This window comes from Lacerta agilis, chromosome 4, assembly GCF_009819535.1.
Source record: "Lacerta agilis isolate rLacAgi1 chromosome 4, rLacAgi1.pri, whole genome shotgun sequence".
Classification (NCBI taxonomy): domain Eukaryota; kingdom Metazoa; phylum Chordata; class Lepidosauria; order Squamata; family Lacertidae; genus Lacerta; species Lacerta agilis.
In genome coordinates, this window is record NC_046315.1 from 10,457,938 (window position 1) to 10,530,026 (window position 72,089).

The window sequence follows — 72,089 nt, forward strand, 5'->3', positions numbered from 1 at the left end:
CACTAGTAGGATTGGAATAAACCTTTGACATAGTTCAATAGATGAAGTGGTAAAAACTGCGCGATGAGAATGGACTAGAAAACCTGCTGATGAGAGGGAGGGGAGTCGTAGCTCGGCAGAGCATTGATTTGTGTAATTTGTGTGTAGATGTTAAATTGGCTATAATTTGATATATTTGAAAATAAAAATAAATTATTATTATTATTTTTTAAAAGATAGATAAATGGAGCTTCCATGAACAGCCCCTCTGAATGCTGGGGCTTTCATGCTCTGCTTGCAGACTTTCTCAAGACAACTGGCTGCAAATTGCCGAAGGCTGGCTTGACCCTTAGCCTATTCCAGCAGGAGCCTTTGCACATTCTTGTGACTGGGTTCAACGTGCGTCACCTCTGCCATGTTGGCCTTCAGAGAAGCCAGGCCTAATGAGCTACTCCAGAGCATCAGGGTATTTAATTGCAACTTAAGCCTTGTGTTATAAAGAAGAAGAAGAAGAAATAGATCCAGGATAACCTGCTTGCAGGTATTCTGGGTGTTGTGTATAATGACACCGTCTTTGGGTGTTTTGTTGTTATCCTTGATCATTTGTCATGAAGCACACCCAGATGCCAGCAGAAGATATGTGAATGGATGGAGCTGTTAACAAGTGAAAGCACACCTCTAGGACGAGTGAAGTCGGTTACAATAACCAGACCGCCAGGGGAGGAAAAGTGTTGCCTCGGATTACCTAATTGGGGGGTTCAAGGTGTAGGAGTTGATTACCTTCCCAGACTGAATGGGGAAGGCAAAGAGAGGGAGTCAGGGACCAGGAGGTTACGAAAGAGGCAGGGTGTCAATTAGGTCCCCAAAAGACAGAGGGAAATAGTTTCCCAGGGAAATAAAGGAAGAGGAAAATCCCACGGCAAAAAGACCATATAATGTAACCTCAAGGCAGGCAGGAAATGTCTGGAGACAAATAAATTACAAGTTTAAAAAACGGGCTTTTCTGGGGAAGCTGCAAAGCTTCCAAGAGGAATTCTCCCCCGAAATATAGCTGCTTGGCTGAGAACAGTAGATTTTTTGCTGGGATCGCCAGATTTTCGGTGGCTCCCTTCGCCGCACTAGCAAGTCCTCGCTTTGGCTACAGCCCCTTTGTTGTGTGTGAATTGCTCAGTGTCACAGAACACCATGTGTTTTGCAGTCTTACGATAGCTGTTAGCTTCTGCATGTCGCACAGCATCATGGGCTTTGAAGTCTTGAGACTGTGTAAATAATGGTTATTGTGCACGATGCTATTGGGAATGCAGAGCGTTTTCTGGATGCACTCGCAGTGAATTTCACAAAGGGAATGCAAATTTTCTGTTTGGCCTCCCCATATATCAAACAAAATTCTGTTCGAGTGGGATTATTATTTGACTCGACTCCATGCTAGTCTCCTTCTTGTTATTTGGGGAATGGAGAGCGGAGGCTATTTTTTACATTTCTACCCTAGTTTCTTTGTCTTCACAATTTTCAGCCTCACAGCAACTTTGTGTATTGATTAGCCCAATAAATCAACCCGTTGCTCTCCATCTATTATGGACTACAACTCCCAACAGCCTCACACTCAATGGGGATTTGAGTACAGCTTGTTGAGACCCAAACTCGGCACTCATGGTGCAATGTCACAGTGCCCCCTCATATGTCCGTGATCAAAGGTGAGTCTGAATTTGGGTTTAATCCAGCAGGCTATTTTCTGTGTCCCACTGGTTCTGAAGCAACATTATCAGTCCAGTAAAGGCCATTTTCACTTGCCCTCTATTGATCTCATTTCTTTTTGCAGGTGAAGTTGAGAAGTTCCTTCAGGGAGCAAAGTGGTTTGAACTTCCTCGTCAAACGTGTTCAGTGAACATAATCAAGAAGACAAATGTTTTCTTCTTAATTGGACGGTATGGATTCTCCCCACCACCCCCGAGTCCTTATCACTGTTACTGGAAAGCGCCATGAGTAGATTTTCCAGAATGGTGCTATAAAAAATAAGATGATTGATTAATTCATACACCTAGAGGTAGGAACATCTTCCAGGAATGTTTAGAGGAAATGTACGCATTCTACAAATAGACACAGTTTACTATATGCATATTAAGCTTTTCTGGGATGTGAAGATTTCCGTTCTCCCTGTTTCAGCTTTGGCGGAATGGCTGGCATTTATTTTATTTTAATTCTCCTTTTTTATTCCCCCTTTTCAGTATGCAAGGATCCCTCAAAGCAACAATCAACGATCATAAAATGCAGAGGAAATTCATAAAAACATTCCAAAGAAATTAAAACACATTAACCATACTTAGCATTTCTGAGTGTTCTTCCCATACATTATCTCTCAGTGCAACATTGAAACGGCCCTGAATGGTGGGCCAATATTATCATCTTCATCTTGCAGAAGGAAGGCTGAAGCAGAGAGAATGGACTTTTGTCTAATGCAGGGATGTCCCAAGCATTTAAGGCAGGGCTTGGAGGCCAAATGTGCCCTCTCCATGGAGAGACATGCAGAATAGGGAGAGATTTTTCTAGGCTTGCAATGCTGTTTAATAGATGGAGTATTTGTAGTTCCCTTGCTGGCTTTTGCAGGTGAGTCAGAAGAAGAATACGCGGAAGAAGAAAGTGATTTAGCAAAGAATCAGAGTCCCAACTGCCATTTCCAGTTTACTGTGCTGCAGTGAAGATAACTGATAGCCCATTTACTCAATCTATGGCCATCACTAACTTTACTAATTTAAATGGGTCTACTCTAAGTTAGGGGATGCAGGTGGCGCTGTGGGTTAAACCACAGAGCCTAGGGCTTGCTGATCAGAAGGTCGGCAGTTCGAATCCCCGCGACGGGGTGAGCTCCCGTTGCTCGGTCCCAGCTCCTGCCAACCTAGCAGTTCGAAAGCACATCAAAGTGCAAGTAGATAAATAGGTAAACGGGAAGGTAAACGGTGTTTCCGTGCGCTGCTCTGGTTCACCAGAAGCGGCATAGTCATGCTGGCCACATGACCCGGAAGCTGTACGCCAGCTCCCTCGGCCATTAACGCGAGATGAGCGCCGCAACCCCAGAGTCGGACACGACTGGACTTAATGGTCAGGGGTCCCTTTACCTTTACCTTACTCTAAGTTAAAGTCGAGTGCAATCCATGCTGGGGATAATTCAGATGGAAATTCCCCAGGTGTAAAAAAAAAGAAGTCTATTTATGTATGTCGCTACTGCAGCCCGTGTTTCGTTAGCCCCCAAATGGAAAATGAGCGAGGTCCCAACCAAAGAAGAATGGCAACTTAAAGTGATGGAATATGCGCAGTTTGCAGATCTAATGTATAGAATAAGAGAACAAGAAGAACATTTGTTTAAAGAAGATTGGAAAATGTTTACTGAATATATTGGGGGGGAATTGTGTACACTTGAAAACGTTGGCAACGTGAAGATAAATTCAACAGTGTAAATAAGTTTCGATGGAAGTAATAATGGAATACTAAATGGCTTAGTTTATATAAAATATATAGGGATTTATGCTATATATTTTAAAAAATTTATGTATGGATGTTTTATGATGGCCTATATTTGTAATGCCTAATAAAGGTTTGGCAAAGTAAGTAAGCAATCCTATATATTTCTTGTCCTCTTTTTTTCTGGGGTCCACCCTCACTAGTCTAAGAAAGAGTCAGCCTCATACAATGCACAATAACCCATTTATCCCTAGGTTTCCCCATACGTTAATTGTGATAGGACACATGAGAGTTGGAGCAGGTCCCTTTGGAGGCAATCAGGACCCCGTTTAGATCTCCAGGTTAAAATGAAAATAATTATTTGCCATGAAGGGCAATACACCCCTCCCCCCCCCCTTGGAGCTTTAAGAGCAAGTCCCCCAAATCAGTTCCTCTTATGTTCATTAAATCCAGGCCCCGGAGCAATCTCGATTGACATACTAAAAATGTGCTTTCTCTCAACACACTGAAATTGTCCCATGTGATGTTTATTGATAAAGGGGAATAAGTGCAACAGCTAACATTTCTGTTTGGGTTTCATGGTTAGTTAGCGACATGATGGACGTGCTCATAATATACACCGCCACCTTTAAAAAAATAAAAAAAGCCCATGCAATCAATCTTGCGCGTGGTGTAACATTTCATTTCCAATCTTGATCAACGGGGTTGTTTGCCTTTTGCATATTGCTTGGGTTTCATTCTCGGCTGCTCTGCAGATTGATGGGTGGGGGGGGGGGCAAAGAAAAGGGAGGCGAGGGGATTGCAAAGCCAGAGGGGCTGTGACTCGGTGGGCAGAGCATCTGCATTGCATGCAGAATGTGGCAAGTTCAGTGCTTGGCATTTCCAGACAGGGCTGGGAATTACTCCCGCCTGGAACTCCGGAGAGCTGCTGCCCGTCAATGCAGACAATATTGAAACAGATAGACCATTGGTCTGGCTCTGTATATAGCGGCTTCCTATGTTCCTGTGTTGCCTGCTTGGACTGTGTTCCAAGCTGTGTTCAGATTAGGGCGGGGGACTGACCTGACTCAGTATAAGGCTGGATTGCTCAGTTGGTTAGAGCATGATCCTGATAATGCCAAAGTTGCAGGTTCGATCCCCGTACGGGGCAGCTGTGCATTCCTCCATTGCAGGGGGTTGGATGAGATGATCCTCAAGGTCCCTTCCAACTCTACAATTCTATGATTCTAAGGCAGCTTCACTTTCTCCTACAATGGACCCCCAAAAAGGACTCTCTGAACTGATCATAGTGAAATATAATCCTGAGAGATCTGCATTGGCTCCCAGTATGTTTCCAAGCACAATTCAAGGTGTTCGTGCTGACCCTGAAAGCCCTAAATATACCTCGGCCCAGTATACCTGAAGGAGCATCTCCACCCCCATCGTACAGCCTGGACACTGAGGTCCAGCTCCGAGGGCCTCCTGCGAGAAGGTAGGTTGCAGGGAACCAGGCAGAGGGCCTTCTCGGTAATGGCACCTGTCCTGTAGAACCCCCTCCTATTAGATGTCAAGGAAATAAGCAACTATCCTACTTTTAAAAGACACCTGAAGGCAGCCCTGTTTAGGGAAATTTTTAATGTTTAATGCTATATTGTGTTTTTAATATTCAATTGGGAGCCACCCAGTGGGGAAACTCAGCCAGATCGGGGTATATATTTATTATTATTATTATTATTATTATTATTATTATTATTATTAACGTCCTCCTTCTGGGATTCCTGTTGGGGACTTAACTCAAAACTAAGCTTATACAACCTTATCTGTTTTAAAATTACTTCTCTATATTTCTCTCTCTCTCTCTCTCTCTCTCTCTCTCTCTCTCTCTCTCTTTCTTCTCTCTTTCTGCTCATGGCAATCAAGACACTGCTTCAAAGCGTAAAGAAACCCAGGAATCAAAGAGCTGAATTGCAGATGACCTTTGAAGAGACAGGCAAGCATTACCGCAGAAGGAGCTGTATTTATGGGCAGCATCAAAACCAATGTCTCCCTTTAATGGCAGGCATCACCTTCTCGTGTCACTTTGCAGTGACATGGAGAAACAAATAAGCCTTGAAAAGGCTGATATTCTATCAGGTGGTAATAGCCTTAGCACCCGCCCATCTAAAGCATCAGACTCAGTGCCTGCCCCCACCGCTCTTGAAGATGCTTCTTATCAGTCCTCCTGGCTTCTGTCATTCCTTTCCCAGGAGGGAGATATCAGGAGCTGCCTTGTGCCAAATCAGACTTGTATAAGCTAAACAAGCTATAGCTTAGGGCCCCACTCTCTTGGGGCCCCCCCAAAAAAAAGTTTAACGGGAAAAAATCTGGATGTACATTTCCAAAATAGAAGATGAATAAAATAAAATAAAATAAAATAAAATAAAACCTACATACAGCAACAGTGTTTTGTGTTGTGTAGGCTCCTATGATGTAAATAATGGCCCCTGCCTGCTAGCCTGCTCCCTAAAATATCACTGGTTCGCTCCTTTCTATATATAGGGTGTCTACATTCTGCATGGACTGGTTGCATGGCAGCATGTGCAAATGGCTTGAGATACCTATTAGGTCCATAAATTACCATATAGCATATGGTTTTTCAACACAAAAAACAGGGACAATTTGTTGTTGGCAAAGGACAGCTGTACATACAAAGGGCCACATTACCGTCAGTAGCTCAGGGCCTCATCAAACTTAAATCCGGCCCTGACCCTTGTCCATCTGGTTCAGGATTGCTTAAACTGACTGGCAGGGGCTCTCCAGGGTTTACAGGCTGGGACTGAACGTGGGACCTTCTACATGCAAGGGTGATGGTCTTCCATTGAGCTAGAGCCCTTCCTTCATACAGAGGAAGATGCTTTCTACTGAGTAAAACCATTCTTCCATCTGTTCAGAACTTTCTGTACCAGCAGTAGGCAATGCGCTGTCCTCGGGGTATTTTGTACCACAACTCATTTCTGATCATTGGGCTAGGACTGATGAGAGTTGTAGTCTATAACGTCTGGAAGTCACCATGTTGGCTGCCCTTGCTCTGCACTGTCTGGCCGTGGCTCTGCAGGGGACACTCCCAGTCCTACCCAGAGATGCTGGGGATTGAACCTGGCATCTTCTGCATCCAAAGCAGGTGCTTCTCTACTGAGCCACCCTAGAAAAAGCAAGTTCCTCTAATTGTAATGGGGCTGAGTGCTACTGCAACTTAAAAAGTATATTGTGTTCTGGTACGTAGGCTGAGACCCTCCCTGCCCTCAGACTGTCTTGCCAGAGTAGTGCATGCGCCGGTTATCTCCTGCTTGGACTACTGCAATGCGCTCTGTGTGGGGCTACCTTAGAAGGTGACCCGGAAACTACAACTAATCCAGAATGCAGCAGCTAGACTGGTGACTGGGAGCGGCCACCAAGCCATATAACACCGGTCTTGAAAGACCTGCATTTGGCTCCCAGTACGTTTCTGAGCAAAATTCCAAGTGTTTGGTGCTGACCTTGAAAGCCTAAATGGCCTCGGTCCAGTATACCTGAAGGAGTGTCTCTACCACATCGTTCTGCCCCGGACACTGAGGTCCAATGCCGAGGGCCTTCTGATGGTTCCCTCGCCTGCGAGAAGCCAAGTTACAGGGAACCAGGCAGGGGCCTTCTCGGTAGTGGCGCCCGCCCTGTGGAACACCTCCTACCAGATGCCAAAGAGAAAAACAACTAGCAGACTTTTAGAAGACATCTGAAGGCAGCCCTGTTTAGGGAAGCTTTTAATGTTTAATAGACTATTGTATTTTAATATTTTGTTGGAAGCTGCCCAGAGTGGCTGGGGAAACCCAACCAGATGGACGAGGTAATAATAATAATAATAATAATAATAATAATAATAATTAATAGTAATGACCAGTGCTTTCTCCCCCCCCCCCAGCCAGAGTGTGCCAGAGCACATCTTCAGCAGATCTTCAGTGGACAGGAAGTTCTCAGGCTGATCTTCCTGCCTCAACTCAAAAAGTTGTAGAGCAGAGAAGCATGGCAGCAGAGAAAGGCTCTGTGTGCCATTTTGAGCAAGTGCCAGAACGTTTAAGTGTTTTTAAAGCTTTTATTCCTTTCTGCCTTAACTGTTGGGTACTTGTGAGAGAGGCAAAGGGAGTTTCCTGGGAGTACAGCTTCTCTGGAGCCTAACTCAGTCCAGAGAAGTCGGGAACGGCGCAACTGAGCTCCGTGGCCTCAGCAGGCTCCCACCTCCCAGCCGATTCCTGTAGCAGCGCAGCAGCAGAAAGGGCTCTCTCGTGCCCTTCTGGAGGAAATTGACTCTCTTGGAGGAATGGAGTGGAAATATTCCTTTCCTTGAGGAAACTGAAGTGACACCACACTTCTCCCATGGGAGCATTTGTGAGGGGTGTTATTTCGAGGAGGGAAGGATGTGGTCAGGGCACACTTTACATAACTTGTCCCACTCCCTTAAAACTGGCATGCCATCCAAGATGGCAGACCAGAAGTGGCCTCTTGCCCTTCTTCCTACTTCAGAGGTGGAACGGCATATTGGATGTAATAAGAAGAGGGAAGAGGGAATCATTTCTTTGTGTAGCGTTCTGTTATTTTAGTAGGTAGGAACAGGAGGGGGTAAAGACTTTTCTGCCTCCTAGGAAAGTTTTCTTCTTTTTTTTAATGGTATAGTTAGAACTTTGAAGGGCAGTAAGAGGACAGCAGCTATGAATGAGGTCAAGAAGACAAGCATCTGTGGCTTATCATTAATAATGAGAATGAGGCCACGGAAGGTCATGGACCTCAACTGCATTGTAAGTGTAATGGGACTTCTCAACCACTTCCCCCAATCTTCCACATTCAGCAGTTCTGACAGTGATTTGGATGTGTGGCCATTAGTGAAGAATGGTGTCTTCTTCTTGAAATATGCCTTTGTCATGGAGGAGGAAAGCAACGGGGAATAATTGTGGCAAAGGGCAGAGTATATAATAGAACTATCCATTCTTTGGGTTCAGGGCGTTTCAGGGCAGAGGGATGTCAGCTATCAGGGTAGCGATACAGCTGAGGTGGTCAAATGGCTTTTGGCTATCCTCGCATGCTGACCATTCTGGAGACGCTAATAGATGGATCACTCGACATGTCCATTGCTAGGAATCACAAGTGGGGAGAGGTCCTGCGGCACTCAGGTCATGCTTGTGGGCTTCTGGTTTACCACTGTGAGGACAGGATGCTGGACAATAGGGGTGCTTGCTCGATCCAGCAGTGCTCTTCAGACATTTGGATGAAATTGTGACATAAAGACAAAGGAATGTGCTATGCTGGAAGATTCAGGACAGATGAAAGAAACCAGTTCTTCACACAGTGCATAGTCAAACCATGAAACTCACACATAGCAGGCTGTGATGGCTGATGACTTGGAAACCAAGCCTTATGAGGAGCGGTTGAAGGAGCTGGGTATGTTGAGTCTGGAAAAGAGGAGACTGAGAAGGGATAAGATAGCCATCTATACCTGAAGGAGCATCTCCACCCCCATTGTTCAGCCCAGACACTGAGGTCCATCTCTGAGGGCCTTCTTGGGTTCCCTCACAGTGAGAAGTGAGGTTACAGGGAACCAGGAAGAAGGCCTTCTCGGTAGTGGCACCCTCCCTGAGGAATGCCCTCCCTTCAGATGTCAAGGAGATAAAGAAATACATAAATTTTAGAAGACATCTGAAGGCAGCTTTTGTGTCAGGAAGTTTTTAATGTTTGATATTTTACTGTGCTATAATCCGCCCAGAGTGGCTGGGGAAACCCGGACAGATGGGTGAAGTATAAAACAACAACAACAAACAATCATCACCACCTTCAAATATCTCACCTGGAAGATGGAGCAAGCTTGTTTTCTCCTTCCTCTGGAGGTAGGACCGTGAACCAATGGCTTTGAGTTACAAGAAAGGGATCTGACGAAACATCAGGAATAGCTTTCTGACAGCAGAGCTGTTTTGACAGTAGAATTGTCTCCCTCAGGAGGTTGTAGACTTCATTGGAGGTTTTAAGCAGAGGTTGGATGGCCATCAGTTATGGAGGTTGGACTAGATGACCCTTGGGTTCCCTTCCAACTCTACAATTCTGAACTATTACCATGCTATGATTGGGTGGCTTTAAAAGAGGATTTGGCAAATTAATGGAGGTGAGGCTATCACTGCCTACTTGCCATGGTGGTTGTGTTCAGCCTCCACAGTCAGAATCAGTGATGTGTCTAAAAACCAGTTGCTGGAAACCATGGGAAGGGAGAATGCTCTTGTGCTGAGGTTTTGCTTGCGGTTTCCTCCCACAGGCGTCAGTGAGAAACAGGATGCTGAAACTAGATGGGCCATTGACCTGGTCCAGCAGGTTCATCTTATGCTCGTATGCTATTGCTACAGCCTTCAGGAGACTCACTGTATTGGTCCTCCATTGGCTTGTATGCGTGACTCGTATCCCCTAGGAGCTGTGTATACAGTATTTTGGGTCCAATTTTGTGGAATTCGTCAGGGAGCGGCTGAGGAGGGGCTGCACAGATGAGGAATGGTGGAGCCTCTCCCTGCTCCCTGCTCAGGATCCTGAATCTTCCCACGAGCAGGAAGACAGTATAGATTTGGAACAGTGGTGTTGCAGAGGGACATAGTTCAAAAGACTGAAGTTGGGAAGAACTGGGCGCTGAACTGCTGGGAGAAGAAGATCTGGGAGAGATAGAATTAACAGTTTCCTTTGCTGGAAAGCAATCCATCTGCTCAGCCCAAAGTCAAAGAGAGCAGATAGGGCGGCAGCACAGCAAGCCCAATGGTGTGATGGAAGTGATGTGGTTGGACTGGGGGGAATGGGTGGAACCCTTAAATGGGAGCACCTTCATTCCTAGAAATGGATTCTTGTTCTCTCGCTATGATCATAAATTGGTAAGAGACTCCTTTCGCTTTGTTTTGCTATCTACTACCAAAGGGGTGAGGGAGGAAGCTGGGTCCCTGAAGCCCGACATGTATATTCACTCACTCACTCACTCACTCACTCACTCACTCATAAAGACAGTCAGTTACTCAATCTTTATTGCTTCACCATAGGTCACCGCTGAAAACAGTAAGTAAAATGGTACCTGCACTTTGGAACTCTCTGCCCATTGATATTAGGCACTCCTCCTTTCTGTACAGTTTTTGGTTCCTGCTAAAAATTGTGTGTTTGAGGAAGCCCACCCAGATCTGACAGGTATTTTAGTATGTAATTTATTTTATATAACTTGCTTTTAATAGCTGAGTTTATAGGCAACTTTGATGTTTAGGTTTTTGATGATTAAGTGGTATATAAATTCCTTTAAAACAAATAAACAATAAAATAAAGTAGTCACAATAGCATTAAAAACGTTGCTTGTTTTTCAAACCACAAGAAAGCAGAAAATTATCTTGAGCTGCACTGTATCTTTGGCTGCCAGTTTCTCTTTTTCATCTTCCCCCAGCATTCAGTTCCTTAGCTCTTCCTTACTCTTCCCCCAAAGGATCTGTGACAGAATCCTGCATTCAGATATTGCACATGCACTAACTGAAAACCACTCATAAATTCAGTGGCTGCAATCTATATGTTGCAATCCTATTATGAAACTCCAGTAGGACATATTTCTGAGTGCAAAATTGGGCTGCACATTTCTTGAACTTTGTTCCCATTGAAACTAATGGACAGGTTACTTGTGGCTTAAGTCTCATTTATTCCAATGGGAATGAATTTAACAGATACCATCAGGATGCAACCCAAGTTCTAGTTCTCTTCTGCCTTGAAAATAATTCCTTAGAACCAGATAGATAGAAGATAGATAGATAGAATAGATAGATAGATAGATGAATACAAAGCCCAATGTTGGCTGGCATCCAATGAGAAAAGCAATATTTAATGGGTTGTACTTTGTAGCTTTTCAATACCAAGGACTAAATAATACTCGAGCTGTTTAAATAATACAAGGAAGATTCTGAATGATGCCTGGGAGGTGAGAAGGCAAAAAGAAAATCTCCAAGCAAGTAACAGCAGGAAAAACAACAATCAACTGTACCTCTTGCTGCCAAAGTGAAAATTGAATCTCTCCAAGTCCTAGAAATCCACATGTCTAACCTATAGCCAGAAAAGCCACAACTGCTGTCACACTACAGGCATATCTGTATCCGAGACTTAAAACAGGCTTGAAACGCATTAGCCAGCCTACAGAATCCCGGAGACTGTAGATCTGAAAAGGGGTCTGTGTCCAGAATTTATTCAGTAGCCCACCCCCTTTCATTCCGCTGCGGAGCAGAATGAACAATGTTTTGAGCCAGAAATGGGGGAACAACTCTCAGCTAAGAGATGGAAATTGCAAGACTGGAAGGATAAACATCCACCCATCTAGTATGCCTTAGTCCGAACATCTCACAACCCTTTCCAACGTTTGAATGCATTGCATATAATATATGCGCATCAACCTCATTCAGTACCTATTGGGACATGCGTTTTATTTATTATTGTTGAATTTGTATCCTGCCCAAGGAGGACGAGCAGATGCACAATTTAAAAGCAGAAACAATGCAAGTAAATCGCCTAAAATAGCAAAAATATTCGGAAAAGAATTGCTGTTAAAAGCATCCAAAAGCAGTTATGGTTAGAAACATTTCCCCATCCAATGATCTCAGGAACACTGTCCTTCAGCCACCAAGTGCTTAAGTAAACAGGAAAGTTATCAAAGTCCTCCTAAAAGTTCGTAATGATGGAGCTAGGCGACAACCAGAGACAGCTTCCATTAACCTATGCATGTATATTAGGGTTTTATTGTCCATACCAGCCGTGCTGTTTTTATTCCCTCCATCATTCTTCCTTTTTTGTTATATTTGCAAATTATATATATATATATATAGATATATAGATATATATATATATATAAGCAATGAGAGAAGCAATGTTTCCATTCAACATTTTCTAGATATCCTTGGTGAGATGTTTGGGGGATGGGGGAGAACACAAACACCTCACCTGTTTTCCAGATTTTTCTCTCCTGGCGCATACTGTTAGCGCATACCCAGTGATGGCGCCGCATGCTTTATTATTATTTATTTATTAAAAAACCACACACGCATCTGCCTGCGTATTTGGTACGGCCCCAAAAAGCACAACCCAAACCGCTGCCAACAAAACCTTAAAATAACAACCGCGCATAGTAAAATAGGCTGTCACATGAATAAAAAGGCCATCGATCAAGCTAAGCAGTTAAAGAGAACGGGACAGATTAGCGGAGAATCCCTTTGCAAAGTTCAGAAATGCTAAGAAAGGTCAGCTCCAGTCGTTCCCCCTGAGTCAGAGGAGGGGGGACCGTTTCTCGGCCCAAAATGACGCTTCCGGGGAGCTGCATGCAGAGGAGAATTTAAGGCAGCATGACTGGCCCCCTCACACTGGGGCTGAGCCAAGGAGTGTGCTGCAGGGCAACACAGCAATAATGTAGCGCAGGGGCCAGCAGCTTTTTCCAGCCGTGGGCCCTCAGACCATGTGATTGGAATTTATAGGATTTTCCAATTAAAAACCAATTCAAAACAATACAGTACAATACATGGTTAAACACTCCGGACTCCCCTCTCTCCCACTGAGGGGAGCAACAAATACAAAAAAACCCTCTCACAGAGGTAACAAAAATCATTTCACATTTAACCACATATTTTCCAAATCATAACGTGGAACTGGCCCTCTTCCTAGGTCAGTTAATTAAATTCCCATCATTGCTTCTTACAGTGACTTCCTCATCCCCCCCCTTGCTGATTTCCAAATTATCACGTAATTCCAGATTATTTTTTTTACTTTAATTTAAAATCCATCTCATCATTTTTTTCTATTCAACATTTCTCTACTTCCGCCTCATGATACTTCTATATTTTCTCATTGTCTTAACCAAAATTTTCCAAATTACTCGTATTCCTCCCTCCCTTGTGGTCCCAGAATTTATCTTTCAAAGCCTTATCCGTTATCGCAGTGTCCATATCCAATTGTCATAACCCACAGACCATGTGGTGGGCAGGACTATATTTTGAAAAAAAAAAATAATGAACAAATTCCTATGCCCCACAAATACCCCAGAGATGCATTTTAAATACAAGCACACATTCGACTCATGTAAAAACACCAGGCAGGCCCCACAAATAACCCAGAGAGGCAATTTAAATAAAAGCACACATTCTACTCATGTAAAAACACGCTGATTCCGGACCATCCGCAGGCCGGATTTAGAAGGTGATTGGGCCGCATCTGGCCCACGGTCTGTAGGTTGCCTACCCCTGATGTAGCGCATGCACGGAACAGAAGGTGAGAGATGTCAAATTTTGGGCTCTCACAGGGCGCCGCTGAAATTTGAAAGACCGCCCCTGTTGCAGGTGTCACCTGGAGCGATATTAGCACCAACCTGAAGTATCCTTCACCTTGCCCCGCCGCCACCAGGAAGATGTCCCCGCCCCCACTCTGCTCCCACTCGCACTGCATCATTGCAAAGGAGGCTTATGATAGAGGGAAACCACCTCGCACAATGTTTGCAAGAAACTCAGCATGGACAACACACTCAGCAATGACATCAAGGCAGTCGCCTGGGTTCCGAGAAGCCGAGCATAGAGACACTTTCAAGAAGCACAAAGTCACGGGACGGTGGCATTTTTAGAAAAGCAAGTTAATCATTCCAGTACCTTAATTAGCACCTTCCTTCAACATCCACGAAGAAGTGAGGAAACTGTTTTGCCAAGAAATAAAGGGTATCCATCCTGGAAATGAAACAGCATTAAAACAGTTATTAGAATTCCGAAGGATTCAGTTCATTTTGCACAATATTAAGTTAAAATGCCAAGACAAATGACTCATTCCTCCTCGTAAGAAAAAAAAAAAACATAGGAAAGTTTTAAGATTTTATTGTCTTCATAATTGCACATTTCCATATATTACTGAAAGCTTTCTTTCTCCGCTGGTCCAAGCATCTTGGAGCCAACAGATACATGGTCAGCAGATTCAAACGCTAAAGTTTGTCTATGGATTCTGCCACCGTAGGCTGCAGATAGGAGATTAATTATTGAAGACTTCCCCTTGTCGGGAAAAACTCTCCACATGTAGAGAAATAGCCTGTGAGGAGAAAATCGTATGCGGCACCCCGCTAGAAAGTGAAAATATGAGCAGGCTGTTCTGTTTCCACAAAGCTAGCAACCCTTCTCCCTACATTTAGAGACATAAAATCTAAAGCAACTTGTTTTATTTAGATTATTTGTACACCACCCTTTGCACAAGCCATGGGGAGTCTGCAGCTGGCAGATTAAAATCTATGAAAACCATGAAATAATATAATCTTTTTAAAAGAAGCAGATAACTTATCACTAATTAAAGGTAACCAACAGCAGCTGCATAAGTGATCAGTTTTCCTCCTGCCGAAAAACAAGTTTCTTAACTACCTATCTAAACTATAGAGAGATGGGGCCAGGCACATCTCAGTAGGGAGGAGCTCCACATGCAAGGGGCCACCACTGAAAAGGCCCTTTCCTGGGACCCTACACCACATACAGTCGGTACCTTGGTTCTCGAATTTAATCCATTCTGGGAGTTGGTTCGACTCCCGAAACGGTTCGACAACCAAGGCACCACTTCCAATTGGCTGCAGGAGCTTCCTGAAGCCAATTGAAACCTGCAGAAGCCGCGCTGGACGTTCGGCTTCCAAAAAAAAGTTCGCAAACCAGAACACTCACTTCCGGGTTTGCAACGTTTGGTAGCTGATTTGTTCGATAGCTAAGGCGTTTGACTACTAAGGTACCACTGTATCTCATAGTGAGAAGGGAGCACCAGGAGGGCAACATCTGCTGATCTTAGGGCACAGGGAAGTTGGAGCACAACAGAACTTGCTGCATGTGACGTAAAATTACAGATTGCAAAGGAGTTTGTTTCCTAGAAAGGGTTTTTAGCTTTGCCTTTGCTATGATGGCTGCTGCAAGCAAATTTCATGCCTAAGATCAGAAGGAGAGGCCTTCTCTGCATCCTCACCTAGGCTGGAAGCAATGCTAGTGGGACAAAGAGGAGTGAGCTGCACCTCGATTATGCAGCACCATGCCCTGCTAAGTGGAACATTGCTAGCTGCCCTCTGCTGCGTATTTATGGGCAGCATCGTAACTAATGTCTCCCTTTAATGGCAGGCATCACCTTCTCCTGTCACTTTGCAGAGACCCAGGGAAACAAATAAGCCTTGAAGAAAAAGCTGATATTCCATCAGGTGGTAATAGGTTTAAGCGTTCGCCCTTTCAGAGCCTCGGACTCAGTGCCTGCCCCTGCCGCTCTTAAAATGCTTGGAACAGTGCTAAAGTCTTTCCGGCGAATGCAGCTCATTCTGCAGAGCAACATATTTGGAGATGCTGGGGGATCAAAATTGGAATCTTCTGCATGCATTAGAGATGCTTGTCTTCCAAGCTATGGCCTTTCCTATGTACAGAAGGACATAAGGAGCTGAGACAAACAATTGGTTCCCTTGTTCTGGTCTATACCAAGAGTGGAGAAGTTGTGTCCCCTCCCCCAGAAGTTATTGGACTCCATCTCCCATCACCCCAAGCAAGTGTCAATGCTGGGTCAGATGCAGGTCAGCACAGCAGATCCAGAGTTTGACAGGGTAGTTAATTCTTTTGTTCAAGAAACCGGCATACAACTCAGCAATGCTTCCCAACAGGACTTGCCCCTATTGAGCAGTTGCCAGGACTTGATGGTCCCCACCCTCTACTCCTCTAGGTCTACTTCTCTGCTGGATGTTTCTCAAGCAGCTTCAAACTATGGTCGAACACCGTAATCTCTGTTCTGCCCTACTCATTGTCCTGCATGTCCTTGGAGCCAAGCAGTGAGGGAGCTGTCACAGTAGGAGAAGCAGACTCCTGGGACTCTCCTGCAGCTTCTTCCTGCCCCCTCTGCTTCAGCCTCTGAGTCTGAGCTGCTCCCTGTCACAGGCTCTCCTTGCTCACTAAAGCTGCTGCTGTCTTCAGCACCCAACCAATCCTCCCTGCATTCTCCCTCTGACCTCTCCTCAATGTCCCGCCACCAATCCCCGGGCTCTGAGCCTTCCTCCTCTGGGCTTCCCTTGAGGGTCCCATGGTTGGTACACTCCCACCACATCCTTGTCCTCCAGCTACTCCCTGACATGGACCACTGAGGAGGACTGCACTGGGGAGGAATGGTGGGAGCCACCCCCTCCCCCTGCTCCTGATCAGGATCCTGAATCTTCCCAAGAGCAGGAAGACAGTATAGATTTGGAACAGTGGTTTGCAAGGGGACATAGTTCAGAAGGCAGAAGCTGGGAAATGTTGGATGGGGAACAGCTAGGAGAAGAAGCACTGGGAGATAGAGAGTTAACAGATTCACCGTCTCTGGGAAGCATTCCTCCGCCCAGCCCAAGGAGAAGAAGAGCTGATACGGTGTCGGAACAGAAAGCAGAGAGATTACGAGCTCAGGTTACAAGATCCAGTAATGACTAGGGAGGAAGTGGGTGGAACCTTTAGTTGGGAGCACCGCCATCCCTAGGAAATGGATTCTTTGTTCTCTCACTGTGATCATTAAAGTTTCTAACCGGTAAGAAGACTCTTTTTTCCTTTGTTCTGCTTATCTACTGCCAAGGGGGGAGGAGAGGAAGCCGATTCCCTGAAGCCTGACACAGCGAGATTATCCGATGGACCTTCCGCATGCCAAGCACAGGCTCTGCCACGGAGCTTATGACACTTCCCCGAAGATGCCAGAACAAGGGTGGAAAGTGGTCACGAAGCCAGCTAATTGGTGTGGTGTGCAACTCTACCCAGTAAGGGTAAAGATGGCAGGTGCAAGACAACTCCCATCCCCTCTGCCAAAGGCAGGTTGGAAGGCCACCCCTGTTACTTGGCCCCCACTCCCATCCATACTGAGTAAAATCGCAAAGAACATAGCAAAGGCTGTTAGTGCAACTTATGAGCTCATCGTGGGTCCCATCTCCCTTTTCTTGTACATTATACAGCAGGGCAAACGGCACACCAGCACTGACAATGGCAAAGGAATGACAAACTGTCGGAAAGAATCACCGGCTGCAATTTACAATGGCGACGTTTGTCACTGTAGCTTTGCAGTTTGTCCTTCACACTTTAGGACACGGGGCTACGTGCCTCCTCTACCTTGCGTGAGGAGCTAAAGGGAAGCTTGTGGAGTGATGGCAGCAAAGAGGACTTGTGGCTGTCAACCAAAGGACTGGGACTTGCCTTCCAACCAAACTATTGTTCGGCTCGCCGTATTGTTGGAATCATTGTCTGGAAGAGAGAGACGTTTTGCAGTGTACAGCTGCACAGGGCACGCAAGGGGGAACCCTCACAAGAGAAGAGAGTCAGTTACCAACAGAGTATCCCTCCTTCCGAGACGTGTTTTGTGAAAGGGAGGCAGGACCAGTTACCGCCCCATCGGCCATATGATTGTAAAATGACCTACTTGTGGGCACGCAACTTATGAGGAACGGCTTAGGGAGCTTGGGTATGTTTAGCCTGGAGAAGAGAAAGTTAAGGGGCAATATGATAGCCATGTTCAAATATATAAAAGGATGTCATATAGAGGAGGGAGAAAGGTTGTTTTCTGCTGCCTCAGAGAAGCGGACACGGAGCAATGGATTCAAACTACAATAAAGAAGATTCCACTTAAACATTAGGAAGAACTTCCTGACAGTGCGAGCTGTTCGGCAGTGGAATTTGCTACCAAGGAGTGTGATGGAGTCTCCTTCTTTGGAGGTCTTTAAGCGGAGGCTTGACAGCCATCTGTCAGGAATGCTTTGATGGTGTTTCCTGCTTGGCAGGGGGTTGGACAGGATGGCCCTTGTGGTCTCTTCCAACTCTAGGATTCTATGATTCTATGATTCTATTCAGAATCACAGCACTTTTGAGACCAGCGCATTGTGTGTGTTTGTGTGTGTGTGTGTGTGTGTGTGTGTGCTGATATCATCAATAACTGCAGTGGATCAAGGAAAAAAATGTGTTCCCCAATTTTCTCCCTCTCCCATAATACAATATCTCTGGGACACCCAAGAAAGTGAAAGGTTGTAAGATCCAGGACAGATAAAGAACTTCTTCCCACAGTGAATAGTTAAACTTAAACCAAGGGTCAGCAACCTTTTCAGCCGTGGGCTGGTCCACTGTCCTCAGACCATGTGGTGGGCTGGACTATATTTGAAAAAAAATACATGAACAAATTCCTATACCCCACAAATAACCCAGAGATGGATTTTGAATAAAAGCACACATTCTACTCATGTAAAAACACGCTGATTCCCGGACCGTCTGCGGGCCAGTTGAGAAGGCGATTGGGCCACATCCGGCCCACGGGCCTTAGGTTGCTACCCCTGAACTAAACAGTATACAGTGGTACCTCTGGTTACGAACGGGTAGCCTGAAAGGTCCGCATTCTGAAGCGCATGCATCTGTGCATGGGTGCAATGTGATGCGGTGCTTCTGCGCATGCACATGATGTCATTTAGCATGCATGAACCCGGCCGAACCCAGAAGTAACCCATTCGGTACTTCCAGGTTCAGCGCGTTCGTAACCCATGACGAACGCAACACGCAGCATCCGTAACACGAGGTACGACTGTAAATATAAGGTTGGGGAGAAGAGAGGGATGTAAGATTACATTCTTTTACTTAGTATATGTGTGGGATTTTTGTGTCAGCGTCACTTAGGCGGGTTCTATTTCTATTCATTTATTATTTTTTCCTCGGCAGTGAGAGAGGTTGGGGGGACGGGGACACTGTGGGCATGGTTGGTTGTCTTTAGTTGACTGCAGTGAGTGTCGTTTCCTACCTCAGCTGTCGGAGGCAATATGCCTCTAATTCCCCTTTGCTGGGAAACACAAGTAGGGAGAGGCCTGTTGCTCTCGGGTCCTGTTTGTGGGCTTCCCGTAGGCCAGTGGTTTTCAACCAGTGTGCCGTGGCACCCTGGGGTGCCTTGAATGATTGTTGGGGGTGCCGCAAGCACCATCACCCTCTGTCCCCCTTTCCTTCCCTCCCTCCTCTGATGCCCTCTCTTGTATCTGCCTCCCAAAGGCTTGCACAGCTGTTTGCTGCTGCAGCCCTGGCTACAAGCTCCCCAGACGAATGGTGCCTCTGGGGCTGGCCAGGGGGTGCTGCTTGCCAGAAGCTGAGGTGAACTCGGGGTAAACAAACAAGTGGGTGATGGACGCCGGGCAGGCAGTGGCCTTTCTTGTGTTTGCTGTGTGCAAGGCCTGCCTAGGAGCAGGCACTGAAGGGGAGCCTTCCGGCTGCCGCCTCCGCGCCTCCCAAGGTAAGGTACTGGCCTCACGTTCACTGTTGGCCAGTCTCCCTTGGGCCACTAAGGCTGGGGGCATCCTCTTCCCAGGGCCCTGTGGGGCAGTGTGAGGAGGCATGTCTCTTTGGGTTGGGTGGCAGTGGCTCAAAGGCCAGGGGTGGCAGGAACAGCAGACTGGAAGACTCCCAAGGGGAGAGGGGAGAGGTAGAGGAGGCTGAGGGAACACTCCACAAGGGAGTGTGTTCGAAAAAGGGTGAGAGGCTGCCAGCTCTTCAGCCAAGGGGTGACATAACTGGGCTCCTGAGTCACAAAGGGGTGCCAAAGAAAGAATGTAGTTGGTCAAGGGAGCCGTGGAGTCAAAAAGGTGGAAAACCTCTGCCAGAGGCATCTGGTTGGCCGCTGTGAGAGCAGGATGCTGGTCTAAGATGGGCCACTGGCCTGATCCAGCAGACTATATATACCTGTGTGTGTGTGTGTGTGTGTGTGTGTGTGTGTGTGTGTGTGTGTGTATGAAACTCTACACACATTCCATAACTGGGTCTGGTACAACAGATGCCTTGGGTCATTCCAATTCCCTTATCACAACTATGCCTTATGTTAAATGAATATTCTCTTATCCTATATAAATTATAAAAGGTACAAGTACATTTTTTCTTTATTCTTTTGGTAAGATTAGCATGCCAAGCAACTGCAAGCTTCTCCCCTCTTTCCTTTCCTTTTTTTTTAGGAACTGAGCAATATATGACTGTGTTGTGAGTGGAACATGACTGGCTATTAGCAATCCCCCCATCAAAAATTGGAGATGACTGCAATTTGGTAGTGATTCAGGAAAAATCTCCCGAATGGCCGGACAGCTACTTGGATTATGATCAGCTAATCAATTATCTATCATGTATACGGATAGTGAACTCAGGTGCTGCGTTATGATGGCTGGGTTGCCAAAAGAGGGCTACCGAGAAAGAAGAGGTGGATATTAGCAGGTTCAGAGGAAGCTCATGCTTTGCAGAAATACAAAAACCTTAGGAGAAACAGATTTCTGGCATGCCATATTTCCAAGAGTGACAACCCAGACAAAGTTGTTGAGCTTTCTTTATTATTATTTGGGCAAAGGTGTTGAGTTTTCTTAAAAAAGAAAAGAAAAAAAGGCACAACCACCCTAGATGCCATACATCCGGGTTTTCCTGGCCATTTTGCCGATTCAACAACAATTCCACCAATTTTGCCGATTCAACAACAATCCACCCAGTCGCCATTTTGACTGTCTGGGAAAACCTGGACATATGGCAGCCCTAAGCATGCTTCCAGTGCTCACTGGAAGGACTGATCCTGAAGCTGAGGCTCCAATACTTTGGCCACCTCATGAGAAGAGAAGACTCCCTGAAAAGACCCTGATTCTGGGAAAGATTGAGAGCACAAGGAGAAGGGGACGACAGAGGATGAGGTGGTTGGACAGTGTTCTCGAGGCTACCAACATGATCTGGCCAAACTGCGGGAGGCAGTGGAAGACAGGAGTGCCTGGCGTGCTCTGGTCCATGGGGTCACGATGAGTCGGACACGACTGAACAACTAAACAACAACAACAACAGCAAGCATGCATCCCAGCAGCGGAGACAGGAAGGAAGAGCTGGCTCATTCATTTAGACAGGTCTTCAGCATTCCACTGTGTGCACTGGATTGGATTCCAGTTCAGTTAACTGAACTTCATCCCCATTAAAAACAATGGGACAAGTTAGTCATCCCCACTGATTACAGTGGGGATGAGTTCTACTAATTTAAGGGATTATTTTGTCTATGGATTACTTCAACTCAGTTCAACTGCTTCATTGCTAGCCCAGAGGATTGCATGCCCGCTAAGAACAGTGTGGGCTAGTGGTTAGAGTGTTGGATTAGGAGACCAGGGTTCAAATTCCTGCTCAGCCACAAAGTTCATTGGATGATCTAGCCTAATTTCCTGGATTGTTGGGAGAATAACCCAGAGAAGGGAAGAACAAAAAAAGCACATTGAACTGTAATTGATTAACTTTTTAATAAACTAAAAAGGCGCCCATGCATTGATAAGGCAGCAGATTTAAAGGTTAATTTGGTATAAGTAGTACTAATAAAGAATGCTATCTGAAGCACTATCTAAGAAAATGCAGCTCTTTTCTGTTACATGGGAGAGAATGTTCTTTCTAAGAAGACAATTGCTACAAGTCAGAACAGATGTGCACATCATCTAAAAACAAAGAAATTCCCCCCTTTCTTTTCCATGATTGTTTTCATGCATATGCAGTCATCATTACCAACAAAAGAACTTGGAAGATTTTATTTTATTTCAATTTCATTTTTTTTTCCCTGCTGCTGAACGAATGTTTTATCTATATGCTATTTTATATGCTAATTTTATGGATTGATCAATCAACTAGAATCATACAATATATATTGAAAGTATCAAGGAAAATCCCCGCTAGATATAGTCATCTTAAGAGAGAAAAGATGTGTTATGTTGCCATCATTTTCTAAAAATTTCCAAATAACAGGCGAAGTTCAGGTTTTTTTTTTCTGCTTGGCTTTTCAAATTCTTTATAGATTGCAACGTATCTCTACTTGGATGAAAAAAATCTTAACTGCATTTGAAGATGACATTGCTGCCCAGTCATTGCTGCCCATGTTTGCTGGTTGATTAGCCTTGCTGAGTTCTCCTAAATCCAAATATCCCAGTTTCATTGGCTCTTTGGTGACAATCAACCTACATGAGGTATCAGAAGATCCATAATGGTACCTGTACATCTGTAACCAATAAAGTTGTGGCCTTTCCACCCGTTAAACCTATATTACATCTCATGTGTCATTATTTCCCACGGGGAGGGAGGAGGGACATTGCCACGCAATCAACCTACATGAGGTATCAGGAGATCCATAATGGTACCTGTGTGGTCCTTGTATATGTTCCCACATCCAAGAGCTTGTCCACTAGATGAATTAGTTGTCAGTTTGCATTTCTTAGTACAGAAAAAATAAAAATAAAAATCCTTCCAGTAGAACCTTAGAGACCAACTAAGTTTGTTCTTGGTATGAGCTTTCGTGTGCATGCACACTTCTTCAGATACCTTCAGGGATCTTGATGATGGGAGTTGTGGCTGAAAACATCTGGAGAACATCACAATTGGCTGCCCCTGCTGAAATATGTGTGTATGTGGTTGCCACCTAGTGGCCAAATGGCTAGAGCGTTTTCTTGAGAACAACGTTTTCAGTTGGAACTGAGCAACATTCAGGCCATAGCTGTCAACCTTCCTTTTTTTGCAGTGGGAAACGGTGCTGGAATAAGGGAATTTCCCGCAAAAAAGAGGGAAAGTTGACAGCTATGATTCAGGCCTGTGTTAGAATCATAGAATTGTAGAATTGAAAGAGACCCCGGGGTCAACTAACCTCCTGAAATGCAGGAATCTCAGCTAAAGCATCCATGACAGATTACCTTCCAACCTCCGCCTCCAAGGAAGGAAAGGCCACTACCTCCTGAAGGAGACTGTTCCACTGTCAAACAGCACTTGCTGTCAGAAAGTTCTTCCTGATGATTAGCTGGAATCTCCTTTCTTGTAGCGTGAATCCATTGATTCGAGTCCTACCCTCCAAATCAGGGGGAAACAAGCTTTCCCCCCTCTTCTATGTGACAGCCCTTGAGATATTTGAGATGTCTATAATATCTCATCTTGACCTGTCCATAGCTTCCCTGAGTAATTCAAGCCCTTCGCCACGACAAGGCAGTGATCCAGGAAGGGGACTCTTGAGAGTCCCATGGACTGCAAGAAGATCAAACCTATCCATTCTTAAAGAAATCAGCCCTGAGTGCTCACTAGAAGGACAGATCCTGAAGTTGAGGCTCCAGTACTTTGGCCACCTCATGAGAAGATAAGACTCCCTAGAAAAGACCCTGATGTTGGGAAAGATGGAGGGCACAAGGAGAAGGGGATGACAGAGGATGAGATGGTTGGACAGTGTTCTTGAAGCTACTAACATGAGTTTGGCCAAACTGCGAGAGGCAGTGAAAGATAGGCGTGCCTGGCGTGCTCTGGTCCATGGGGTCATGAAGAGTCGGACACGACTGAACGACTGAACAACAACAACAACAATAATATCTCAGTCTCCTCAACCATTCCTCATAAGCTCCTTCAACCATTCCTCATAAGGCTTGGTTTCCAGACCCTTGATCGTCTTGGTTGCCCTCCTTTGCTTAACGTTCCAGCTTGTCAACATCCTTCTTAAATTGTGGTGCCCAGAATTGGACACAGTATTCCTGGTATAGTCTGACCAAGGCAGTATAGAGAGGTACTATTACTTCCCTTGGGAGTGGTTCCAAGATGGACACCAGACTAAATGTTGTGTAACAGAAATAAAAAAATAAAATAAAAGCAGTTATTGTTCACCTTGCCAGTGCAGCCTACATTTCTTATATCTGCAGTAGACAATGCTTGTCTGGAAGGACCAATGGTTTGACCTAGGATCGCACAGCTTTTTATTTTTTCCAACCAGTCAAAATTTCAAACTGATGGTTGGACTCCCCAGGGAGATCCCACATTCTGGGTCAGGGAAGAAGACGGCAATATGTCATTCTTCCAGTCAGCTTGCTACAGATCTGGCTTCCACACCCCGCGAAACCTTTGCAAAATTAGCTGCGTTAAAAGTTTGGTTAAACCCCGGATTCCGCTATCGAATGCGAGGGGAAGATATTTCCTTGGCAATTCTGTCAGGGAAATGGCCTAAACACCGCTTTATCTACCTGTCACACGCCTTGAAAGGGCAGATTACTTCCCTCCCCCCCCCCTCAAACTTGGCACATCCAATATAAGGTAGACTCACAAGCCAGGCAGGTGTGTAAAGTGCAAGGCAGAGCTTGTTCGCGTTTGTAATTATCAATGGGGAGAAGGGGGGAAAAGTTAAGTGTCTGGGCCTGTCGCAACTGTTACCGTGACAACCGTTAATACTCCGAGGCTCTGGTGAGGCAAACATGACAGCCTGACACCTTTCCCCATATTATTCTGCTCCTCAAATGTCCCCTCCCTTCCCAGAATCCCATCTCTTCACTGTTTTCTGTGATGTTCCCCTGGTGTTCCTAGCCGTGACTGTGCCTCCTATAACTTCAATCTCGAAACCAGAGTAAGCTGACAGTGAATGCGGCGCCTGTTACCCACTTGGGGTGCCCACCAGAGTTCTCATCAGGCATGTCCACAAACATTGTTGCCACCTGCAGGGCCCAGCTAGCTTGGCCTGACCAGTATTTTAATCTCAGGCTCAGTGTTTTGTTCGATTTTGAGCCAGGGGTTTCAAATTATTGTCATGACTGTTTTTCCTTATGCATCCCATGCCTTGGTCCACCAGAATCCACCCTCTGATTCGTTACATCTCAGACACTGTTCCTTTTCTTGTCCATCTACCTCCACACGTCCCTATTTTCATTGGAGAAATGTTGGAGGGTATGGAATAGGATGTCCCTATTTTCATCGGAGAAATGTTGGAAGGGACATCTCTATTTTCATTGGAGAAATGTTGGAGGGTATGGAATAGGATGCCTCTATATTCATCGGAGAAATGTTGGAAGGGACATCTCTATTTTCATTGAAGAAATGTTGGAGGGTATGGAATAGGATGTCCCTATTTTCATCAGAGAAATGTTGGAAGGGACGTCTCTATTTTCATTGGAGAAATGTTGGAGGGTATGGAATAGGATGTCCCTATTTTCATCAGAGAAATGTTGGAAGGGACATCTCTATTTTCATTGGAGAAATGTTGGAGGGTATGGAATAGGATGTCCCTATTTTCATCGGAGAAATGTTGGAAGGGACATCTCTATTTTCATTGAAGAAATGTTGGAGGGTATGGAATAGGATGTCCCTATTTTCATCGGAGAAATGTTGGAAGGGACATCTCTATTTTCATTGGAGAAATGTTGGAGGGTATGGAATAGGATGCCTCTATATTCATCGGAGAAATGTTGGAAGGGACATCTCTATTTTCATTGAAGAAATGTTGGAGGGTATGGAATAGGATGTCCCTATTTTCATCAGAGAAATGTTGGAAGGGACATCTCTATTTTCATTGAAGAAATGTTGGAGGGTATGGAATAGGATGTCCCTATTTTCATCAGAGAAATGTTGGAAGGGACATCTCTATTTTCATTGGAGAAATGTTGGAAGGGACGTCTCTATTTTCATTGGAGAAATGTTGGAGGGTATGGAATAGGATGTCCCTATTTTCATCGGAGAAATGTTGGAAGGGACGTCTCTATTTTCATTGGAGAAATGTTGGAGGGTATGGAATAGGATGTCCCTATTTTCATTGGAGAAATGTTGGAAGGGACACCTCTATTTTCATTGGAGAAATGTTGGAGTGTATGGAATAGGATGTCCCTATTTTCATCGGAGAAATGTTGGAAGGGACATCTCTATTTTCATTGGAGAAATGTTGGAGGGTATGGAATAGGATGTCCCTATTTTCATCGGAGAAATGTTGGAAGGGACATCTCTATTTTCATTGGAGAAATGTTGGAGTGTATGGAATAGGATGTCCCTATTTTCATTGGAGAAATGTTGGAAGGGACGTCTCTATTTTCATTGGAGAAATGTTGGAAGGGACGTCTCTATTTTCATTGGAGAAATGTTGGAGTGTATGGAATAGGATGTCCCTATTTTCATTGGAGAAATGTTGGATGGGACGTCTCTATTTTCATTGGAGATATGTTGGAGGGTATGGAATAGGTCAGGGACCAGAAGTGTGGGGAGGACCATGCTCTCAAATCAAAATCACACACAACACAACTTAGAAGACAGAAGGGTCAGCATACCCCTTCCCTGACAACTGCCTTTCCCGGGAGAATTGGTTTATACATTAGCAAGCATTGGGGGAGTTTTCAATATCCACACATAATGCACAGATCACCGTCACCAGAGCCATAATGCATTGCATCTGAAAAGGTTTAACTACAGGCTCAGCCATCAGATTGCAAATCATGCAGACATTTAAACTAGAAATAAATATTAGTAATAAATAATGTGCTCCATTAGGGAGAGAACTTTTATGCCATTTTTCTAAAATGCCACTTATCTTTTCCCAGCACAGGAGATAAGGACAGGATCGTTGCATTGCAAATTCCTAGCAGTCAATCTTTCTTTCATGACATTTTTGCCGTTCCTCTAATTCCAAGCACCTTCTTGGGAAGGTAGCAATAAAACTGCACCCAGCCCCTTTTGCATCCATCAGCTGCTGATTCAGATTTCAGCTCGCCGCTAGTTCCTAGCCCACATCTCATGTCTGTGAAGGAGGAGGCGCAAGCCGTGAGTTAAAATCTGAAGCAGATGTTAGGAACATAGAAATCTGCCTTGTACTGAGTCAGACCACTGGTGCATCTTGATGGGTATAGTCTATAGTGACTGGCAGTGACTTTCCAAGGTTTCAGGCTGGGAGTTTACCCAGTCCTACCAAGAGACATCAGGGATTGAAACTGGGATCTCTTGCATGCAAAGCTGAGGCTCAACCACTGCGCTATAGTCCACTTTTCTATGTTGATGGAGGTTTGGGAAATTGTGATCCACGAAAATGAATTCAACAGTAGGGGAGGACCGATCAGTCTATCTTCCCTGTGTTTGTTCAGACTTAAGATTCTGCATTAAGCTCTCATATTTTTTATAGTTAAAGCACTTAAGAAAATTCATATTTAAATATAGATTTAAGTACATATTATATATCAATGGATGCACTCCTAAATGGAGTTTACCATAAAATACATATTTGTATTAAGAACTGTACTGTAAAATATGGAAAATGACAAAATCTGAGGGACAGAGGCACTCCAAAACATATATTAGACTGAGAAGTGTGAATTGGGACACTTTGCTAAGCAAATAACTAAACAAAGTTATTTTCGACTCCAATTTAGTAAACAAGTTTCACATGAAAATTATTCTGTTTGTGGAGCTTTGCTATGTATGCATGGGCATTGTTCTAAACAACACAATATGGTTGGGCAAATCTTTATATAGCAATCTAGCCAAAATCTGCTTGCCTCTTTATCTAAGTTAACTCCAACCCTTAAAAGCTTTTGTTTTTTGTTCTCTCCCAACTTGCTGAGACAACATGTTTGCTACATGTTCTCCTCTTAGCTTCACTCTTCCTGTAAAAAGTTCTTGCATAAATAAAGTCTTTGAACTCCAGAAACTTTAAGTGGTTACTTCAATCTAATTCACCCAAGCTGCAAGGCCTGCTAACACCAAGTGGATCATATTATCTTTATAGCCCTGTGGTTATTTGATTCTTACTTTAAATGGATTTTGTGGTAGGTAATGACATTTGAGTCTATGAACTATAGTAGGGGTGAGCACAGACCCCCCCCACATCTGCCCTGTGGCCCAAATCAACCAAATTCACCCTGTGGCAACTTGGGAGTCAGCACTCTGCCGGAGATCCGTCCCTGAAGCAATTTCATGTAGAAGGCCCCAATTTCAATCTCCAGCATCTCCAAGAATTTATCTCTGTCTGAAATCGTGGAGAGCCACTGCCAGCCTGTGTAGGCAGTACTGAGCTCAATGGGCCAAGGGTCTGATTCAGAATTAGGTAGCACCCTAAATTCCTAACAATATCCCAGCATTCTCCAAAGGGGTTTTAGGTGGCACAAATAGAATCATCCCAGTGTATCGCCCTAACAGGCTGAAAGTGGGGTAGATGCCATCATCTCAATCTATCCTAGAAAAACAGTGTGGGTCATTATTGCTTCCCATCACAGCACCCTCCTCTTTTGAGGTGGAGTAACTAAGTGAGAAGCAATAATGTCGTTGGTCTGCTATCAATAATCTCAGTGTTACAAACAAATGGAGCCAGGCACAATGGAACCACACTACAATTAATATTAGCAATGATGTCATCTTGAGGCCTACAACCTGCTCTGTTAATGGCTGCCACCATATTTAACTCTCCCTTCCTCCACTTCCTTGGAGCACCATAAAAAATATTTGCCCAAGGCTTTATCCTAGGCCTTTTTCCCATCAAAAATTTCCCTCAGAATTATGAGGTGGAATTCATTTGAGAACTGATGCTTCGTCAATTTCAGATAGCTCTAATTGCCTCATTAGCAACTCTGGTGCAATAGACATGTCTTTTAACATTTTGGTTTTCCTCCAGAAAAAAAAAGTATCATGGGCACTTGGGAATGTTACTGTGCCTTCTGACTGTTTGCCTATATGGAAAAATTGCTTAATGCCCTCAGAGGTGGCAATTTAGTCTTCCACTGATTTTTCAGCTGTGCCCTTCAAAGGTTCTTCATAGTCACTCTTAGACTGGCTACGTCACATGCAATTAAAGTTTTGCAATTATTGCTACTTTCTGTCGCCTTGCTAACTTTCACGTTTATTTTCTCCCATTGGCCCCTGATGATGTCAGAAGTCATTTTGATCTGGACCCTGGGGAAATCTCATTGGAGCAAAAGCCTTGGGACCCTGCAGAAAGTCCGACTCACCTGGTCTCTCAGACTTCTCACCTGGAGCCCTAAATGAGCCCCTGCCACACGCCATGGATCTAGACTCTCCCCCCTTCAACCCCCAGGTCCTAATGAGAATGTGCTTCTGCTGGATGAAATAGAATTGGCAGAGAAGTGATCACCTAGCTGCAAGGAGATTTCAGAACTGGAGGTCTACTTTGAAAGAGGGATCTATTCAAGATAAGGAGGCACCATGTACAACTTGTTGCTCAGCTGATGAACAGTGCCAAATTTACGTATGAGCTAAACAAGCTATAGCTTAGGGCCCCACCCAAAAAAGAATTAAAGGAAAGAAAAACCTGAATGTACATTTCCAAAATGTAAGATACAAAACAAATAAAATAAAACCTACATAGAGCAACAGTGTCTTGTGTTGTGTAGGCTCCTATGATGTAAGTCATGGGCCCTGCCTGCTAGCCTGCTCCCTAAAATATCACTGGTTTGCTCCTTTCTATATATAGGGTGCCTACATTCTGCATGGACTGGTTGCATGACAACATGGGCAAATGGCTTGAGATACCTATTAGCAGGGGTGGAGCAAGGTGGGGGCATTGGGGGCGGTGCGCTCCGTGTGCCACCCTGTAGGGGAGGTGACACTCAGTGTGCCCCCCGTGACCACCAAGCTGAGCCCCGCTGCTCGGTAAAGCCTTGCTCAGTGGTTTCTAAGGTTGCCGCACGCGAGCAGCAGCATGCCGAGCAAGCCGCGGAACGATGCTGCCTCTCTTCGCGGCTTGCTTGCGGGGTTTGCCGTGGCACCGCTTTGTAGCGTGCACGTGTCGTGGCGTCAGGACGCATGTGTGGTGTGTCACGATGCATGAAGCATGCACGCTATGGAGCGACACCCCGCCCCTGGGGGGTGCCCCCGCGTTTGCTGCTCCGGGCGGCTCCATTCGCCAGTGGCTATTAGGTCCATAATTTACCATATAGCATATATTCAACACAAAAAACAGCGACGATTTGTTGTTGACAAAGGACAGCTGTACGTACAAAGGGCCCCATTACCTTCAGTAGCTTAGGGCCTCATCAAACCTAAATCCGGCCCTGCTGATGAACAAGGAGTAGATCAAGCTCACAGTGAAGGAACTTGTGGCCCTTCAGGTCTACCTGAAATGGTATCAAACCTCTCAGTTCTTGCCTGATCTCTGCTTGAACAAACAAAATGGTTTATAAATGGAATCCAGGTGAAGCCCAGGTCATTCCAAAACACAGGACCACGTCTCAAATTGCATTGGATGCCTGCGCATTCCTCATAGAAAGCCTCCTTTCAGATCTTGTAGGTCAGGCTTCCTCAACCTCAGCCCTCCAGATGTTTTGAGACTACAATTCCCAGCATCCCTGACCACTGGTCCTGCTAGCTAGGGATCATGGGAGTTGTAGGCCAAAAACATCTGGAGGGCCGAGGTTGAGGAAGCCTGTTGTAGGCATTGGAACAAGCAGGTGACTTCTTATTTACTCTGTGATTGCTGAGTGCTTCCAGCAGGTAGCATCACAGAGAAAATATTAGAAAAGAGCTCTCTACAAATGGATCTAGCTGCTGCAGTCACTTAGAGGCTTCTGTTCATGTGAATCCTACTAGCACGTCTCTTTTAGCTGTTAATTTTAGCTACTGCTAAAATTAAAGGTTTGCTCCTGCTGTATAATCATTGAATCATTTCTTACAACGATTTCCTGAGGTATGAAGAACCAAGCAATGAGCGTATTTCTTCTTACCCATGAATGTAACAACACCAATTTCCTTTACTAGCAGAAAAGGCTGCAGAGAATATTTATTATAATAATTTCATCAACCCAAGAAGAAGAAGAAAACAAAGAAGGTGACTTAGGTGGAATCTAGGTAGAGTATTTCTTAAAACGAGGGAAAGGACTTTCCCAGTTTCCAAAGTATTGTCCCAATGCAAGGTGATTCCCCTAATTATTCCAATACAAGGGCAGGATCCATACATGCATTGCTTTGTGTATTTGCATGGGGTTCCTCCGCCGAAATAAATGCATGTCTGCTTGTGCAAGGGATCTGAACAATTCAGCTCTATTTAATTGGTGGGATTTTTGCCACTGAATTCTACAGGAGTTGGATGAAACCCATTATGCAGTGGCCGACTTTGGGCTCTCAAATTGCAGTGGCACTTTTTGCAATGCCAAAATTCAGCAAAAACAAAACAAAACACCCTTTGCTCTGTTCTAAGCATTGTTCACTGGAACCATTGTTCATTGTTCATTGTTCTAAGCAGTGCTCACTGGAAGGACAGATCCTGAAGTTGAGGCTCCAGTACTTTGGCCACCTCATGAGAAGAGAAGACTCCCTAGAAAAGACCCTGATGTTAGGAAAAATGGAGGGCACAAGGAGAAGGGGACAACAGAGGATGAGATGATTGGACAGTGTTCTCGAAGTGACTAGCATGAGTTTGGCCAAACTGCGGGAGGCAGTGGAGGATATGGGTGCCTGGCATGATCTGGTCCATGGGGTCATGAAGAGTCGGACACGACTGAACGACTGAACAACAACAAAAGCATTGTTGTGACTCCCCCTGCAGTGTGGCAACCAGTGAGGCCAAATCGGTTGTGCCACCCTAAAACCACCTCTGTATTATGACAAAGAATTCAGGTACTAATTTTGCATCTATTGACTGCATCCAGAATGGCATTTGCAACATTCTGGCAATGTAGAAATAGGTAGGTGTGTGTTTGTATTTGTTTGTGTGTGAGAGGGGGATCTAAAGGAGGACGACAAATATAAACTATTGTGTGATTCTTCAGATTCCTGAAGTAGAATATTTATCTTGCCTCAAGATTAATGTAGACAACTGAAGTTTTTTTGTGAGCTTCGCCTAAAGGCACTGCTATATTTTGCAAAGTGTGCTGTGTAGCATTTAAAACATATGGAACATGGGTGCTGAGTTTTTGTCTCCAAATGAATCGCAATGTTTATACTAGAAGTATTTGTGCTGGAAATATAGATGTGACCTAAGTACATTTGTCCATCTACAAAACGATGCTATAGGTAAGTATTCAAGTTTCGCCTGCCGAAATTCAGTAACGTGACCACGTTAATTTCAACGGGTATGCTCAGAATAAAACTTAGTTCAATTATTCCCTATTTTTCTAAATTGGATGTCTTTGGATTTTAGTTGCAAAATCAGCACCAGCTCCTGGCTGTGGGGAGGGGGGCAGTGGTCCTTGTCCCTCCCAGCCCCCTTTCAGTGACTCTATCCCCCCCTGCCCCCGTCAAACAAAACTGCAATTGTTGTCATCTTTAGGTGACTTTCCCCACCCAGGGCTAAGCTACAAACTCATTGCTGGGTAGATGAAGGTTCATGTGTGTGAGAGTATAAGAGAGGAGCCTCTTTCCTTTATATTCTGGCTTGCAAAATTCTGGAAATATAGTGGAAAACATTTCCCTTAAACTTTACAGTTCATAATGGGGCCGGGTTGGTGCAGCTTTGGTAAATCAGGTCCTCCCTCAAAGAGGGCACGTGTTGCGGTGCGACCTGGCAACCAAACCCTTGTGTTGTGGGTGGGAACGTTTGAGCAGCCACAACACCCTATTGGAAGGTCCCTCGATGCTGGGTGTAATCAGACCAATGGGACGCAAGCTAAAGGGATCGAGGGACCTACATAAGCCCATGCATGTGTCCCTGAGCTTCCTCTTGGGGCCAGTTTATCAAAACACCCACACGCCTCTCCCTATATTTAGGGCTTGCGCTTGACCTTGCTATGCCATCGTGTGTCGTCTGTCGTTGGGACAGGGGCACGGCAGGAATTTCCCCCACTTGGCTGATTGGCTGTTGCCACTTGGGTTTCGCCTGCCGCGTAGCAAATCGTCACAACTTGTAAGGTTGTGGATAGGCTCTGGTTCAGGTGATGGGGTGGCAGAATGCTCTAGCCATCCCTATGCAAAGGGTATTCCATTAAAGGAATCCAATGGTTTGGTCAACCCTGAGAGGGGTTGTGCCCGTCCCTGAGTCCAGGGGGACATCTGGGTGGTGGACTAGCCTCACCCCGGCTTTCCGCTGTCCCAGGTGTTCACCCTAGCCTGACCTATGCTGGTGCCCTGGGTCAGCGCTACCTGCCACGGTTTAGGGAGCTAGTTGAAGCAGAGCCTATGCAGCCACTCACTTGCTGTAATCAATAAAGTTGTGGCCTGAATTCTGCCAAAAACCAAACCAAAAATTTGAGTCTTGTCTGAATTTATTTAAGGGGGAGGTTAAAGGTCTAGACACGCAAAAAGGAAGTTCTTGGTTATAACCTGGATTATGAACTGAAATCCCATTCTCCTCTTCCCAGTTCTGTGTGAAGTCTATCTAAGAATCACTTGGAATCCAGCAGGTGCTGATGGGACTTCCTTTGTTAATATTTTCCCCCTTTTTGGTATGGGGGGCACAGGCCACTGGTGGAGAAAAGTAGGAAGGAAGCTATATTTGTTTCCATTTTGATTGTTTTTGGAATTCTCCAGCATCCTTGAATGGCAGATGAAGTTAATTGATTATATGGAACTCGCAGAACTGAACGCGAAGCTCCAAGACCAGAGGGAGGACATGGTGCAAGAAGATTGGAAGAAATTTAAAGAGTATTTGAAACAACGCGAAAAGTTGGACATTTGAAGTGAAATCAGTGAATATAATAGGCGACAGCTATACAATGTTAGGTTAAAGTAGTACAGAAGAAGTTAAGATTGGATGTAATATTAGAAGTTATTATAATATGTAATTTAAGATGTTAAGATGATTATGAAAAGATGAAGTATAAGGTGATAGAGATAAGATGAGTTGTAAGGTTAAGATTAAGAATAATGGTGAATGTTTATTAAAATAGTTAAGAAGTTACTAAAGTAAATTAGAATTGAACGCAGATGAGGGAACGGAGGAAGTCCCCCAAATAAGATTAGAAATGAGGTTACAATAAGTAGATGGATGTGTTTTTGTGTTTTGGTGTAGGTATGTATGAGTTTTATTTGATTGTTTTTGTGTAATTTGTATTGTGTTTGTTGTTTTGTTTTATGTAAAATGTATATTGTTTTTATGTTGTTTGTATGAAAATTTGAATAAAATTATTATAAAAAAGGAATTCTCCAGCATCCTTGCTCCAGAGTAAACTAGATTAGAATGAAACCGAGCAGCCTTTCACCCGTTCAAAAAATGGGGTGGGGGGGGCCCACATTCTTTTGACAAAGAATAAAAGAGCATGGCAAAATATATCTTCAGAATGAAACATCCTCCAACCTATCGTCCATGAAGGGGGAAAAAAAGAGGATTTGAAAAATATTAAGCAAGGGTGAAGGGGAAAAAATCCTTAAAGCTGTTGGCTCAGTTTAAACTGCAGAGCAAAGGCAGTTGGGATGCAGGTTATCTGCAGGGAGCTCTGGCAAAATCAATGAAAACTGTGGCTCAGCTACAGTTACGATGCAATGCGAGGCCGTCGATAAACCCAAGCTTTAGCGCTTCATCCAATTTCACTCACCTAACGCAGAAAGACAGAGAGGAGACTCTGAACAAAGCACCCAAAACGCAAGACATGAAATAAGGTATTTATTTGCAACCCCTCTTCCTTCCAACGGGGATGGGAAGGAGAAAGTAAAGTGAGATTTAGTGATTGGCCGTTGGTGAGAAAGGAGGCAAAAGTGTTTACATGTGCGCTGGGGGAATGGAATTGAATAAGACCACCAGGTCCTTGGGAGGACTCATAGCTAACTAGTGGTTGGTTTGGCTGTGTGCAATTTGGCAGCAGTGGTGAAACGAAGGAGATAATGGACATATCTGCACTTAGATTTCCTCTGCTCTTTCCAGACACGGTCTGTGTCCATGTGCCCTTTTCTTTTCTTTTCTTTTCTTTTCTTTTCTGCCCTGGAGCTCTCCCCATGAAAACCCAAATTGTTGTTTGCTCCGACTAAGCCCTAAAGAGCATGTTTTCGTGCAGAAAGCTGCAGGGGAAACCAAACAGCACTTGGACACAAAGCTTTAACGTGCCAACTTGTGCCTGGAAAGAGTGGGGCCAAAGGTAAGTTTGGATAAGCCTAACGGATATCTGCAAAGCTGTTGCAGTGTAGAAGGCTGAGCTGCAGACCCAAGAAGACCTCACTTTGAATCTTTTCTCTGATAGAATTGGAGTACTGCAATGAGCTCTACGTGGGGCTACCTTTGAAGGTGACCCGGAAACTACAACTAATCCAGAATGCGGCAGCTAGACTGGTGACTGGGAGCGGCCAGACCTACATTGGCTCCCAGTACACTTCAGAGCACAATTCAAAGTGTTGGTGCTGACCTTTAAAGCCCTAAACAGCCTCGGCCCTGTATACCTGAAGGAGCGTCTCCACCCCCATCATTCAGCCCAGACACTGAGGTCCAGCACTGAGGGCCTTCTGGCAGTTCCATCACTGCAAGAAGTGAGGCTACAGGGAACCAGGCAGAGGGCCTTCTCAGTGGTGGTGCCCGCCCTGTGGAACGCCCTCCCATGAGATGTCAAGGAAATAAACAACTATCTGACTTTTAGAAGGCAGACCTGTTTAGGGAAGTTCTTAATGTTTAATGTTTTATTCTGTTTCAAATCTGTTGGGAGCCGCCCAGTGTGGCTGGGTAAACCCAGACAGATGGGCAGTGTGTGTGTGTGTGTGTGTGTGTGTATCTGAAGAAGTGTGCATGCGCACAAAAGCTCATACCAAGAACAAACTTAGTTGGTCTCTAAGGTGCTACTGGAAGGAATTTTTTTATTTTTTATTTTGTTTTGACTATGGCAGACCAACACGGCTACCTACCTATAACTGTATGTATGTATGTATGTATGTATGTATGTATTATTATTATTATTATTATTATTTATTAGTGTGTTGAGAAAAGATACATTTTAAAACTATATTTAAATAGTATTTAAATGCGTTTTTTTCCTCAGATTTTTTTAAAAATGCAAATTAATGTCAAATTTTGACTGAATTGTCATTTGGGTAAACAAGCACCTGCCTATCCCAGCTCATGGCCTCTCGAGGTGTGCTGATTCTCCTTCAACTAACTTCAGCATCCAATATATCCCCTGAGCACGCAGAGGCCAAGGCGAGTGTCCAGGCATTATCCCCGGATAACTGACAGTGTCAAAGGGTCCGTCCATCATCGCCCTGCGTCTGAAGCATGGCTCTGCCTGCGCCTTTCAAATCTCTTTCGCAGATGCTACTCACGCCAAGGGTAATATTCCAACTTAATGACCTTTTCCTTCCTTACAGTTGCAGAACAGTCACGCAGGAGTGCAAGAAAGGTGACTTCTCAGATTCATGTAATTCAGATCCAAAATGAGTTAATCTACTTTCCCGAATGCAAACGTAGCCACTGGTGACCTGAAAATGCTGAACACTGTGGGGCTTTCGTGTCTCGGCTTTCAGACTTGGTGACCTTTGGCGCTTCTCTCTTCTTTGAGAGATAATACTGTTGCATAGGCATAATGCTGATATAACCTTAAGAAATTTGATGACACCCAGTGGACCCATACTTCTCCCATCTACATTGCCAAGAAGCAGATTATATATATCTATGTCCAATTTTTTATTTTTTTTATTTTTTAAGGGCCATGAGCATAAAGGCCTAGAATTTCCTTGCAAAATAAACTGAAGCCTTGGCAGTTCTGTCCTGCATGCGGCCCAGCGGAGGAGAGGGACGGCAGCTCTCTGCTGCCAACTCTTCATTCTGCCCCTGGGTTAGACCTGAGCTGCAGCTAGACAAAAGGAAGCTCACACGCTGGAGCTAGGCCTGTGAGGGAGCTGCCTTTGGCTCCCTCCAAACTTTGGGAACCTCCAAAAAATGTGCCTGGGGCAATGGCCCCCTCTGCCCCCACCACGCTATGCCATTGGCTTACACCCCTGCATCCTGACACTCTCCTTTTATGTGGAAGAAGAAGAGGAGGAGGGGGGAGGGGAGGAGAGGAGGAGGGGTAGGGGTAGGAGGAGGAGGAGTTTGGATTTGATATCCCGCTTTATCACTACCCGAAGGAGTCTCAAAGCGGCTAACATTTTCCTTTCCCTTTCTCCCCCACAACAAACACTCTGTGAGGTGAGTGGGGCTGAGAGACTTCAAAGAAGTGTGACTGGCCCAAGGTCACCCAGCAGCTGCATGTGGAGGAGCGGGGACGCGAACCCGGTTCACCAGATTACAAGTCTACCGCTCTTAACCACTACACCACACTGGAAGGAACTGCTTTGTGTGGAAGAAAATACAGATCATATTATTATCTTCCATATGCCTATTAAGCATGTATTATTAACCTATTTATTTGATTCAAGAATGTTATATCTAGGTAAAAGGTAAAGGAACCCTGGATGATTAAGTCCAGTCAAAGGCGACTATGGGGTTGCAGCGCTCATCTCGCTTCAGGTCGAGGGAGCTGGCATTTGTCCACAGACAGCTTTCCGAGTCATGTGGTCAGCAGGAGTAAACCGCTTCTGGTGCAATGGTAGACCATGACGGAAGCCAGAGCACAAGGAAACACCGTTTACCTTCCCGCCACAGCGGTACCTATTTATCTACTTGCACTGGTGTGCTTTCGAACTGCAAGGTTGGCAGGAGCTGGGACAGAGCAAAGGGAGCTCACTCGGTCGCCCGGATTCGAACCACTGACCTTCTGATTGGCTAGCCCAAGAGGCTCAATGGTTTAGACCACAGCGCCACCCACGTCCCCATATGTTATATCTACATCATGCATCATTGTATATACTCATGAATATCCAGTAATCACTACCCTCCGTAATATTACATTCAGCCATTACCTGAAAAATCTCTCATCAACATATATGTGCATTTTATACCCAGTTATTTATTAATCTGGCATATCACGTGAGAATCATCAAGTCCTGTACAGAAGGCCCCCCCCCCTAGTATCACATCCATAACTTGCTCATAGCATAACTGGTTTTCTTGGCGGCTGGGTTTTTTTTACCAGCCATTTGGGGGTGGTGCGCAGCCCAGCCAGAAATTAGCCACTTAAATGAGAACTAGGTCTCTAGTTTGGTGTCTCAATGCTATCATCTTAGTTTTTCGTGGTTTTTTTTTTTAAGAAAAAAAAAACTTTGCTCATCCATATTGAGATATCTTGTGGGATTAAACAGCAATAGCACAATTAGATTGCTTCGTGTCTCAAGGGGAAGGCAGACCATTCGGAGCAAAAAACCAGTGGGACGAAAGATAATTTAACTGGGGGTGTCTATGTAACTTATGCATGGACTTTTTCTCCCAAAGGACCCACTCAGGTTATTAAGGCAAAATAATATCTTTGACTCTTAATAGCACATCTCAATGTTATTAAAAGAGCCCAGGCTTTTTATTGGGTTTTTGTTTTGTTTTTTTGTTTAGCTGTTTCGATCTCCGAGCCTGGCTTATTATTTATTTATTTAATTCCATCAGCAAAAAAAAGAAAAAAACCCGAAAAAACCACATATCTAAAACAATTTCAGGCATGGCAGCAATTAAAACCATTTCAGATGTGAGAAAACAATGTCAAAATTGAAGACAGATACAGACTGGTATGAAAATCAACTCTTACAAGGCTTGTTCAAAGAGGAATCATAGAATCGTAGCGTTGAAAGGGATCTTGAGGATCTTCTAGTCCGTCCCCCTGCAATGCAGGAATACACAGCTGTCTCAAATGGGGTTCGAATCTGCAACCTTGGCGTTATCAGCACCACACACTAGCTAACTGAGCTATCCAGACTGGATAGTGGATAACTGAGTTATCTATAGCAGGTGATGAAAGGATAACAGGGGATGTCTCTGGTCTGATATACCGGTATAAAACAATAAGGGTTGGGTGCCACCACATTAAATTGCTGTATCGTATGGAATGGACCCTCTGATGAGATTGTATTCTTATTCTTATTTATTGGATTTGTAAAGGTAAAGGTAAAGGACCCTGAACGGTTCAATCCAGTCAAAGGCAACTATGCGGTTACGGCCCTCATCTCGCTTTCAGGCCGAGGGAGCTGGCGTTTCTCCACAGGCAGCTTTCCGGGTCATGTGGCCAGCAGGACTAAACCGCTTCTGGCGCAATGGGACACCATGACGGAAACCAGAATGCACGGAGACTCCGTTTACCTTTCCGCCGCACCTATTTATCTACTGCTATGCTTTCAAACTGCTAGGTTGGCCGGAACTGGGACGGAGCAATGGGAGCTCACGGGGGATTCAAACCACCGAACTTCTGATCGGCAAGCCCAAGAGGCTCAGTGGCTGGCCGCTGTGGGAGCCAGCTCCATAGCATAATAATAATAATAATAATAATAATAATAATAATAATAATAATAATAATAATTTATTTGTACCCTGCCCATCTGGCTGGGTCTCCCACTCTGGGCGGCTTCCATCAAATATTAAAATACATTTAAAATATCACAGATTTAAAACTTCCCTACACAGGGCTGCCTTCAGTTATTTTCTGAATGTCAGGTAGTTGTTTATTCCCTTGACCTCTAATAATAATAATAATAATTAACTCTGTGCTGTGTAAATTAATACCTTTCCCTTTTTCTCTCTCCCTCCCAATAGTTTTCCCCAGCCCTCCAGAGCAGGGCATGGGTGGAAAGAGAGAGGTAGAGTTGTATTTCTTGCATTTACATCCCACCTTTTTGTCCAAAGAGCTCAAGGTTGCACAAAGGCAAATCCCTGCACTGACAGAACGACAGAAAATACAACTTAGAGAGACATAACCACAACTTCAATAAACATTAATAAAACCAGCGATAATATCCCAGACCAGGAATAAAACATAGTTTGTAACAAATCCATCAGCCAAAAGCAACATGAAAGTGAGTTGGAACAGCAGAACAAAGGAAATTGCGTTATAATAGGTAAGAACATCGGTCCATTTAACTGAGTATTGTCTTCACTCAGTCAGAAGCTTTCCAAGGTTTTAGGCAGGGCACAGAAAAATGGTGGCTGGATATACCAGTGACTGTGAAAACAGAATACTGGACTAGATGGGCCATTGACCTCATCCTGAAAGCTGTCATGAACTGGCAAGACTACAGGGAGGAGGAAGAGGATCTCAGCGAGGGATGAAACCTAAGGTTACCGTATTTTTTTTCAAAGAATCTGGGAACACTTTTTTTTTAAAGAGAAAAAAGCGTTTTTTAAGTTATTTTTTTTAAAAATTAAGAAGTAATATCTTCTGTTTTGTGGTCGCCTCTGTCACACGGCCTTCCTCTGGGCCCTGACCTGCTCTCTTGGAGTGCCAACCACTGTGGAGTAGGCTCAGGTCGGACCTGGGCCCTCCCGGTGCTCTCCTACCTCTCGTCCTCAGTGGCGTGGCAAGGTCAGGGCTCCCCTCTTTTCCCTCCTTCTTCTTTCTTTCTCTTCCTTCTCTTCCTCTCCTCATTCTCCCTGCATCGGCCCCGGAGCACCACTGGGCAGTTGGCTGGGTGGCTCTTGCTCCCGACTCAATTTGGGTTGTGGGGGGGGGCAGCGGTTCCCCCAGTTGACACGGTGGGCGTCCCTGGTGCCCCCTTAGCAGTGGCGGTGACAGCAGCAGTCTCAGGAGCCCAGAGCCAGCCTGGTAGCGCAGTTGGCTCTGGCTGGCTTCAGGAGCTGCTCACTACCGTGTCACCTGCCATTTTGCCTCACCAGAATTTCCCATATGATGTGTCTTGTGCCGTTGAACCAATCACGCAACGTTCATTCCCTTCTAATAAATCTACAACACTTAAAATATAAATCCAGGGACATTAAATGAAATCCATGGGGATGGATTTTGTCCGGGGGCAGATTTGTAAATCCAGGGACTGGGACACACTGGGGCAGGCTGGGGAAGGGGAAGGAGAGATTGGTGTAAATAGTACTAATGCAGTGACAGAGTGTCAGGGTTGAGCCAGATGAGGAGGACCCTAGCGAGGCTGCACCCACGGAAGAACCTGGGGAAATGGAGGAGTTCATACCTGGAGAAGACTGGTGGCGGCACTCCTCGGAAGAGGAAGAGTCAGATGGAGAGGGGGAAAGACTAGAACAGGAGGAAGAAGAAGTCAAGCCAGAATCAGGCCCTTGTGAGGAGAGAAACTGGCAGGGCCCCTCCCCTCCTCCCTTCTCAGCTGTAGAGCGTAGAGCTAAGAGACACAGGGAAAAGTTAGAGGCAGCTGCAACTCGTAAGAGACGTGGTTACAGGCCGGCTACTTAAGAAAGGCCGGCTGCTCCCTTCGCTAGCATTTGCAACTGCTGTGCTGAGTGCATGGTTGCTCTTGCTTGTTCTGTTCCTGACTCCTGGCTTTTTCCTGACTGACTTGGACTGTTCCTGACTTCGGCTTCTCCTGACCCCGTGCTGATACCTGACTTCAGCTGGCTTCTGACCCGGACTGTTCAACCTCGGCTTATCTGACTATGACAGCTTCACTTCAGCACGCCAACTTGTTGGTTCCCTAACACAGAGGATGATGGGGAGACGAGGGTCAGTGAACAGGAAGCAGAGCAGTTCTGAACCATCAAAATCCATATACAGTGGTGCCCCGCTAGACGAATGCCTCGCTAGACGAAAAACTCGCTAGACGAACGGCATTCGTCTAGCGGAAGCCGCCCCGCAAGACGAAAAAGTCAATGGGGCTGCTTCGCAAGACGAAAAATTTTCGTCTTTTTTTTCATTTAGCGGAGCGCGGCTGTCATTGCCGCTTCGCTAGACGTAAAAACCGCTAGACGAAAAAATTCGTAGAACGAATTATTTTCGTCTAGTGGGGCACCACTGTATAAATCTGTTTAAAAGAGATTGTTCCTCAATCCTTAACTCAAGAAACATGGGGCACTGCCTTGTACGGAGTCAGACAGTATTGACTGGCAGTCAGGAACGGTGCTAGGGCTTATTGTGCCCTAGGTGAACCACCTTCTGGCGCCCCCGCCTCCCTGCCAAAGCCTGCTTTAACGGGAGGTGGGGGGGTGGAGATGCAAGCAGCAGTTTCTCTGCTGTAGCGGAGAGCTGCTGCTCGCCCGTCCCGCCCCCCGCCCCCGCCAAAGCCTGCTTTAGCAGGAGCCGGGGGGTGGAGAGGCAAGCAGCAGTTTCTCCGCTGTAGCGGAGAGCTGCTGCTTGCCCACCCCCCTGCCCGCCCCCCGCCAAAGCCTGCTTTAGCGGGAGGTGGGGGGTATTGGAGAGGCAAGCAGCAGTTTCTCCGCTGTAGCAGAGAAGCTGCTGCTCGCCCGTCCCGCCCAAGCCTGGCCAGCGCCCCCTCCATTTTGGCACCCTAGGCAACTGCCTAGTTCGCCTAAATGGAAGCGCCGGCCCTGCTGGCAGCATCTCTCCAGGATTTCAGACCAGAAGTTTCTCCCAGCCCTGATTGGAGATGCTAGGGATCAGACCTGGGACCTTTTGCATGATAAAAAAATATGCCTGCCACTGAGGTATGCCCCTTCCCCAATTACTCCAACTTCCATGAGATCCAGCCGGCATCTCCGGTAGTCAAGGACAATAGGGCTTGTAGTGTGGAGTCTGGAAGGTCACAAGCACATGAAAAAGCAATGAACAATGAGAGAGCCTATGGAAGCAGGCAGTTTTATATTCAGCCAATGGAATTTCCATGGCTTCAGATTGGCAATGGGATTCCTCTTGTGACTTTTCTACAGCACAAGTGCAAAGACAGCCCTTGTGTTTCCTCGGCAAATTATCTGATTTCCACACACACACACACACACACACACACACTTTTAAATGGAGCCGAAGAGCTTAACAACAAATCACCTCGTTTAAACAAAGATCATGAACTTAAGATCACAGACTTAATTACGGTGATCTTTTGGATATTCTCCAGCAAATAACAGTTGGGGTGAGAGGGATTTGGCAGCTGATGTATATTGAAAGAGAATGATCACTTCTGTAAAGGCTGTGAAGACGACCATCAAAGGGAGGGGTGAGAAAAGGAAAAATTCCAGCGCTGGAAAAATTATAGGAGAATCTAGTAGAGTGTTAATGGAAGAGGCAGCTTTTTTGTTTCTGGAATCCATTTAATTTGCTGGACTTAAATTAAAACAATTTTTCATTCTTCCTTTGCTGTCTCCTTGTCTAAAAGATTATTTGCAACCCTGTGCATGTTCAACACTTAGTATTGCTACCCTGCTTATTAAACCTTGAATGATTTAAGCATTTTCCTTTATAGTTCCCTCGTTGGTCCAGCCTGTTCTCCTAAGGGGGAGCTGAAATCCAATTGTAGCATTATTAGTAGGTTAGTTAAGAGATTTTCTTTGCTACAAATTAAAGAGACATGGAAAGCTTATTTATAAAATCCTTTCCCCCCTCCTTTTTGTAAGGGGACTGTTATGTACTAAGCTGGATCCTAGAACAATAGGATCCAGAATGCAGCAGTCTGATTGGTCCTAGAACAATAGGATCCAGAATGCAGCAGTCTGATTGGTCCGCACAAGCCACCCAAATCCAGCTCCAGGTGGAAGTCAATCAGCGACATGATTGGCCTGCAAGAGCAGCCAATCAGGCTCCTGGAAGAAGTGAATCTGCAACCTGATTGGCCTACAGGAGTAGCCTGGAATTAGCCAATCACATGGGGCCCATTGTGTAAATAACGTATATATAGCAGACATTTTGGGGAAATCTTCATTCGTTGCTACTATGAGCTGAATAAAGAGCATGAAATTCACACTTGACTCTGAGTATATTTCAGGAACTGAGGGAAGGGACAAACTGGGAAATATTCAGAGGTTGAGACAGAAATAAAGGTGGGCATGTTTCTGAAATTCTCAGCAACTCAGATTTGTACAACTATGTGCAATGGACACAATCACACACATACATTTATCAGAATGGACGGAAGTACAAGGGCAACCAGAATGATCAAAGGGGTGGAAAAAAAAGTCCCCTGTAAGGAAAGCTTGCAGCGTTTGGGACTTTTTAGTTTGGCAAAAAGGTAAGGTGAGACAAGAAAGAAGTTTATAAAATTATGCATGGTGGCAGCTCTACATGGGGCTACCTTTGAAAGTGACTTGGAAACTACAACTAATCCAGAAGACGGCAGCTAGACTAGTGACTGGAAGCAGCCGCTGGGACCATATGATAGAAGTCCTAAAGGATCTACACTGGCCCCTACTATGTTTCCGAGCACAATTCAAAGTTTTGGTGCTGACCTTTAAAGCCCTAAACGGCCTCAGAAAAAGTTAAATATGGATACCAAGTGGTTGAAATATAGTGATTTGTTGCTGCAAGAAGAAAATAAATTCAAATTAAAGTCATATGAACAACTTAAAGATAAGTTAAATGATTGGCTACAGTATTTTCAGATAAATGAAATGTTTAAAGCAGATAACAAGAACACAGGTTTTTAAGCTGACAAATCCAGATTGGAAACCGAATTGTTGGAGCCAAAGAGTAAAAAAAATTCTAGAATGTATAATTTACTGCTGGAGTGGCACACAAAAGATGAACAAGTGAAATCAGTTATGATTGATTGGGCTAAGGATGTGGGGCATAATATTATGTCGGAAGATTGGGAAAGGTTATGGAAGAAAGGTCATAAGTTTACTGCATGCACAGTGTTGAGGGAAAATATGATGAAAATGATGTATAGATGGTATTTAACTCCTGTGAAACTTGCAAAAATGTATCACACATCACATAATAAATGTTGGAAGTGCAGAGAGAAAGAAAGGACCTTTTTCATATGTGGTGGACGTGCCCCAAGATAAAGGACTTCTGGGAAAGGATTTATAATGAAATGAAGAAGGTGTTGAAAAACACTTTTATAAAGAAACCAGTAGCCTTTCTATTGGGAATTGTAGGGGATGAAATCCCCCAAAAGGATACTACTTTCTTTCTGTACGCCACGACAGCAGCAAGAACAAAATATTCCAAATATTGGAAGAATCAGGAGATGCCTACGGTAGAAGAATGGCAAAAGAAGATGATGGAATATATGGAACTGGCCGACCTGATGGCGAGACTACGTGGCCAACAAGAGGAATCGGTGCAAGAAGATTGGAAAAAAATATAAATCTTATTTGAAAAAATATTGTTTTATTTAAAAAATTTATATCCTAGGGAAGTTGATTTAGGTTTCAGTTAATAAAATGGAAATGATGGTTAAAAGATAGATGTTAGAAAGAGATAATAAGAGGTTATTTTTAGCATATGGAACTGCCAAAGAATATAGACAGTGAAATTCAGAAGGAGGAGATGGGAGAAAGTCACCATAACGATGTGAGAGGAAATATGTTTAGAAGACTTAAGAAATGTTTGTGGTTGTATTTGTATTCTGTTTGTGTTTGTATTTTTTATGTTTTATGTATTTGTGATTATTTGCTTACATTTTTCTTTGAAAATGAATAAAAAATAGTAAAGAAGAAGAAGAAGAGGAGGAGGAGGTTTGGATTTGATAACCTGCTTTATCACTACCCGAAGGAGTCTCAAAGCGGCTAACATTCTCCTTTCCCTTCCTCCCCCACAACAAACACTCTGTGAGGTGAGTGGGGCTGAGAGACTTCAGAGAAGTGTGACTAGCCCAAGGTCACCCAGCAGCTACATGTGGAGGAGCGGGGAAGCGAACCCGGTTCACCAGATTATGAGTCTACTGCTCTTAACCACTACACCACCCTAAATGGCCTCAGTTCTGTATACCTGATAGAGCATCTTCACCCCCGTTGTTCAGCCCAGACATTGAGTTCCTCCTCCGAGGGCCTTCTGGTGGTTCCCTCACTGCAAGATGTGAAGTTACAGGGAACCAGGCAGAGGGCCTACTTGGCAGTGGTGCTCTCCCTGTGGAACGCTCTCCCATCAGATGTCAAGGAGATAAAGAACCACACAACTTTTAGAAGACATCTGAAGGCGGTTCTGTATAGGAGGTTTTTAATGTTTGATATTTTATGATGATTTTATATGTGCTGGAAGCCACCTAGAGTGGCTGGGGAAACCTAGCTAGATGGGTGGGGTAGTGATAATAATAATAATAATAATAATAATAATAATAATAATATTTACTAGTAGTCATAGACATCCAATGAAGCCAGTGGTAGTCTTTGGGCTTTAAAGTCAGTTTTGTTCTAAATCAGTTTTGCAGTGTCTCCTGTCGTTCCCTCATGGCTTGGCATGTGGTTATTGATTTTCCAATATCATTCCAATAACAGCCTCCTTATAACAATGCCAATTTTACCCAATTAATACAATTATTAAAACCAATTATTTATATGCCAAATTATACAATTTAGTTAAAGCGGCCTCCTCATGTGCTAGATTTGATGGCTACCTCTTTGTTTTCTACATTCCAAAATCTTAATAATTTCACTTACATTCCCTTCAAGATAATAATCCCTTATACCTCAGCTACAACCTTATGGTTTCAATTTGTGGTAATGAAGTTTACAAAGTTTCAAGTGTGGTACTCAGTCTGTGATCATTGTTCTTTCCTGTGTGTGGTAATCCCCCCCCCAATGAATGTTGTCCCACTGGTTGCACTTCCCTAAATCTGCATCTGTTGAAGCTGAATATTCATAGAGTCATAGAATCTTAGAGTTGGAAGGGACCCAAGGGTCATCTAGTCCAATCCCCTGCAAATGCAGGAATCCCAGCTAAAGCATCCATGACAGATGACCATCCAACCTCTGCTTGAAAACCTCCAAGGAAGGAGAGTCTACCACCTCTTGTGGAAGTCTTTTCCACTGCTGAACAGCTCTTACTGTCAGAAAGTTTTTCTGAATGTTTAGTCGGAATCTCCTTTCTTGCATCTTAAAGCCATTGGTTCGAGTCCTACCCTAGGGCGCCACTACTGAGAAGGCCCTCTGCCTGGTTCCATGTAGCTTTGCTTCTCGCAGTGAGGGAACCGCCAGAAGGCCCTCGGCGCTGGATCTCAGTGTCTACCAGGTACTCAGGAAGAAGGAGGAGGAGGAGGAGGAGGAGGAGGAGGAGGAGGAGGAGGAGAAGAAGAAGAAGAAGAAGAAGAAGAAGAAGAAGAAGAAGAAGAAGAAGAAGAAGAAGAAGGAGGAGAAGGAGAAGGAGAAGAAGAAGAAGAGTTGATATCCCACTTTATCACTACCTGAAGGAGTCTCAAAGTGGCTCACATTCTCCTTTCCCTTCCTCCCTCACAACAAACACTCTGTGAGGTGAGTGGGGCTGAGAGACGTCAGAGAAGTGTGACTAGCCCAAGGTCACCCAGCAGCTGCATGTGGAGGAGCGGAGACGCGAACCCGGTTCACCAGATTACGAGTCTACCGCTCTTAACCACTACACCACACTGGCTCTCTCAGAGCAGGAGAAAACAAGCATGCTCCCTTTCCCATGTGACAGCCTTTCAGGTATTTGAAGACGGTTGTCATATCTCCTCTCAGTCTCCTCTTTTCCAGGCTAAACATACCCAGCTCCTGTTGGAAGTTCTCTGTTAGGGGAGAACTTGTTCCAGCTGCTTCCATATATAAAACTGCAATGATTATTTTTATTGTTGATGCTGTTATTGCCAATCACTTGTGATTGCCAATCACTATGTGAAGCCATTCATAACTGCAAATGAATACATAAGTGTACCTAAAGAGGAGGCACAGGTTTGGCAGAGCACATTTTCAAATCCAGGATTCGTGTCCAGTCAGAACTCAGCTTATTGGGACATTTGCACCTCTGGTTTATGGAGTCAGGGTCTAGCTGCCAGCCAGGCCTTTTCTGGAAGCCTGCTTTGGATTATCTGTGCCACTCCCTTCCTCTCCGCCGCCCACCTCAAATACAATCATCGCTCGATAGTCAGTTAAAATGTGATTCAGCTTTACAGCCACAGAGGATTTTGTTGTGGGGAGAATCACACAGAAGATAGAAAATTGGATCCACCAGGACCCAGCCGGCAGCTGCTTCCCTTATTGGAAACATCTCAGTTATTGTCTGAGTCTTCTTATCATTAATCTGACAGCTGTCTGAGCCACAAGGGGCCCTGCCAATGTGAAATGCATTTACAGACAAGTGCCTCGGCTGCTCCTGGACGCTGCTTTGCAACTACATGCTCCTTTGACCTGCCTTCCCCACTATTCTTGTGGCTCCTTGGAATTACTAGTCTTCCCCCCCCCTTAACAGTGATGCCTTTGACAAATGTGTCGAACTCAAGCCTTTAGCATCACAAAAAAAGACATGCTTCCGACATGGAAGTGCAGTAATAGAATTGCTTTATTAACAGCAGATTAGACTGCGGCTGAGAGGCCACTACCTTCAGTTTCAGATGCAGAAAGAAAGAAAGAAAGAAAGAAAGAAAGAAAGAAAGAAAGAAAGGGCAATTGAGATTCTTATGGCATCAAATACCTTGCAGGTCATTTTGTTCAAACCCCCCACCCCACCCAGCGGATATTATTGCTGTTGTTATAGTTTAATCTATTAATGTTTCTCCCAAGTCGGGATTCAAGATGGCTTGCAGCATTTAAGAACATTATAAAATACAAAGGAATAAAAAGGGAATTAGTAACTGAAATGCATCAGAACACATTGAGAACCAGCGATTAAAGTAAAGTTCGCCCTGATTAGCATCGTCCACACCTTAGTTTTCAAAGTTCTGTTTGAATAGGAAGAACTTAATCTGTCAGCGGAAGAATAACAAAGAGGGAGCCAATCTAACCTCTCTTGAGAGGGAGTTTCAAACAACAACAACAACAACAACAACAACAACAACAACAACAACAACAACAATTTATACCCCGCCCATCTGTCTGGGTTTACCCCAGCCACTCTGGGCGGCTCCCAACAGATTAAAAACAGAATAAAACCTCAAACATTAAAAACTTGCCCAAACAGGGCTGCCTTCAGATGTCTTCTAAAAGTCAGATAGTTGTTTATTTCCTTGAAGTCTGATGGGAGGGCGTTCCACAGGGCGGGCGCCACCACCGAGAAGGCCCTCTCCCTGGTTCCCTGTTATCTCACTTCTCACAGTGACGGAACCGCCAGAAGGCCCTCAGAGCTGGACCTCAGTGTCTGGGCAGAACGATGGGGGTGGAGACGCTCCTTCAGGGATACTGGGCCGAAGCCATTTAGGGAGAAACCACAGAAAAGGCTGTCTCACATGTCATTACCAACCATGCTTCCGGTGTTGATGGTCCTCACCCAAGTATCTTAGTACTTGGGCAGGTTTGTATAGGGAGATAGTATCTTTCAGGTAGCCTGGGTCCAATGCAGGGTCTAAAAATGCAAGACGCAATATTAGCATCCTTGGCAGATGGCCCTCCAGTTGGGCTTTAATACCTCCAGTGAAGAATAGTCCACCATCTTCTGATGCAGACTGTTCCACTGTCAAACAGCTCTTACTGTTGCAAAGTGTATCCTAATATTTACCTGCTTTCCTTCCATTTCTATCCATTCTTTCTAGCTACGTCCTCCAGTATTGGTTACAACCTCCCCAGTGATTCCCAAACTCCAGCAGAACAAAATAGATAATTTTTGGTTTGGGGTTTGTTAGATTTTTTGCGTTGCATGTGATTAATTATAGCTCCAGCACCAGATAAAACATGGCCGCCCCTCCCGCTCCTCTGGACACCCAGGCTTGTAGCGGAGTTCCACTCCACGTACGATGTGTTCAAAAATAAGGCAAACAAATTGTTGCGACTGAAATGAAGACAATTAAACGAGAGCCGTATCCACACACAGTAACTGATTACTAATGATGGGCTATCACATCATTCCGAAAATGAAGTAATTCCAAAACTAACAAGCATACCAGTGCAATAAATAAATAAGAAAGGGATGTTGTGTTCAAAGGATTAATAATGCGATCAAAATGGAGCGGCGGGATAATTAACAAACGAGATGGCAAAACTTGCAAACATTAATAGTGAATTACCAGGCAGTAAATCAAATCTAAAGATCACAAATACGAGGTATTTTAACAACTGCAGCTAATTGGACGAGGGACCCAAAAGGTATTCATTTATTTATCAAGGGTTTTTTTTTTCTTTTCTTTTTTCTTTTTTTTTTTGCATAACCCAACATGCACACACATGCCCAAATCCAGCTGCACATTCCACACCAACACTTTTACTTGCGGCCTGTGAGTTCCCTCAAGACTGGGAAGAGGAGAGGAGAGGAACTCCCACTGGACCTTATTCCCACCCTCTTTTTATTCTGTATTTTTGCTCTATGGACCAGGGACAAGGCAGAGTTTATTGCTGTGGGTGCCTGTGAGCAACAATTCATCCCACTCCAGATGGGAGCCTGAGAGGGCTGGGTATTTTGTATTTCTGTTACAGCATTCATCACCGACCCTTAAGCCACAGGTCCCAGGGCAGGTGAAAATTCAAAAGGGTTAAATCTGAGGACAGTCACAGGAATAGGGGGAACCACATATCAGGGGTCAAAGGCATAAAGAAGTGTGTCTTCATTGATGAAACCAGATGTCCCTTTGTGGGGAGGGAATTCCACCACTTAGGGGTGTCTGAAGAAGTGTGCATGCACACGAAAGCTCATACCAAGAACAAACTCAGTTGGTCTCTAAGGTGCTACTGGAAAGAATTTTTTATTTTGTTTCCACTTAGGGGGTGTTACAGATAATGCCCTCTTCAAGGCCACTCCCCAACTTCTGAAGGAGTTGGAACTACCAAGATTTTAATACCTAGGAGGTGGTATTTCAGATATTTGGAACCCAAGTCATTTAGGGTTTTAAACCCTAACATGAGCACCTTGGACTGCATCCAGAAATGAACTGGCAGCCAGTAGTTGGGGTGAAAGCCATAGGGGCCAACTCCTAGGGGCTGAGGCAGTTCCGCTCCCCAAATTATTATTTTTTGAGGGGGCTGTCTTGCGTTTGCTTTTTACCTAGTTATTTGGTGGACTTGGACATTTTCATTAAACAAGTTTTGCTTGTTTACCTTGTGACATAATTGTTAATTTGTTGTTTATTGGGCCAGCTTATGTTATTTTATTTTTGCAACTCACTGCTTCGAGACTGGGGTGCGAGCGGCAATAAATTCATTTAAACTGCTGAAGAAAACTTTGGAGTAAGCATGCATAGGTCTGGGCCGTAAGTTGTATATCCTTCCCGTTTCGTGTAAGTCATTTCCCATTGGGCTTATTTTGGCAAAGAGCCAATTTCATATGAGCAAAGAGAATCAAAATATTTCCTCTACCAAAAGATAGCACTTCAATTATTTTCTCTTCTGCTTTCCTTCATCAGTAAAAGTCCCTCGGTGATAATATTCCTGCCGGGAACGGAACGCCGTCGAGTTGCATGTTCATAAATATTTGGAAATAAAAGAAAGGGATTTGCCTGTTTAAGTTCTCAGATGGTGCCGATAGGCTGAAAACTCATGGGACGTTCTTGAAAAGATGGAGGGAGCGAGGGAGGGAGCATCCTGGGGGTGAATCTACAAGTATCCTTAAAAATATGTCTGTTCCTACTTTGTAACTACAGTGGTACCTCGGGTTACAGATGCTTCAGGTTACAGACGCTTCAGGTCACAGACTCCGCTAACCCAGAAATAGTACCTCAGGTTAAGAACTTTGCTACAGGATGAGAACAGAAATCATGCAGCAGCGGCGGCAGGCCCCATTAGCTAAAGTGGTACCTCAGGTTAAGAACAGTTTCAGGTTAAGAACGGACCTCCAGAATGAATTAAGTTCTTAACCCGAGGTACCACTATATATACAGTAAGCCTGGAACTTATGCAAAGGTTACGTTCTGGAGATCATGCCTAAATCCAAAATCGTGTCTAGTCAAAACAAATTGGGTGCAATGGCGGGTGGGATTGCCAAAGACCGTTTAATTCTTTTATTTTAAAAAGTGTCAAGCACATACAGCTGAATGTGCACAAGTTAAACATGCATAAATTGCGGTCTTACTGTAGTGTATTTATTGCTTTATACCACTTCCCCCCCCCCTCTCTGTGAGTCCCCGTATTTGGAAGCATCTGAATTTTAAAATTTGCAGATTTTCAAATTTCTAGGAAGTGCGAGCGACGTTTTGTTGCCACCCCCTCTGAGATATAATAGAGAATTCTTAGGGAAAGGGGAGACAGAACTTGCTCCCATTTGTCTCTGTCAAGTTCTCTCCAGCTTCCCAAGCAAACCTGCCCTGTGGCTTGGTCAGACATTACACTGAACGCAGGTCCAAGCTGTGCCTACACAGGTTCACATGTTTGTGCGAAAGTGTGTCTCTACACAAACTTCGGATTGGGGTTACAGGTAGGTAGCCGTGTTGGTCTGCCATAGTCAAAACAAAATTAAATTAAAAAATTCCTTCCAGTAGCACCTTAGAGACCAACTAAGTAGGAGAAACAGTCGTCAACAGGTTTTCCATACCTATCAGCTGATCACCCATTCCCACCACCCTTCTGAGTAATACCCCTCCCCACTCCCTCACTATATTGTAGGGTCTGGTGACTTCCGTTTCAGTGTATCTGAAGAAGTGTGCATGCACACGAAAGCATACCAAGAACAAACTTAGTTGGTCTCTAAGGTGCTACTGGAAAGAATTTTTTTTATTTTATTTTGTTTTGGATTGGGGTGTTCACAAATTACAGGGGAGCTGTGTTTGGGTTAGCATACTGTTTTGGCAAGTGGGAATTAAGCCCCCCCCCCCCAATCCATAGTTTGCCATCAAAAGTTTGAAAGTTCAATTTCTGGCAACAAGCCAGATACGGCTGGGACAAGAAGTCCTCATGAAACCCTGGACTGGTATTCTCAATTGGTATAGTGCAGCTTCCTATGTATGGGTTGCATCCAGAAAACTCATTCTTTTAGCACAAGGATTTATGCTTGGATAGTAGACAAATGTAAGAGCCTGTTGGATCAGGCTGGTGTCCCATCTAGTCCAGCATCCTGTTCTCACAGCGACCACCCAGATGCCCATAGGACACCCTCCAAGAGGACCCAAGTACAAAAGCCATCTCCTTTCATGTGGTTTCCAGTGTCTGGTATTCAGAAGCATTATTGCCTCTTAGCATGGAGGCAAAACACAGGCATCAACAGCCATCAATAGCACTCTCTCTCTCTCTCTCTCTCTCTCTCTCCATGAATTTATCCAGTCCTCTTTTAAAGCGGATCATGTGACCAGCAGGACCAAACCATTTCTGGCGCAACGGGACACCATGACAGAAACCAGAACTCATGGAAACTCCATTTACCTTGCCGCCGCCGCAGCACCTATTTATCTACTGCTGTGCTTTCGAACTGCTAGGTTGGCCGGAACTGGGACAGAACAATGGGAGCTCACCCCGTCATGGGGATTCGAACCGCCAACCTTCTGATCGGCAAGCCCAAACAAAAGGCTCAGTGGCTGGCCGCTGTGGGAGCTAGCTCCGTAGTTTAACTCTGTGCTGTGTAAATAAATACCTTTCTCGCTTTCTCTCCCCCACCCCAATAGTTTTCCCCAACCCTCCAGAGCAGGGCATGGGGGAAAGAGAGAGGTAGAGTTGTATTTATTGCAGTTAGGTAAAGGTAAAGGGGCCCCTGATCATTAGGTCCAGTCATGGATGACTCTGGGGTTGTGGCGCTCATCTCGCATTACTGGCCGAGGGAGCCGGCGTACAGCTTCCGGGTCATGTGGCCAGCATGACTAAGCCGTTTCTGGCAAACCAAAGCAGCGCATGGAAACGCCGTTTACCTTCTTGCCGGAGCGGTACCTATTTATCTACTTGCACTTTGATGTGCTTTCGAACTGCTAGGTGGGCAGGAGCTGGGACTGTGCTCACCCCGTGGTGGGAATTTGAACCGCTGACCTTCTGATCAGCAAGCCTTAGGCTCAAGGTTGCACAAAGGCAAATCCCTGCACTGACAGAACGAGTTAGTTGGATCCTGCCCTATAGAACAGTTCTGTTCTTCTTGTCTATCTACAACCAAAACACCAAGCAAAACACCGCCACTTCGGCTTTCCAGTTGGTAAAGAGCATGGTACTCAAGAGGAAATGAAGTGGATCAGAGCTTTTAACAACCTATAATGATGGGGGAAATTGCCCTTGGCGTAAGACTACGGGTGTTCCAGGGACGTCCTGAATGCGGACCGGGGTGTTCCGAGCACGTCTCCTTATTTTCATCTGCAAAACGTTGGGAGGTAAAGATATGCGGCCACACTTCTAACAAGACAGGCCTGACTCTCTCGGGAAGCGTGATATGGGAAAAGGGAACCCTTTTGTCTGCTCCAAGCCCAGGACCAGATGCCTCATCCTTCTTGCTTGTCTCGCAGTTTCCCATCTGGTATTTATCTTTTTAAGAGCAGCTACAACAGTCAGCATGTGGTTCCATTTTGCACATATTCCTTAACATCTCTGTTTACACCATGTCACAAGAAAGAGCCGTGGTTCTCTTTGGGAAAGGGTTTTGAAGGGAGGGGAAAAGTCTGCACTTTTGCGTAGCAGATTCCAGAGGGTTTCCCCTCAAGGCAACTGTGGTGGCCTCAAGCTTTTTGGGGGGTGGGGATGGGGGGGTGGAGCTGCTGGAAGCAGGAAAGCTCTCAAAGGAACAAGCCCAGCTGGCCAAGGCCTGGCGTCGGTGCAGTAGGTGGGCTGCCTGAAGGGAATTTGCTCTCTCTGTGTATAGATGGCAGGGGGAAGAGTAGCTTTTAGGAACATGGATGGTCTAAAGGCTATCTTTGGGTGTACAGCTGGCCAGGTCTCACAACCATCTATTTAATGGGCGTGAAGCACTGATCCACTTTATACCAGCTTTTAAATGAGCATTGGGGTGGATTATGAGAAAACAAATCTCCCCATTTCAGTTTCCTGTTTTTTCCAAAACAAAACAAAATAAAAAATTCCTTCCAGTAGCACCTTAGAGACCAACTAAGTTTGTTCCTGGTATGAGCTTTTGTGTGTATCTGAAAAAAATGTGCATGCACACGAAAGCTCATACCAAGAACAAACTTAGTTGGTCTCTAAGGTGCTACTGGAAGGAATTTTTTATTTTATTTTGTTTTGACTATGGCAGACCAACACGGCTACCTACCTGTAACTGTTTGTTCCAGTCTAATCTTCAGCTTTCTAAATTTTCACATCAGTTTGTTAACTTTTTTGAATTATAATATTTAATTAAATCTGTTCACCCCCCCCCCCTATACCTGCAGGTCTCAGGGCAGTTCGCATGATAAAATCACAATATAAAAACAAAAAAATACATAATCAAAATAAAAGCAACAAAACCACTTCCGCCCTTGCAAGGAGGTGGAGTTGCGGGCAGTCACGGCCCCTCCACGTGCACAGCAGCTGGGAGCTCAGCCCCTGTGCAATAGAGGGATTCCCGACTGTGTCACTTGCCAGGTTGACCAATCCAGTCAGCCTGGGGGTGTGTCCTGCCCTATTTAAACAGGGCGCAGCCGGGAATTCTTCCTGCTTTTTCCTGCTCCCCAGCTGCTCCGGTTTTACCCCTGAGGAGCCTCACGGATCGTCATTTATTTACAGCATCACTTGGAGCTTCTTCACTCTTTCCTGAGCTTAAATCACTAGCTTTCCTCCACAGATCCACAGCTGGATCTAAAGCTGCAGTCGAAGGAGCACCGGAGCATCTCTCCCTTCTTTCCGGACCCCGTCGCTGGCTGCTTGGCTGTCTCCCCCCCCCCCATCCCTCATTGCCTCCATAATACATTTTAAAAGGGCATTGTATAGACCCTCTTACTGTTGCCCTTGCTTGATCTTGCAATGCTGGATGCTGCAGTCCACAAGCCATTTTCTGGTGCTTATTATTATTATTATTATTATTAAAATTTCTGTACCACCCTTCCACCCGAGGATCACAGGAGGGTTTGCAATAAAAAAGACAAAAATGAATGTTCTCCTTTTGAATATGCACCTGTGCCTCTTTGATCTAATCATTCTGAACTGAAACTTTCACAGGCAAACTCAATCGTGTTAGTCTAATTGAAGTTAATGGGATCTTGTTAAAAGAGAAACAATGGTACTTGGAGTGTGGTTTAAAACACCCCTCCTAACAATCTGATTTTTTTGGGGTGCTCTTGGAATGGTCTCTGGTACTGGTTTCATTCTGATGAGTTTAGCCAGAGATTACCCTGGAAAAGAGGAGACTGAGAGGAGATATGATTGTTGTTGTTGTTCAGTCGTTCAGTCGTGTCCGACTCTTCGTGACCCTGTGGACCAGAGCACACCAGGCACCCCTATCCTCCACTGCCTCCCGCAGTTTGGCCAAACTCATGCCAGTCGCTTCGAGAACACTGTCCAACCATCTCATCCTCTGTCGTCCCCTTCTCCTTGTGCCCTCCATCTTTCCCAACATCAGGGTCTTTTCCAAGGAGTCTTCTCTTCTTATGAGGTGGCCAAAGTACTGGAGCCTCAACTTCAGGATCTGTCCTTCCAGTGAGCACTGAGGGCTGATTTCTTTAATAATGGATAGGTTTGATCTTCTTGCAGTCCATGGGACTCTCAAGAGTCTCCTCCAGCCCCATAATTCAAAAGCATCAATTCTTCGTCGATCAGTCTTCTTTATGGTCCAGCTCTCACTTCCATACATTACTACTGGGAAAACCAGGAGATATGATAGCCATCTTCAAATATCTCAAAGGCTGTCTCATGGAAGATGGAGCAAGTCCCCCCCCCCGCTCTGGAGGGCAGGAATCGAACCCATGGCTTTTAGTTACAAGAAAGAAGATTCCGACTAAACATAAGGAAAAACTTTCTGATAGTAAGAGCTGTTTGACAGTGGAATGGACTCCTTCGGGAGGTTGTGGACCTTCCTTGGAGGTTTTCAAGCAAAGTTTGGATGGCCATCTGTCATGGATGATCCTAGATGAGATTCCTGCATTACAGGAGGTTGGACTAGATGACCCTTGGGTCCCTTCCAACTCTATGATTCCTCTTTTTCTCCCATAAACAAGATATGGGGAAGAAACTTTCTTTTCTTTTTTTTCCTTTAGAGAAGCGGCATTCACTTTCCCCCACCAGCTCCACTTTGTTTTCTTCTGACTCTCCTGCTGGAATGAAAATCTGGCTGGGAAGAAAAGCAATAGTTTTATGTGCCAAACACTGCAACCCCCCCCCCCCTTTATATAAAAAAGTAGGCACCGGGGCTCTGGAATGTGTGCGCTTGCAGATAATTATTTTACCGTGGATTAACTGTTATTAAATGCTACACTGGGTTAATGCTCTCCTCCTCCTGCCAAAGACAGAATGTGCCGCATTACATTATACTGCTTTCAATGGGTTCCCTTTCCTGCTGGCTTCTCTCCTCATTAACAGGTAAACCTTAACCATAGAAACTGGCAGAAAGACGGATAGCCTAGATGTTAATGTAAGGAGGGAAATAGCAGATTAAGGAATATGGGTAAGAGTCCAAGCAAGAAATGGCTCAGCTGTGCTGAATTAATTGGAGATGATAGAAGGACTCTGGGCAAATCTGTCAATTTCAGTTTCTCTCATTCCCTCATTTTTCCTAACCTTAAATTTCATTCTCTACACTGCCATAGCAATTTGCGAATTTCACTCCTCTTGAAAACTCACCAGGATTTTAGTACAAATTTCTCCCAAAGTACACTTTTTTGGCAAGAATTTCCTCCACCTTTTCATGTTATTTTCACTAATGTTAGCAATTTTTTGGGGGGTTACACTTTCCTGTCAATACATGCTTTTCTGTGCACACTATTTGGCTGGAGAATTGCACTGAAAAATTCAGAGAAAATGTGAATTGTGAAATATAATGGATGCTTTCTTTGGTTCATGCATTTATTTACTTATTTGTCTATCCCACCTTTTCCTCAAGGCGGGATAAAAACAGGGAACAGGAGAGATCTATCAGTGGCTTTAAGCCACAGTAGCTTAGTGCAGCTTAAGATGCTGGGGAATTTTTGGAAGAAGAATTACAAATTTACCCAGCACCGACAAAACAACCCTGTTTTCCTTTTTAATTACATGTAGGTAGCCGTGTTGGTCTGCCATAGTCAAAACAAAATAAAAAATAAAAAATTCCTTCCAGTAGCACCTTAGAGACCAACTAAGTTTGTTCTTGGTATGAGCTTTCATGTGCATGCACCGAAGAAGTGTGCATGCACATGAAAGCTCATACCGAGAACCAACTTAGTTGGTCTCTAAGGTGCTACTGGAAGGAATTTTTCATTTTGTTTTTTATTTTTAATGCCCCTCCTTCATAAAATCTCTGGCACACAAAAGACGTTGACATGATAGCTTTCCATGGACAAGGGAGCATTGACATGGGGGACCATTCATACATCTAATTTGTCATCTGCTTGCTCTATTTCGAGGCCAGAAAGGCCTTGCCATGTGAAAGGGATTCTGAATATATAGTTCAGCCCTTAATGAGTCTGTGGCTGAAGCAATCTGGAGTCCCTCCTCCTGTCAACAAGAGGTGTTGCTGCTGGATAGCAATCTGGAGCCAACGGTCTGTCGAATAAATCTTGGGTGTCCAGGCGTTGATCTGAGGAGGACATGAGCCGAGGAAGTCTGCAGCTCAGTCGGAGGCCCCAGCCCCACCCTTTCATGCGAGCAAGAAGATCTGTGCTGCATCAAGCTGTTAGAAGTGTAATTGGAGCGGATTTAGCCCATCTGCTAAATCGGTGAACATTTCAACTTTTCGAAGAGGGAAGCTTTTAAAAGCAGCTACCTTAAGAGACTAAATTGCCTAGGAATAATAATTACTAAGAATCTTTAAAGTGCAATCAAATCCAGCTTTGATCTGATTTAGACTAGTGCGAAGTGCGAGGCAGTTAGGAAGGAGCAATTAAATGCACTCTATGGGGCAAAGCTGACTGAGCTGACAAAATAGCCTCTTATCTTAACTCGCGCTCCCCTTAAAATTGCCTTAAACATTTCTCAGGAAATATACACCAGCATTTATGTAGAATCCTGACCTCCGTCTCCCCCCCCCTGCCCTTCAGGTGTGCTTTTGGCTCCCTCCTCCCTCCTCTTCCTCCTCTTCCAAGACAGAAGAGGGTATACAGAACACACAGGGAGGAATGAGACAGAAGGAAATGACCTCTCTTCCCTGCACTGCCTGCTCAGATGAAAACCCCTTTCACTTCACCTTTGGGGCTTCTTCACCCTTCACTTTTTGCAGACTGAGCTTCTTCGGGGAGAAGCCTCATCTACGCAAGTCTCCAACACAACAGGGCAGGAGATGTGGATGCTATGGAGTGGGAAGGACCAACAATATTTAAATTATTCTAATTGCATTGGGGGGGGGGGCGAGTGACTGGCTAACTGGGGCCTGCTGATGGGGAGAAATTTGATTTAGCTCACAATTAAATGTGGGTCTAATGCATATGCTAAGGTAAATTGTGCTTTAAAAATGCATATATTCGTGAAGCTAACATACAGAATGATTTATATGTAGGGGGAAATGTGTATATTGGTCAAAATCGCACACAAAAACATTCATGCTAAAACACTAATGGATTTTCATTGCAAACCGATGTAGAAAAGTGGAGGGCTGAAACCTAATGTTGCAAAAATGAAAAACAAACTGACAGATTTCCCCATCCCCAAATGAGGGCTGTGGATTATCTGATCGCATTGTTGCATATTTCATGCAACACAGGCAAAAGATCTCCAAGAAAGTGGTGTCTTTGATGGAAGATAATTTATGGTGTGTGTGTGTGTGTGTTTTCCCGAGGAACGAAAAAGAATGGGGGAATTTATGTGCTCAGTAGACGAAAGGTGAGCCTGATTTTCAGGCAGGCAGCTATAAGGCTGATAATACACAGCACATCTAAAGGGATACATTTCCTGACCCCTTTTATTGAGCGTGTTGATTGAAAAGTGGTTAGCCTTGTGCTAAAAGCATTTCGCCTTGCTCATATTTTCAGGATGGTGAGTCACTGATTGCGGTAGGTAGCTAACACAAGCATCTCCTCCGACCCGCAGCTAGCCTGCCTGTAAAAATATCTTTTTTTGCAAATATATATTTATTTTTTCACAATAAACAAAATACAGACATGTTCATCATATGAAGTTTTACAATATTATACAAACTCCGCCGAGTTTTCTGACTTCCTTCCTTCCCTTCTCCGGTTTTCTAATTTTCCATCACACCCTCGCTTTTCCTTATTTCTCACATGTTTTGTTATCTTATTGTTTTCATTATCTATCTTTACATTTTTGTCCTGCTGCAAGAATTCCATCAAACCTGTAAGTGCTTACAAATTTTACAATCTTTCATATAATCTAAAAATTTACCCCATTCCAATTGAAACCTTTGATCTCTTTGGTCTCTTATTTTCCCGGTTAGTTTCGCCAATTCTGAATATTCCAATAATTTCCTCCTCCAATCGTTGACCGTTGGTGCCTGCCTGTAAAAATCTCAGTGCAATCCTACCTACGTCTACGCAGAAGACAGCCTCATTGCGTTCAATGGGACTTATTCCCAAGTTAGTATTCAAAGAAGTGTAGCCTTAGAATGCTTTTCATAGACTTCTTCTTTTTTTCTTTTTCTTTTTGGTACGTATGTGTGTTTGCATGTTCATCAGTTGGCCATTAAAATACCATGTCAGTCTTCAGACAAAGTAGATCTGAAGCCTTGGAGGTAATCGGATGGCTGGTGGGTCACCGGAACAAATCTAAACTCAGCACCAGATTAAGAGGGCTAGTGCTACAAGTCAGGAATATGGATTGAGGAGACCATGTTTACAAGCTCCTCTTTTCAATTCCTCATAACATTCCTTAATTCATGGGTACCAATATGCTGCCAAACCCAAAAAGCAGTCTATTTTATTTTATTTTTAAATGATGTTTATTAAGTTTTCCATTTTAACCATCCAAACAAACCACATCATATATTCTGAATCATACATATTATTCAATAATCAAACAGTCCAAATATTGTGCCAAATTATAAATTTTTCAGGGGCATTTCACCATGCTCTGAGGTTTTTTTTTTGGGGGGGGGGGGTGCGGATCTGATCGTCTCACACTTCTACTGCTTTTTATAATCATTCCTGATAGTTCCCATAAGTCATTCTGATGTTAATCCTCATTATTTTCCACAGCCTCTGAGTTCTTCCGGCAAGCGAGATAGCTCAAAACTGCATGTTTCTGGGTGGATTTTTTTATGTCCAAGATTCCCCACAGAAGCAGTCTAGATGCTATATGCATGAGTTGGTGCCATGATGTGGACAGCACACTTGCTCCCTCCAGAAAAGAACAATTGATGTTGCTGGTGAAATTGATCATGGGTGGTGAAATGAAATAGCCTCAGATTACAGTGAATGCTAAATAATACACAAGAAGAGTCCTGCTGGGTCTAAAAGCCCGTCAAGTTCAGTGTCCTGTTCTCACAGTGGCCAACCAGATGTCTCTGGGAAACCCATAACCATGAGCATGGCAGCACCGTCCCCACTTGTGAAACACTTTGGAATCCAGATGTTTATTGGGTTTGGTTAAAAGGATGGTGACTAAGGTGTCAAAGGTCCTCTTGAGCATTCAGAAGGTCACCAGTCTGAAGTCAACCATGGCTGGGGGCGGGGGTGTAGCAAGGGGGCGGGGGGCGGTCCGCCCCATGTTCCATAATGGAGGGGGTGACAAATTATCAAGGAACAATTTTTTGGGGGGGGGGGATTGAATTATTATTTTTTTTAAAAAAAACATTTTGAATTTTTTTTGAATATGCCTTCTCCGAAGGTCTTATCTTACTATACTAGGGATTATATAGCTATATATGAAATTTCATGCATATCAGTTAATATCTTGACCCTCCTCCACCAAAATAGCTGTTTACTTGGCTGTTTTCCTATGTCGTGAAGGCTGAAATTTCAGTTCAGAGAACACTTACTGTTGTTCCCAACCCTATCCCTGTGGAAAGCCATCTAATTAGACTTTGATTTGATTTTGAGTGTTTTCAGGAGGTAATTTAATTATTGTTTGATTTTATACCAATGTTATGTATCTGATGTTATCCACCCTGAGCCCGACTTCGGCCGGGAAGGGCGTGATATAAATAAAAGTTTAATATTATTATTACTTGTTATTATTCCTTTGTAAGAAAATATGAAATAACGTAAAACCATGTTTGCGGGGGGCATCAATGGGGGGGGGGGTTGACAAGAAAATTTCCTCACCGGGTACCACCTGACCTTCCCATGCCTCTGGGGGGGGGTTGACCAAAAAATTTTTTGCCCCCGGGTACCAATTTACCTTGCTACGCCCCTGGCTGGGGGCCAGCATAGTTTATGGCAGGCTTCCTCAACCTCGGCCCTCTAGATATTTTGAGACTACAATTCCCATCATCCCTGAACACGGGTCCTGCTAGCTAGGGCTCATGGGAGTTGTAGGCCAAAAAACATCTGGAGGGCCGAGGTTGAGGAAGCCTGGTTTATGGTCTCCTGCTGCACACAAACACACACACAACTTTGCTGGATTGCAACATGAATTACATTTACCCAGTTTGTGGCCTGTACCTACCCATGGGCTTCGAGGAAATATATATTTAAACAAGCCTATTAAAATAGAGTAGACAACCTAGACAGGTGTTAATCCTTGACCCTCACCCAAGGATTTTATTAGAAATGCTTTCAAATGTTTCAGGAAGGCAGGTGTAAGAAGACAGTTTCTCAAATGTTTTTTTCTATTATCTATTGCAGACCTGCACTTCAAATTAGCCACAAATATCTGGGGCTAATTGGACAAGCAACAGGGTATTGGATATAAACAAACTCTATTATGGTAGGGGGGGGAATCTTTTTAATTCCTCTTCCTTTAGAAACACACAACAGGGACAAAATCCGCTACTGTCATTCCCTTCCATGGAGATACTAGATTAGACTTTTTGTGAGTCTTGAACTAGAACTGTATCCCCAGGCAACCAAACCTATTAACCTTTTTTCTTTCTTTCTAGCAGCTGGAAAAACAGAAAAGAAAGAAGTGGAGGGGGGAGGAAATCCCCTCAGCTGCTTCCATTTATAAATTTTGTTTAGTCCTGGGTGAACCAGAGACAAAATGAGAGGGGGCAGGGCGGTAAAAGCATACAGAATATCATCCCCAGGAGGAAGCTGTGTTGAAGCAGCAGCCTCCTTGATTCAGCATTGCACTTGGTCCAAAATGAGATGGGCAGGAATTTGGATGTGTTAAGTTTTACTCCTTCATGGATCACTGCCTTGTCGTGGCGAAGGGGCTTGAATAACTCAGGGAAGCTATGAGCTATGCCATGCAGGGCCACCCAAGATGGACAGGTCATAGCGGAGAGTTTAGACTAAATGTGATCCACCTGGAGAAGGAACTGGCAAGCCACTCCAGTATCCCTGCCAAGAAAACTCCATGGACAAAGACATGAAATCTATATGTGGGACAAGAAGCTACAGTTAGAACTGGATACAGAATCATAGAATCATAGAGTTGGAAGAGACCACAAGGGCCATCCAGTCCAACCCCCTGCCAAGCAGGAAACACCATCAAAGCATTCCTGACAGATGGCTGTCAAGCCTCTGCTTAAAGACCTCCAAAGAAGGAGACTCCACCACACTCCTTGGTAGCAAATTCCACTGCCGAACAGCTCTCACTGTCAGGAACAACTGATTGGTTAAAAATTGGGAAAGGAGTACGACAAGGCTGTATATTGTCTCCCTGCTTATTTAACTTATATGCAGAATTCATCATGCGAAAGGCTGGACTGGATGAATCCCAAACTGGAATTAAGATTGCCGGAAGAAATATCAACAACTTCAGATATGCTGATGACACAACCTTGATGGCAGAAAGTGAAGAGGAATTAAAGAACCTTTTAATGAGGATGAAAGAGGGGAGCACAAAATATGGTCTGAAGCTCAACATCAAAAAAACTAAGATCATGGCCACTGGTCCCATCACCTCCTGGCAAATAGAAGGGGAAGAAATTGAGGCAGCGAGAGATTTTACTTTCTTTGGCTCCATGATCACTGCAGATGGTGACAGCAGTCACGAAATTAAAAGATGCCTGCTTCTTGGGAGGGAAGCAATGACAAACCTAGACAGCATCTAAAAAGCAGAGACATCACCTTGCCGACAAAGGTCCATATAGTTAAAGCTATGGTTTTCCCAGTAGTAATGTATGGAAGTGAGAGCTGGACCATAAAGAAGACTTCTGAAGAAGTGTGCATGCACACGAAAGCTCATACCAAGAACAAACTCAGTTGGTCTCTAAGGTGCTACTGGAAAGAATTTCCTATTTTGTTTCCTATTTTGTTTCATAAAGAAGACTGATCGCCAAAGAATTGATGCTTTTGAATTATGGTGCTGGAGGAGACCCTTGAGAGTCCCATGGCCTGCAAGGAGATCAAACTTATCCATCCTTAAAGAAATCAGCCCTGAGCGCTCACTAGAAGGACAGATCCTGAAGTTGAGGCTCCAGTACTTTGGCCACCTCATGAGAAGAGAAGACTCTCTAGAAAAGACCCTGATGTTGGGAAAGATGGAGGGCACAAGAAGAAGGGGACGACAGAGGATGAGATGGTTGGACAGTGTTCTCGAAGCTAATAACATGAGTTTGGCCAAACTGCGGGAGGCAGTGGAGGATAGGGGTGCCTGGCGTGCTCTGGTCTATGGGGTCACGAAGAGTCAGACACAACTGAACGACTGAACAACAACAACAACAAGTTTGCAGGGCCATGGAAAGGAGAAAAAGTGGAAATCTCCCCTCCTTGGAGAAAGTTGGTTTTGCATGTGCGCACACACAATTTCTCTGCCCCCAAATAAGGGGGATAATTTTGAGAGGTTATTTGCCCGTGGCTCCATAACATCTGGGGCGAAATGCTGTGGCCAGCCTGCTGGTGAGGACACGCTGCCGCCAGCACATTATGTGTGAACAGCAGAGATCATTCAGTGAGCAGCTTAAGGGTCAATTCTGTTCTCGGTGTTAGTCAATTCTCCAAGAGGGGGTGGTGAAAGAGTTGCTTAGCAACTAGCCAAGAGTGGCATGATGTGCTGTGCCCTGGTTGGCTGTGTAGTTCTGAGGGAGTTCTGCACTGTGGGATTGATTGAGTGCTTAACCTTTCATGAACAAGGCCTGAAGTAAGAAACCACTCTGCTCCTTTCTTCTAAAACCGTACACTAGTTTTTCAGCAAAGTAGCATCGACATTTATCTCTGGACTCCTTCTGTGTTATTTAAGTGATTTTGTTATCAAGTAACACTTAAAAGCATGCAAAGGCTGCCCATATGTTACCAGGTCAGGTTCAAGGTTCTTGTCTTAATTTACAAGGTCCTTAATCATTTTGGGTCCAGGATATCTTAAGGATCGCCTAATCCAGTGTTTTTCAACCACTGTTCCGCGGCACACTAGTGTGCCGCGAGATGTTGCTTGGTGTGCCGTGGGAAAAATTGAAAAATTCAAGAGAATTACTTTATATATAGTCAATATAGGCACAGAGTTAAATTTTTTAACATTTTCTAATGGTGGTGTGCCTCGTGATTTTTTTCATGAAACAAGTGTGCCTTTGCCCAAAAAAGGTTGAAAAACACTGGCCTAATCCCTTATACCCATGCCTGATCACTGAAGTCTTTGAGGGAATCTCTTTTGGTGGTCCCCTATAGTGGTCAGATTCACAGCTCATGCATTCAATGTTGCGGCTCTAAGCCTGCAGAACTCCAATTCAGCTGAATGGTGTGACGGATTGGCCCTAAGATGGAGGAGGTGTGACAGCCCAGCGCTGAAAGAGTTAAGCCACCTTCGTTTGTGACGGACAGTTCATCCTTTGGGGGCGGGGCGATCCCCGGTTTAAAAGGAGGGAACGGCTGTTTTGGCAGTTGGAGAAGACGGAGGGTGTGAGTGGTGACTGGAAGAAGAGGGGTGTGGGGCCAGGAGAGTGGTGGTTAGGATAGGATAGGATGAAGATTAGTCAGCTATACTGAAAGAGTTGATATTTTTGATGTAACTAAGCTGATGAAATATCGAAATACGTGAAGCACGATGTTCTGAAATAAATAAAGTCTTGTTTTTTTTTTCTGTTGAGCCAAGAGAAAAGAGATATATTTGGTCCAGCGATATATGGATGCTCATGAGGAGGTGAACTCAGGAAAAAGGCAAAACTAACCGGCAGGGTGATAGTTTGTGTCTTGGAGTTTCCCTCAGGAGGGGCAAAATGGCAGAAACCTCGGCAAGGCTACACAGTTACTAAAAGGGTTTAGCTAACTGACACAGTGGGGGAATCTAATGAGAAAGAGCGCCCCAGAACTGATAGAGCTGAGAGGTATTCGCAACCCAGGAACCCAGAGCAAAATATATACATATAAAACAGGCCACGACAGTTGGACAAAAGAACTCTGTTACCAAGTCATCCCTAGTTATAATAAAAGGGGGATTATCCTCACAGACGGACCTCAAGGATCGAGGTGGGGTGTATGGAAAAAAGTGACCCTGAACACCTCAGAAATAATACACTTGGTAACAGAGGGTTAGTTGGCAGGGAGGTTTGTCGCATTTGGGTCTACTCTTGAGTGGAACATTGTTGGGTGCAACCTACTTATTGCTGCAGACTGTCAGGTGCCAGACATTGTCAGTTGTTGACTGCTACATCTTACAAGAAATAGGTAGTTATCTATTCAGTTACTACCCGCAAGACGTTAATAATGCAAAATGGTGAACTGTACTGCAACATCTTTGGATGTTGAGTTTGGCAGTGCAATAAACTGATTAGGGAGTCTGCTGACAGAAGGCATGTAAAACATCCGCGCTGCCAGATAATTTTATTGGAAAACATTCACCATCAGAATCTATGAAGGAAATTTTCTGGTACAAAAGTCATTCCAGCTTTAGATTTCCTCTGTTTCCTTTCCTTAAGATGCTTAAAAAAAAAAAAAAAAACCTTTGCAAGTGTTGCTGCCGCCGCCTTCTTAGTGTGAAAAATACAGCTCTGATTTGGTGTTTTGTATGTACAGAATGAACTCCTTTGTTGACTCCTATTTGGTCCTGTCTGCTAATGAGAGTGCAACTGAAAGAGAATTAGCATATTCATTGCTTATTTTTACAAGAACCAAGGAAGCAAAACACTAAAGGAGGGGGGGGGGAAATCCTGCTCCTACAATTCTAGCTGCAAGGCCAACACATTTAATTCCAAATCCAGAAAGCAGCACACACATTAAAGCTCACTGTATTTGATTGGGGAGAAACCCATACAGATGGCTAGCGGTATCATTCTGAGAAATAGGAAGAAAACCTTTTCTTACCACACTTCAGGGGGGCAAATATGTGGCAGAAGGTGAGATGCAATAGTCCGTGCAGGCTGACACATCTTATTGAGCTCTCCTATTGTGTGCAGCAACAGCAAAGGATGTGACTGAAAAGGTGGCTTTCTTGTTTAGGTAATTTCCCCAGATAATAGTTAAGGGATTCGGCAGTAATTGAAAATTAAACTATGTGAAGTTTCATTTTCGCTTTGGAAACTGTTAGACATGGTTGCAAGGGAATTGATGAAAAGATGTACAAGAGTCTTCTTAGAGGCTTAGCAAGGGCAGTAGACCAGGCAGAGGTCAACCCAGCAACTTCTTGTTGATGTTGTGCTTGCAGCCTGATGCACCAAAGCAGAGCCATCTACAGCATTGTGCGCCCCAGCAGAGGAGAAATTTTTTGTGACACTGGGCCCACTGATGCCAAGAGGATTTGGGCAGAGCCAAAGTCAAGGTGAGCAGAGACAGTTTTCAGAGTCAGGGAACTTGGTGTTTCATCAGCAATACGCTTAGAGGTCCACATCAGGAACCTCTGTGGGTTTGTTTATGTGTATACTCTTGAGAGTCCCATGGACTGCAAGAAGATCAAACCTATCCATTCTGAAGGAAATCAGCCCTGAGTGCTCACTGGAAGGACAGATCCTGAAGCTGAGGCTCCAGTACTTTGGCCACCTCATGAGAAGAGAAGACTCCCTAGAAAAGACCCTGGTGTTGGGAAAGATGGAGGGCACAAGGAGAAGGGGACGACAGAGGATGAGATGGTTGGACAGTGTTCTCGAAGCGACTAACATGAGTCTGACCAAACTGCGGGAGGCAGTGGAAGACAGGAGTGCTTGGCATGCTCTGGTCCATGGGGTCACGAAGAGCCGGACACGACTAAATGACTAAACAACAACAACAATGTATATACACATAAATACAAATATGTTTTAAGTCTTTATATGTTTTAAGTTCTTATATGCATCAATTTGCATTTCTTGGTGCAGAAAGTATTGGTCTGATGTGTAGAGATCTTTCTTGTTCTGCTTAATTCAAGAGGGTACTGGAAGCTTCTGGAAGCTTCTCTGTGTGAAAGAAACAGGCAGAGTGTTATTGTTTGGGTTATTCCTTCAGAGAAGCCGAGTACAGCTGGCTTAAACTGGTGCTCTTATCTCTTTCTGTCAAGGTCATGCTGACTATAACAGTAAGGCCAGAAGGAGCCTATGTTTCACTTTCTCTTTCTATCTTTCTTCCTTCTGGTGTGGTCTTCTCTACATAGCATGCTTAGTGTTAAGGTTTAGACTTATTATAAGTTATTATAAGTTTAAGTTAATTCTGCTGCAACTGGATTTCTTATGGACAGGGCCAATCCTGAAAGAATTGGATTTGTGACCATTATGCTCATTTGCCTTCAGTAGCAGTAAAGCTCTGTTGCAATGAAATATAATTGCCTCTGGACTATTTTGGGTGAATTCTGCAATGTGTTTAAGTTGTTACTCTGCTAACTATACATTGGAATCCACTCTGGATCAATACTGAGTAGAATTCCATGACAAGGTGTATACAATATGTATATGAAAAGTCTCCTAACTCTCAGGAGCCAGAATCAGGAGCAGGTCAGACTCCCTGACTTCTTCAGCAACCTGCCTCCACTCTACTTCATTCAGCCCGGACACTGAGATCTAGCGCCGAGGGCCTTCTGTCTGTTCCCTCACTGCGAGAAGCAAAACTACAGGGAACCAGGCAGAGGGCCTTCTCGGTAGTGGCGCCCGCCCTGTGGAACGCCCTCCCATCACAGGTCAGGGAAATAAACAACTACCTGACATTCAGAAAAAACCTGAAGGCAGCCCTTTTTAGGGAAGTTTTTAATGTTTGATATTGTTGTATTTGGTTTCTGTTGGAAGCCGCCCAGAGTGGCTGGGGAAATCCAGCCAGATGGGCGGGGTACAAATAATAAATATTATTATTATTATTATTTCTTCTTGAATCCCCTCTGCTTCTGTCTCTGAATCTGGGCTGCTCTGCCACAGCCTCTTCCTGCTCACTAAGCCCTGTTACCTCTTCTGCTTCCAACACCTCCTCCTCCCATTCTGTTCCTTCTTCTCCCTCTAACTGCTCAGTGCCATCCCACCACCAATCTCCAGACTCTGAGCCTTCTTAGGGCAGGCATAGGCAAACTCGGCCCTCCAGATGTTTTGAGACTACACTCCCCATCATCCCTGGCCACTGGTCCTGTTAGCTAGGGATGATGGGAGTTGTAGTCCCAAAACATCTGGAGGGCCGAGTTTGCCTGTGCCTGCCTTGGGGGTTTGCATGGGGTTTCCCCAACCGGTGCCTCATGCCATTCCTCTGAATCCAGCCAGTCCACGACACTAACATTCACATTTTGCAAAGCAATGCACCCATCTTACCACCCCAGTATATGCATTTTTTCCCTACACCTTACTTAGCTGGAGAACTGCACAGCGAAATATCTAAGGATGTTTGCATTTCACTTTGCATATAGTTTCGGAAGGTGCAAATATAGGTGGGTTTGCCTTCAAATGAGGACTGAATTGAACGTCTCAACCACCCCTATTCCTGATCAGGGATCTTGCTGGCTGGGGGTGATGGGAGTCCAACAGTATCTAGAACTGCCAGAGACTCTCCATCCCTCTTCGACAGGGATCGATCCAGAAGTGACTCTTGATTTATTCTGCTATATGTCATCTTGCGAAATTTATTGATATTTATTTTGTTTGAGGCCAAGGTCCTGTGTGAGGGTGTTAAGTGGGATGCGTAGAGTGAACAGAATGTAGAAATTACTAATTACAGAACTGTAGGTTGCATTCAGGTTACACGTGCCTTGGTGGAATTGAAGATACTGTGTCGAGCCCAAGTGTCCCAGGGCTGAGGGCTAGGAACTTAACACATCTGTAAAAAGTGACAGGAATCTGAAAATCCCATAGAAGAGGAAAGGGGTAATTAAAAGATGCTGGAATCTTTGAAAAGGCACATTTAATGGCTTAATTTTGACAGCTATTCTTCAAAACTATAAAAGCAACTGAGTTTTTCTTTCCTTTTCTTCCCTTGGAAATTAAAAAAAAAAATCATTTCCAATTATTGTACATCATTAATTACTACTGCCTACATTTCCATCTCAAAAGGCATTCAAATAATCTTAATACAGGGTTGCCATTTGTAAATGTTAAAAGAAAAATTGACTTGGAGCCCAGATTGTTTTAAGAATGAGATTATAAAGTGCATAATTGTGGTTGGGTGAGCCGAACCTGTAGGATGCAACGTAGGCCTGGAACAGCAGTCAAAGAGCTGACAGTGCCTGACATTTAGCAGACTGCCGTGTTTTCCAGGTTCTCTTTAGAATAACAGAAAATAGAAATTCCTTTAGGGAAAAAGTAACCGAGGAACGAAGAGTTTCCAACAGAGGGACTTCGTTAAAAAAGAATAATCCTGTTAGGTTAGGCCTAAAGGATTGGCCACCCACCAAAGCAAAACTACAAACAGGCTTCCTTCGAGCTGCAAGTTTGCCAAGTAAGGCTATCACAGAAATGAATGGGAAAAGGGTGGAGACAGTGTGGTTAAGATCAGGGAGACCTGGGTTCAAATCCCCACTCAGCCATGAAGTTCACTGGGCGACTTTGGGGCAATCATAGCCTCTCAGCCCAGACTACCCTCACCGGTTGTGGTGAGGATAAAATGGGAAGCAGGATAACCAAGTATGCATCCTTGAGCTCTTTGGAGTAAATGTGGAATATAAATGTAATAGATAAACAAATATTAGTGACCCTGAAAAGTTTCTTCTCTATCATGATGCCAATCCCATATGTTGGCCTTTGTTTTTTGACAGGCTGCCATGCTGGTTTACAAAAGAAGAGGAGGAGGAGGAGGAGGAGGAGGAGGAGGAGGAGGAGAAGTTTGGATTTGATATCCCACTTTATCGCTACCCGAAGGAGTCTCAAAGCGGCTAACATTTTCCTTTCCCTTCCTCCCCCACAACAAACACTCTGTGAGGTGAGCGGGGCTGAGAGACATCAAAGAAGTGTGACTAGCCCAAGGTCACCCAGCAGCTGCATGTGGAGGAGCTGAGACGCGAACCCGGTTCACCAGATTACGAGTCTACCGCTCTTAACCACTACACCACACTGGCTCTCTTAAAGATCTAGGCCCCATTTGTGCCATGCATTTAAAGTGCTATGCTACAGCCATGGCTTCACCCAGAGAATTCTGGGAGCTGTGGTTTGTTAAGGGTGCCGAGAGTTCTTAGGGGACCCCTATTCCCAGCACAGAGCAACAGTCCCCAGAGTAGCTGAGCAATCAGTCCCACTTCGCACGGAACTCTGGAAATTGTAGCTCTATGAGAGGGGGGGAAAGGGTCTCCTGACAACTCTCAGCACCATTAACATCTCCCAGAATTCTCTGGGTGGAAGCCATGGCTGTTCAAAGCAGTATCATAATGTTTTAAACGTGTGAGTTTGGCCCTATTGCGGTGTAAGCCTTTATGGGATGTCAGGTGCATGAAGTGTTAACCTCAGCTGGCAGATATTAAAGAAGTGGGAGAACATTTTTGTCTCCCATGGCACTCTGCTGCTGGCCTGAAAGCTGACATGTCCCAACTCAAGGAGAGTTCCCAGAGTGAAATTGCTGAATCTGAATTTATCGGAAAATTGGATTCTATTTAGTTTGGCCTAAAGCAAGACAATGGTTCCCTCTCCCACTAACATAGCAAAGTTATGGTTGTTATGAACTGATCACAGTTCATGTCACACATCATCACCATCGACCCAAATTTTACTCATATCTCCTTTGAAAAGTGAACTGGTATACACACACTTTTTCTCTTTCTGTCTCTCTGATGCAAATGGACATCAGTGCTGAAGCCAGAAATAGAAAAGAACAGAGCCACTAAGGAGAGAGAGAGAGAGAGAGAGAGAGAGAGAGAGAGAGAGAGAGAGAGATTAT